Below are 57321 nucleotides of genomic sequence, written 5' to 3'. Positions count from 1 at the left end.
TGATGTTGGCATGCTGTACTGTAAATAGCTACATATACAGTAGACATTAAACTAGATCACTCTGTAATTTGAAGCTATGAGTGAAGAAAAGTGTTTATAAGTAACTTGCAGATTTTTAAATAACAGAAATCTATTACCTTTTACTACACAGGTATACTGACATATGCATTTATCCTTCACATAGGAATTACAAAATTTCCCCAAAACAGTGGCTTTCTGAAACCAGCCGGTACCAATTTAAGAAATTCTTGCAAAATAATCAAAATAATTTCAATCATTGTCTTGAAAATTATCATAACAAGAATGGCCACATGAACTTAGGAGCCCATTTCATAACAGATATTGGTACTGCCTTTCATACTGCCTGCATCTTAGAGCTCATTCATACTCGAATGATGACAGTTGTAGCTCTTGAAGTAAAAGCACTGAAGAAATCTAGATTTCTAAAATAATCTCCAGGGTAGGCTGCTTCTTGTTCTAAAATACATAACATGCTACAATCCACAACTGAACTTTAAATAATAGAATCCTAGAATAGTTAGGATTGGAAAGGACCTCAAGATCATCTAGTTCCAACCTCCCTGCCATGGGCAGGGACACCTCACACTAAACCATATCAACCAAGACTTCAGCCAACCTGGTCTTGAACACTGCCAGGGATGGAGCATTCACCACCTCCCTGGGCAACCCATTCCAGTATCTCACCACCCTCACAGTAAAGAATTTCTTCTTTATATCCAATCTAAACCTCTGCTGTTTAAGTTTCAACCCATTACCCCTTGTCCTATCACTGCAGTCCCTAATAAAGACTCCCTCTCCAGCATCCCTGTAGGCCCCCTTCAGATACTGGAAGGTTGCTCTGAGGTCTCCATGCAACCTTCTCTTCTCCAGCCTGAACAGCCCCAACTTTCTCAGCCTGTCTTCATATGGGAGGTGCTCCAGTCCCTTGATCATCCTCGTGGCCCTCCTCTGGACTTGTTCTAACAGTACCATGTCCTTTCTATGTTGAGGGCACCAGAACTGCACACAGTACTCCAAGGGAGGTCACACAAGAGCAGAGTAGAAGGGCAGGATCACCTCCTTCGACCTGCTGGTCACACTCCTCTTGATGCAGCCCAGGATACGGTTGGCTTTCTGGGCTGCGAGTGCACACTGCTGGCTCATGTTCATTTTCTCATTGACTAACACCCCCAAGTCCTTCTCCGCAGGACTACCATGAATTTCCTTTTTGCCCAACCTGTAGCTGTGCCTGGGATTGCTTGCACCCAGGTGTAGGATCTTGCACTTGGCATGGTTAAACTTCATGAGGTTGGCACCAGCCCACCTCACAGGTATGTCAAGGTCCCTCTGGATGGCATTCCTTCCCTCCAGCGTATCAACAGAACCACACAGCTTGGTGTCATCGGCAAACTTGCTGAGGGCACTCTCAATTCCATTGTCCATGTCAGCAACAAAGATATTAAACAAGACCGGTCCCAACACCGATCCCTGAGGGACACCACTCATTACTGATCTCCAGCCGGACATTGAACCATTGACCACAACTCTTTGAGTGTGACCATCCAGCCAGTTCTTTATCCACCGAGTGGTCCACCTATCAAATTGATGACACTCCAATTTAGAGACAAGGATGTCACGTGGGACAGTGTCAAACGCTTTGCGCAAGTCAAGGTAGATGACGTCAACTGCTCCACCCCTGTCCATCACTTTTGTAGCCCCATCATAGAAGGCCACCAAATTGGTCAGGCAGGATTTTCCCTAGTAAAGCCATGCTGGCTGTCACCAAGCACTTTGTTGTTTTTCATGTGCCCTAGCATGCCTTCCAAGAGAATCTGCTCCCAGATTTTGCCAGGCAGAGAGGTGAGACTGACTGGTCTGTAATTGCCTGGGTCATCCATTTTCCCCTTCTTGAAAATGGGGGTTATATTTCCCTTTTTCCAGTCATCAGGAACTTCACCTGACTGCCATGTTTTTTCAAATATGATGGCCAGTGGCTTTGCAACTTCATTCACCAGCTCCTTCAGGACCCGCGGATGGATTTCATCAGGTCCCATGGACTTGTGTACATTCAGGTTCTTAAGATGCTCTCAAACCAGATCCTCTTGTACAGTGGGCCCAAGGTCTAGGTTTTCACAGTCCCTGCATCCGCCTTCCCAGACTTGGGTGGTGCAGTCAGAGCCTTTGCCAGTGAAGACTGAGGCAAAGAAGCCATTCAGAACCTCAGCCTTCTCCAAGTCCTGTGTAGCCAGTTCTCCCGAAAGTTTCTGGAGGGGGCCTACATTTTCCTTAGTCTGTTAAATAAGACATGGAATTGCAAGAATTAGCAATCCAAAACTCTCTATATTAAAAAAAAACCCAGCCAAACAACAAAAAACCAATAAACCCATATTATTTAATGATACAAGTTAAATAATATAAAACTTCCACCTATTCTTACTCTTTATGTATACTTATTTTTTTTAACATACCTTTTTCTTTCTGTTAAGCATACATCTACATTGTCACATAAATACTAACAATATATATACATTTAATGTGAATTAGAGTATAGAGATTCCTTATCCAGAATTCCCTGTACTTTTACATCAGGACACAAAATAAGAAAGCTAAAGCCATAGGACTGATCTACTTACCTCTATGAGAGAATCAGGAAAATAAAAAAATAATAAAAAGGAAAAATATCAGTATCAATACACTAGGAGTCTCAGCCACTTTCCCCCCAAAATGAGAAATACTTGACATCAACAAAGACACAGTAAAGATGAATAGAGGTAAATAATCTTAACACAAGTACTACTTCCATTGTAAAAGCCCCTAAACATTCTACAGTGTGTATTGAGGCCTAAGCCTTCTTTTCAGAAAAGAGAGGAACAAGAATATGACAAAACTATTACAGGATTTCAGAGACAGAGTTACTTCTGCAGCCTTACAGTAGGTTTGTGAGAGTGCTGAAAGAGATAATATGTGGGATATTCTGCTTTGGAATGTTAGAGACAGTAAATGTGTATTTGGAGTCCGTCTGTTGATAGGCAGAATGGAAAAAGGTATTGTGTAGCAACAGCTCTTAATTAGTTTCTGCCAGACCTATCAAATGGCTTTTCTACACATACAGCAGTATTTAGCAGTTTTGACTGATCCAGCCTTTGGAAGGCAATGTAGTGCTGAGGGACAGAGGACAGAAAGGGGACAAGATAACGAGTAGAGCATGTCCTTGGACTCTCTATGCTCCTATTGCCCAGTCCTCCATGTCCATCTACCTCGTTTTCTCACCCCTTGTTGTCAGAAGTAGTCTAAGGTAAAAAAAAAAAACAACACAAAAACACAAACCCACCCTTGCTGATTACCAGCATGAGAGATCTTCACTAAGCTACTTGAAAAAGAGAATGCATGAGGGGAATGATTTATTGCCATGCCTGAGCCTGTGCTGTCTAGGCAGACTGCTATTACAAATGTGAAACTGTTCTTCCCTGTTTTTTCTTCCTTCTGTTAGGCAATTTTCTGCTTGGCTTATTCCACACATGAATGCTATTCCACAAACTCCTGCCTTGGCATTCTATATCAATTGCAAAAGCAACTCTTACGCTTATTTCCCCATGCTGCTGTTTTTCAGATAACATGGCTTACAGACAGATGGAAATGTAGGAAGACATACTAACCACAAATTACTCCAGTCAGACCATGTTGGCTGGTCATCTCCATACATCTTTGCATGGTCAGCTAATGCTCTGAAAGCTTCCAGAATTCCTTTTGCTTTCAGTCGTAACTGGAGGTGACTAACACATGTTAAAGCGATTTTCAGTGCTGTCAGTATAGTGGCACCTGTGTGGATAGCATGCCAATACAAAATGGTATTACCTTAGCCTGTATTAGTACTTCACTGACCACTAATACACTATAAGGGGATTGTTAGCACAGTTGAGACAGGACTCTGAAGCTGTGATTAGACAACAGGACATTTATTAAGTCATTAATGGACTAGTGTACAATGCAGGTTACAAATATTCGTTACAGTAAGTAGTTAAAAAAAATAAATCGGCCACTGCACACAGACATATCCTTGAAAATTACTTTTCCAACACCCTGGCATGAAAGCTACATTTTGCAACAAGATATTCATATAGATATAAAAAGTCATTAAACTGCATCCAGCTGAAGGTTTTGGCAAGAAAATCCCTTTCAGAAACAAAGCCTAATTATTTGCTCCCATAATGCTGATTTTTTTATAAGTGTCTATACTTGCCTTATTACCAGTTTCCTTTTGTCTTTTATTACCAGGCTAGCATTTGAAGATACCTACATATTTACCTCCTCATTTTTAAGATAACCATTTAATAACACAGACACACCCCAGGCAGTTAAAAACTAAGAAGATGGCTAATTTGTCTGAAATGCTCATCTTACAGCTTAGAAACATCATAAAATGACATGCGCAAAAAATATTTTCTGTGCATGTAACACTGAGTATATCAAATAAATGCAAATTAATGACATTAAAATATCAGATTGAGTCACTTCTTCCTCATTAATTTTATGAGGTTTATCAGTTACAGTGGCTGAATATGACAGATGTAATCTACATGTCATATGACAATTTAGCTGAACGAACATACATGATATTTTTTTTTTTCTGGAAACGCTTTTCAGAAAACTGCTACAGATTTGAGGTTCAAGCTGGAGTCAGAGGGCATTGCATCTTCTTAGAATCTGTGAAAATCAAGTCCCAGACAGTGCCAAGACAGGCAGGTGCCACTAATTGGCTCTAATAGCCCTGACCAACAGTCCCCTGGGATTGGCTCAACTTCATCACAAGGCCCCAGGAGCTCTATTTAAACTGAGGTCTGGACAGCTACTCATACCTGAAGTGTGCTGTCTCAGTTTTGTGGATGGACCTTGCTATATCTTTGTTTCTAGTCCTACCTCTGGCATCATTTCCTATCTGGGCTCACTGTCTGGACCTTGCACCTGATTCAATCCCCTGGCCTTCTGTCAGCTGCTGACAGCCCCTGTGTTGGAGGACTCCAGATCCCTTGTGTGTTGAAGTGCAGCAGGACTGCCTTCTGCTCAGGGAGGGTACTGTTGCCTGTATTGTGGGCATGCTCAGCACCTGGCTTGTCCCAGCATATTGAGCTGCTGTTATTGCTTGGTGACACTATGTGAAATGGAGCCACAGTAACACAAAGTGGGAGTTTTCAGTCATCTGTCAGAGTAAGCTGCCTTGTGAAAAGGCAAAGAAGAATACCAAGAAAAAACAGGAGAACAAAGAGCATGCAAAACCTTGCTTCAAGCAAACCTGAAATTCATGTGTGCCAGAAACCGTTATTAGCTGTAACAAAACCCACACCAACTTGATACAGGAGACATAATAAAACAGTATTTTGCTTTACAATCACACTAGCTTGAGTGTAGGTAGAATATATTTGAGGAATTAGTCTCTCATACCACAAAATTACTGTGGTTTTAGGATTCAGAAGAAAAGGCCCAAACATGTGCAGAGAAATACCAGTACCTGTAACTGTCAAGCATCTGAAATAATTTTCTCCCTCATCCATTCTAATTTTGGTTTTACGCATTCAAGAGATGTTTCCCTCTTTATTTCCATAAAACAGAAAAGTAGCACGTAAGGAGAAAACTAAGAAAATGAGCAAAAAGTTTTGCTACTGACTTTAAATCAGTACTTTAGCATAGCCCAATTATACCAGATGACAAAGTATTTCTGAAAACGGTGTTCCATATAGAAGACAGGATTTTTTAAAACATAGGGAAAGATTCTGAAATGGGAGTACAAGTGAAGGGAAGAACTGCTAGCAAGAAGAGGCTGCAGTTGATGAACTGTTGTATCAGCCAACACTGATAATAATATCTTCAGAGTCATCAGGTAAAATTTCTAATGTGATCAAAGTACAAAGTAAGGAAAGCACAAGTAAGGGACAGATGTTCTCTGGCATACTGTTTCTGTAATGGAAACGTGAAAGCTCAGAAAACAGAGGCAAGTTGAAAACTATCTTAGGCATGCCTGAAGGCACAGAAGGAAAACACCCTGTTCTAATCCTTTGAAGGATGATTCCAACAGCCCTTTCACCTAGAAATTCAACAGGATAATAAAAAGACTAAACACTTCCAACTGGTAGCTATTCAAAACACACTTTTAAAAAATTATTTTTAAATTAGCTTTTTCTGCCCTAGCACATACCCAAACAGAATTGAAATGTCTAGCTCAGAGATGACAACTTAGAACCAGTTTGTTGTATTTACTCATTGTTGCAGTTTTCCTCGAGCTATCCACATTGTTCTGGCACAGGCCAGCACGCCAGAAAACTTCCCTGGTGATCATTGGAAGACTTTCTGCTATACTCCTATGTTACAGTATTCCAAGCCAAGATAAGATTACATAGAAGTAATTTTTATTATTTGACATGTCTTAAAAATTAATGAGGATATTACGGTCTGCATTAGTAGTCTAGAACAACAATTATAAGAATAACAAAAAATCATGGTATGCACTGCCCATATGTTTAGTTACTTTCAAATCACCCTTAAGTCTAGTAAAACTGTGGTCATTAGAATACCTATTTAAAGGATGTGAAAATCATGGCACTTCATACTAAGAAGTCCACTTTTTCTCCATTCAGTTTTCTGAAAAGCATGTTTTCTCCATACTTTGAAGACCTATGTCTTTCTTGCAGTGCACCAGAATATCCTTTCTACAGGATTTATATTCAGATTCAAATCTCCACCTGACTCTTATTTAAGAGGTATTTTTGACCTTTCTCTCCAAATAATTAACTGCCCTCAAGAGTCAAATAAGTGTCCCTTTGACTAGTCAGTCATTCATTTCCTGTACTTGATTAGCAAGGCAGGAGCTGTGAAAGTAGCAAAATCAAGAACATGGGCTTGAACCTACCCGAGTAAAATGTGAAACTAATTAGCCAGGTTCAGATAATATATATATACATACATATAGCTCTACAGTGTGTTATCCAGATATTAAAAGGCATAATGTCTCAAAATGATAACTTCAAAATTACATGTTTTTTGCACAACAGAATTTCAGCAATTTGTGTATATTTTCTTGTTACATTGAGATGTTACAGGAAAATATTTTAGTTTTAGCTAATCATGCTTTCTAAGGAGATTCTTTTTCTTCCATGTGAGTCCCACCAGAAGAAAATTAAACTTCTGTCGTGGTTTAAATCAAGCCCACACACAGCTCGTTCATTCACACCCCCCTTCGTTCCCCCAACTCCCGGAGAGTTAGGAAGGAGAATCCAAAGAATGTAGCCCCCACGGACTGAGATAAGAACGGTTTAATAGCTAAGGCACAACACAAATCAGTACTGCCATTACTACTACAAATAATGATGATACAGCCAATAACAAGTGAAGAGAATACAACACCTCACCAGCTACCGACCCATAACTCACCCCACCCTGCCCGACTGAGCACTGACCGATACCTCCTCCATCCCCGCAGAGCTCCAGCCCTTCCCGGTCTCTCCCGGTTACATCCTGCGTATGATGTGTTATGGTATGGAATACCTCTTTGGCTAGCCTGGTTCAGGTGTCCTGTCTCTCCTTCCTCCCTGCCTCCCTCCTTCCCTGGCAGAGCATGAGCTCAGAAAAGGCCTTGGACAAACCAAACATTTGAGCAGTAACTCAAAACATACTTGCTATCAGCAACCGTTCCCAGCCCAAAAGTCAAAACACAGCACTGCACTATCTACCAAGAAGGAGAAAAATGACTGCTACTGCTCAAACCAGGACAACTTCTTTATATTTCATTATTGGGTCATACCATATACTGAGGCATCAAAATGTTTTCTGTTGAAGAGAAATTGAGCAGAATAATTACAGTATACTAAATAATTTAGGGCTCAGTGATTTGTCTGTGGTATGAGGTTATGAGTTCTGTTATGTAAGGGGTAAAATAGATTCCAGCTTATGACATGTAAAAGGAAGCTGATTAACAGTTACATTTATTCCTATACTATTTACTTAACATAAATGTCACTACATTTAAAATATAGGAGTTTTTAGAGGTTTTTTAGAGTTAATATTTGGAATGGCCTTAATTAAGTTTCCTTCACAGAATGAATTTACCACTTGCAAGTGTGTCCTATGTTAATAATTTTAATCTCATAATAACATACACTTTTCCCAGACAGCTATTGCTTTATTCAATGCACATGGTAGCTCATGTTTACTTAAAACTTAAGTAGTTTGTGTTACACTCATTGACCCATGCATGCAGAAAATTTATCTTTGCTGCTGATATTAATTAGTTAACATGAATTTGACTCAGAAAAATTCATCAAATGTGTCTGATAAGTTTTAAGGGTTCAATTTTTCAGCATCCCACTTAGCATAGCATATAAAGCATGGCTCCCCATGACTTAATCTATAGTTGTTTGTTTAATAACCTAATCAAGAGTCTAAGAGCGTCTTAAAGTCAAAGGTTAGGCATATAGCTTGGCTAAATCACTCAATTTGGGGAGAGCATAAGGAATTAATCTAGCATCACGCAGGAATTGTGGCACAGGCAGTGATCAAATCCAGCTCCAGTATTGCTTCACCTGCATGCTGTGACTTTTTCATTGTCTAATGTAATTTCCTGCCTCAGCTCACCCATTATTATACAAATGAGAGAATTACTGAAAAGCAACTTACAGAAATACAGAAATTTCCTTCCTCCCTAGGGGAGGATGACAAGACGCAAATTAATCTTAACCTTACAAAGAAACTTAGATAATGAGTTCAGAGGATTGATATAATTTCTGTGCACAGTTTAGAGAAAGAGGGACAATTCAGACATCACAAAACCACAATTTTTCTTTAATGTATCAGAGTTATTACATTAGGATCTTGCCCATCATTTCTGTTCTTTAGGATTAGCAGCACTGGTAAGATCTAAAGCAGCACTGGTAAACATCTAAATTCTTCCTTCACTGGTATCATGACTAATGTCTTTGATGTGCCAGTCACTAGACATGTTAGTAAATGCAATCTCCTGCTCACTTGCTTGTCTGATTTTCAACTCACAGCACAGTATATTTAAAATACATCTCTCTCATTCACAGGTTATTCTGTATTTAGATTCCTTTGGTGCTCTATCAATTACCTACTACCTACAGCTTTTTCTTTCACTCTCATCAGTATACACAGAGCTTCACATAGATCTAACTCTTGGAGTACTTCTGTAGTAATTTCTTGCCACATCTGCACTACATGGCAAAACGCTTCCCCTTTAGCTTTCTTTCTCCCTTCCTCAAACTAATCATTGTAAACCAGAGTATCTCTAAACCTCCCTCTATCTTCTTCTTTCAAATCAACATGTAAGGATAGCTCACAGACTTTCTCTTTATTTATTATGCACATTTACATAGCATTTAACAATGCTAAACTCTGGTCAACCAAGTAACGGTATGGTTGGTTTTTTATGTTAGCTCAAGAACAGGCTACAGTAGCATTTAATTTAGTTATTGTTTATTAAGAAACAACCAAATGGCCAAATAAAACAAACAAAAACCAACAAAAAACCAACCAAACAAAAAAAAAGCCACAAAAAAGAACAAAAAAAGAAGGCACAAAAAAAGAACAACAACAACAACAAAAAAAGAACACCACAAGACATTGGCCCAAGCTTTCACCTAAGGAAAGCCAGATAAAATTCTAACTCCTCACAAAACATGTTTCTGATTAAGGGAGTGGAACATCTCCCTTATGAGGAGAAGCTAAGGGAGCTGGGTCTCTTTAGCTTGGAGAAAAGGAGACTGAGGGGTGACGTCATCAGTGTTTACAAATATGTAAAGGGTGGATGTCAGGATGATGGAGCTAGGCTTTTTTCAGTGATATCCAGTGACAGGACAAGGGGCAATGGGTGTAAACTGGAGCATAGGACATTCCATGTGAACATCAGGAAGAACTTCTTTACTGTGAGAGTGACAGAGCACTGGAACAGGTTGCCCAGGGGGGTTGTGGAGTGTCCTACGTTGGAGATATTCAAGGACCACCTGGACAAGTTCCTGTGTGATGTACTCTAGGTTACCCTGCTCTTGCAGGGGGGTTGGACTAGATGATCTTTCCAGGTCCCTTTCAACCCTTGTGATTCTGTGATTCTGTGAAAGAAGTGACGCTCAGCAGTTGCAAAACTGCAAAACTAAATAATTCTGTCTTCCGTTAATGTCCATCTGTATAGGATAGATGGTAAATACCTCCACTATACCTTACAAGTAAGGAACTGTCTTTTGTAGGTGTACATGTATATGGAATACAACACATAATACCTCCACTACACCTTGCAAGTAAGTAACACTACTGCATCAATAAAAAAACTATCAGCCCACTGCCACTATTGCCTTTAAAGAATCATGAAATCTATTTGTAATCTAGTTTTACACTATTTAGTTTGAATTTGTTTCCAGTATATGTCCAGACAGCATTCATATAGCAAAGCAGTGTCTGTATATTCTTAATCTAATCAGGCCTCAGTCTTAGTGGTAAACCAGGAAATAACACTAGTACTAGAGACAGCTGAGAACAGAACTCAGCATTTCAAGCATTTGTTCTCTATTCCCTTGGGGCAAAGTCAAATGTGTTAGTCTAGATTTAAAAATTTATGCTAAAAGTTAGTCAAAACAAGAGAGTTTTGAGCTAAAACCGACTGTTCTGCAGTTGGAGCTGACAAAGACCACTCACAATTTAACACAATTTGACTATGCAACGACCTAAAGAAAAGATGTCCAGTAGTAAGGAGCATTCTTAGTTTTGAAAAGCAGTTTAAGAAGCTGTTGCCTGCCATTTCTCAACATGTTTGTTGCTGTCTCACCCACATTTCTCCCTGATCCTCTCATTCAATTCTCGGTGCTTAATGGGACCACAGGAAAGACAGTTCATATGATTTCCAGGATTTTAAGGAGCTAAGATTTTTTTTTTTTCAAATGACATAAAGTAATGAGCATAAAGCTGAGTTTTGGCTTGAATCAAATGGCCAGAATTAAAATTCCATCATTTCTTGTGTCCATCAGTTTCCAGAGCAGAAAAAAACAGAATAAACTGAGCTTTTCCTGTGAAGATTACTGGGGAACTGGTAAACAATGTACTTCAAAAGCTCCTTTCTCTCAGCGATAAAGTACTGTTTCGCCAACTGCATGACATGAAATGTATGCCAAAATGCATGAGAAAACAAGGATCTGTTGTTTCAGTTCTGCAGTAACTTTTTCAAACATTAAGCAAGGCAGTGTGCACTTTGATTTAGAGTTATTTACAAGTTGAGTTTGTAGAGCAGAAATCTGTATCACATTTACAGGGGAATGTCTTGTAATAACACAATAATTTGAGGAATCTATTTGCAGCATTTGAATTAAATCACTTGAGTTCTTTATTAGTTCCATGTTTTTCTATCACCTATTGGGTAACAAGAGAGCACTGGCATATGTGATATTCTGGAACATTGTTGTTATCCTCCACAGGTGAGAGGGCAGGTTTGTCCCTTTATGAGTCATTTGTGCTGTGGTTTAATCAGAGTGTGGGCCTCCTGGGCTTGCCAGAAACAATGCATTTGTTATTCTGATTGCCTGGAAACTGTTCTTCATTATCTGTACAGATCATCCTTTCAGCTCTTTTGCAGCTGTTGCTTCCTCACCCATGAACATTTTCACTGACACTTCAATGACACCAATTTTCTTGCTTCTGTGATAAAGCTTCTAAAAGATGCTAAAGAGATCCTTATACATAAAGAGAACGACTTGGGCAGAAGTAGGGAAGAAGCCAGTGACTGAGTACCACACAGCCACTAACTTGCTCACACACTGACTCCACCCCCACAAAGTGGAATGGGGAGAATCAGGAAATAGAAAGTAAAACCCATGGGATGAGGTAAGAACAATTTAATAATAGGGTACAGTATTATACTACTAAAAATGAAAAGGGAAATAACAAAGAGATATAAAACCAAAAGGAAAAAAAACCTCAACAACAATCAAAACCCCCAACCAAACAACAGTGATGCACAATACAATTGCTCATCACCCACTGACCCAGCACTTTGCCTGGTTGAACCTCATCCCACTGGCCACAGCCCAGTGATCCAGCATGTGCAGATCCTTCTGCAGAGCCTTCCTACCCTCCAGCAGATCATCCTAATGTCATCCACAAATTTACCACACTTGATCCCCTCATCCAGATCATCAGTGAAGATAATAAACAACACTGGCCCTAACATTGAGCCCTGACTAGTGACCAGTCGCCAACTGGATATGATACCATTTACCACTATTCTTTGGGCTTTGCCATCCAGCCAGTTTCCAACCCAGTAAAAAATACACCTGTCCACACCATGAGAATCCAATTTATCCAGCAATAGAGTAAAGGAGGATTCTGGAAAGACCCTAGTGATGAGTTGCTGTTACTATTCAGGCTTTACTACTCTGTTCAGGGCTTCTACTAATACTTGTGCTAGTCAGCTTCAAAAGAAGGTTAGCATACCCCTTCAGATATGGGATTCCCTCCAAGATATTCATAAAGTTTAATGAGAGTCTGTAAGAAGTATCCTCTGGTATATAAATTTCTGTTTTGTCCAGAGGTGACATCCCTTGCTGACTCCAAAGTGCACAAATAACAGAGCAAACTGGCTTAGCGCCTAAAGACCACCAAGGCCAAAGTGTCAGCTTTCAGATCTCACAATTAAGACATGTCATGGTCTACGTAACTCCAGACTCAGCTGAACTAAAACAGATAAGCCCTATGTTACACACTGAGCCACCGGAGTATTCTGCACATCAGCAGGTCACCAAGAGCAACAGCAGTGGATGCCGAGCCACCAGCATGTTGAAGTGCTTGGGGTACAGATCGCTGCAGCATCGGGATCAGTACCATGCCCAGGTGTGACTGCTCCAAGGCATACTTCCCTTAGGACACAGGTGATATTTGCATGCTGTACTAACCCTCAGCCTTGGTCCAGCCCCATTTCCAGGGGGACAGAGCAGCTCCCTAAGGTAGTTGCTAGACCCGGGGTAGTTGCAGTGCTGTTCTCCTCAGTCTTAAGCTACTCCGGAGGCCCGGGTGGGGTGTGAGCACGGGCAGCGGGCTACCTGGGCCGCTATGGTGACAGCGCCTGGACACCGAGCCTCAGGGACCAGCGGTGGTAACTGACTTCTCATTACGGTGGGGGGTCCATCGCTGTGCCACCGCCTTACCGAACCTTCCCGGCTCCCGGCGGTGGAGTGAGGTGAGAGAGCACACCCCTTCTCACACAACCGGCTCAGGGAACAGCCGCCGCGCCCGCAGCAGCCCAGTGGGGCCCGTGCGGCGGGAGCCTCGCCTCGCCTCGCCTCACTGGTTCGCCCTCCCTCGCCGCTCCCGCTGGGGCCTGTCGCATGCAAGTGCCCAGCCCACCGCAGCGGGGGTAGGCTGAGCCCGGCGGGCGGCTCCGGCAGGCGGGGCGGTAGCTGTGGCTCCCCAGCTCCCCTGCAGCTGCCTGGCGGGGAGCTGCTGCGGGCTTCTGCGGGCGGTATCGCACTGCCCTACAGGAGGAGAGGGTAGGAGAAGCCCCAGCCTTTGCCGGCTTTCTCTGCAGACTCGGCACTCTGCCTGTCCGCTTCCCGCGTCCCGGCTCGTGTGTCAAGCCGCCTGGCTGTAGGGAAATGAGTGGCTGGGACGACCTTTATCCGCTCCTAGTGCTGCCCTCCTGGGTACCGGGCGCTGCCGCCGGAATTGTCTCCATGTACCTCATCCAGAGGGTCATCTTTCCCTACTTCTGGGCAGACCTGAGGTACCTGCTGAAAGTACTGATATATGGGCTGAGAGTGGAGAGGTACCGGCTGCAAGGGAGGATTTTCACCATCCTGGACAAGTTTGTGAAGCTGGCTGAGAAGCAACCTCATAAGCCGTTTCTCATCTATGAAGGGAAAGTGCACACCTACCAGGACGTAGACAGGAAAAGTAACAGGGTAGCACAGGTGTTCCTACACCATGGGGCTCTGAAGAAGGGCGACACAGTGGCCTTGCTGATGGCCAACGAGCCAGACTTCATCCATGTGTGGTTTGGACTGTCCAAGCTGGGCTGCGTGGTGGCTTTTCTCAACTTCAATGTCCGATCCAGATCTCTTCTGCACTGTGTCAGTAGCTGCGAGCCCAAGATACTTGTCGTGGGAGCAGGTACAGTATATACCTACTCTGTGCATCCAGAGTTTAATGTCACATATCCCCTGTGACTGTCTCTCCAGCTTTATTGAAAACCTGCTTTTAAGATTTTCACAGAATGGAAGAAACCTAGGGCTAGAAGGAGCTTCATGAGGTCATAAATTGTAAGCCTGTAAGGCAGAATCAAGTATACCCATGCTTTTGGGGATATGGGTTTAACCTTTACTTTAAAATGATTGTTGCAAGAAAGTTTGCAACAGCTCAGTACAGCCTGTTCCGAGTAGTTAATTGCTTCAGTAGTTCCCTCATGCACCTCAGAAAAGATTAAAATGATCTATTAATTTCCCATTTCTTTTTAAAACATCAGTTTTAATCTTAAGCCATAAGTTTTGTTCTCCTGTACTACCTCCCTCCTTTCTAGTGATCAAAACCACTCTGCAAAATCGAAGGTCTTAAGCTTAGACTGTACGATCTCTGCTGCACAACTATTCACAGTCGTCTAGGAACTAAAATTGAGGGGTTATTTTTACAGGTGTAGCACATAGGGAATTGGTTTGTAGTAACCAACTTACTCTTGTTGTTGTAGAAGAAATTGAATAGGAAGTAATAGTGTTACATAAGTTTCCAAAGAGTACTACATTTTTATTGAGTTCTTCAGAAGAATTTAAGATCTTATGTAGGCATACTGTGCATTTTGTATGCAAAGTAGGCTTCAATTGTGTATAAATTGAATGCATAAAATGAAGGCAGATCCAAAATCTAAACTTGCCTTAGCATTTATGCTGAAGTGCAAGTGAACCTGCAATGCTAAAAGAGCACAGAGAACTTTGACATTCAGTGTGAGGACAGTATTTCAGGATATTAAATAGTAATGTGGTTTTACCTCTCTAAAATTATTATTTTGAGTCTAACCTGCCTTACTGTTTCACAAATTCTTGCTTTATTCCTATTATACAGGTTGTAGGGTTTTACATCCATGACACCTAAATGGTGGATTTACTCCTATTTGTTCTCTGCTGCTGCAAATTTGAGCTTTCAAAAATATACTTCAGATTTTTCCCCTTGCATGTTTTGTAATTATGAATTTTGCCATTCAGATTCTATATGGTACACTGGGTTAAGAATGCTTGGTAATTGAACCAAGAGAATGAACAAAAGCCAACTTAAATATAATCCCAAAACACATGTCAACAGTGCATCTGAACCAACAATTCTTAATTTTGCTTTCTTACTTGATAAAAAAACACTCTAATTTAACACGGTGTCATGAATATGTGCTTTTGCATGTATACGTTGAGGAATGGAATTAATATTCAGGGAATTCTTGTCTGTGATGAGGGAGAACTTTGGATCAAAACTTTTACCTAAGAGTATCTTTATTAAAATTAGAGGTTAACCAATTAATGAAACAAACATTAGTGAAGCGGGAATGGGATGTGTTTCTTCAGTCTTCACTGTTACCACCAGCTAACAAGAGTGATCGTGTTAATTAGCTTACTCTATGAGTCTGCTTCTGCTCACAAAAGAATAGCTATGTGCAGACAGGTGATACCAAAGGTATATCAATTAATTAGTCTCTGAGCCAGGCATTTGTATGTTGGTCTTCTTAAGTTATTCATATGTTTCAGTTTCTGCATTACATTTGTCAGTCCCTTGAACCTGTGAGGCTCTGCAGTATTCTTTTTTGGGACTTAGAGGCTCTTTTTTATCTCTGTCTGTGAAACACGGTGAAGTTCTGCTAGGTCCTTGATTATTGGCCATGTCTTATGGAAAAGAAGCCTCTCTTCAGGAATCCAGGTTTTGCAACTGAAGGTTCATATACCATTTGGTGACTGTGAGGACTAACTCATACCACTCTAGAAACAAAAACATGTTATGCATAATTATTATACATGGTAATTTCTCCTTTATGTTTGTAAAAATTGCAGGGCACTATTTAACACTGAGGTTACACAGCTAGATAATTCTCAGAGGTCTGTAAACATCCTTTTATCAAGTGTTAGTGTGTGTTTCAAGGAATTATCCTTACCAGTAAGAATGACTCAAACTTAGCTGTGTGTTTTGCTTTTGTGGCACAGTTTTCCACAGGATTGTGCATAGCTTGAACAGAGTAGATTTTTTTTTTGCAAAATATTTACACTAAAACCAATCAACCTGTGGTCCATTATCTGTCGTTGTCATAGTCAGGTATCATGTTTGGCAGCTAAGATTGGGTTTTTAATCAGAGATTAGTATGTAATGGCATTATTTCTGGATAATGGAAATTCTAGTTTTAAAAATATGTATATTTTTGACCCTCCACAAACAAACATATTCTTGACTTAGCAATTCTGTTTCTTTAACAGTTACAAAACAATCTTTTCAGTATTTTGGATGACCGTTGAACTTGTTCATATACTGCAGCACAGCAGAAATAATCCACTTAACACTTTGCTCATTGACTGTTTGTGCTCAAGACCAAATTTGCTCTTGAAATTCTTGTCTGTAATGGCACATTAAATCAGGAACCTGTATTCAAATCCACTTAATATTAAGGTTTGTTTTGTGCCAAAGGGAACCTTGCACCTTCTGCTGATATCAGATCAGCAGAATATTTGTTCCCACAGATAACTGTTTATTATTAATCTTCCCTGCTCAGAACGGTGGTGCAGCCTTTCTCTGCATGAGATGAATGCATCTTGATACATGTCATTTTTCCAAATGCTTTTGTTTTTTACAAACATGATACCTCTATCCAAATGGGCTCAGTACTATTTGTGGTTGCATTTTCTTCCACGCCTTGTTCCGTGTTTCATGCTGCATCTTGCAAGATGACTTTAATTTGTGGAATTTGTACTCTCTAGTTTTCTTTTGTGCTGCATATTTTTCGGAGGTTGTGGTTTGGTGGCCTGGTCCAATTAGTATCATCTTGTCTTTCCTTCAGCACTCTCAGTCAGACTTTTCTTCAGACTTCTTACAATTTCCTGATATTTTAATTGCTTCTTCTAACTTTAGATGGGAATCTTCCAGTAGTAATTAAATTTTGGAGGTTTGGTTTTGACTTACATATTCTACAAACTTTCTGCAATTGAATGTTTTGTTTTTAAGCCAAAGATATGCTATAAAAATATTAACATTTCTCCTTCTTATTTGCTACTTATATGAAATGTCTTATCTCTAAAAGGCTGATTTTCTTCTATGATAGCAGCAAAATAGTTTAACAAAATCTAGTAACTTGTTTTTTTAATTTCTCATTCAAGAGCAGGTTGTAAGGCAAATACAGATTCTCTGATTTACAGATATTTAGAGTTTGTGTTCCTTTCCAGTATTTCCACTAGCCTTTGTGCCAGAGAGAGCTTTTACTTTAGCTACTTTCATTTGCCTACTGTGTTCCCAGAGCAGTTACCTCTTGTTTTAATTTGTTACGTAACATTCTCGCACTTCTATTCCCAGAAATACTGTCTACCACCACTCCCATTCTGGGGAATGTTGAAAGAGATTCAAAAATTGGAGTTTAAAACTGCATTTTAATAAAACAACCATTAACTAACATGTAAGTAAAGTAGGAACTTGGAGAAAAAAATGCAGCTGTATGCCCATCTATCAGGACCACACAGCAATCTGACCTGTTTAAAAGGTAATCCTTAGCTACATATGTTACGAGATTATGACACCCTTACTTGTTAAAAAAATGCTGGTTAAACAGCAGAATAAGATACTGCTTAAAATAAAGGCACTTCTAAGGTGATGTGTCCTTTCTAGGGAATATTTATATTCACTGGAGTCTTGCTTGACCAAGGGATTACATTTTGTCTTTTGGACAGTAGCTGTGTAACAGCAATACTACTAAACAACACTTAAAATTCAGTGACCCACCAGAAGGTACAAATGGAATTTGCCAGTGCATTTATAGTGTTGCTGCTTGGTAGAGTTCAGGTTTTAGTAGGACACCTTTGATTGCCATCATGACTTTTGATGTGAGGATATAACTGTGAAATGACTGTATTATTTGACTGCATGGGATTGATTTACTGAAGTCTTGATAGCAAAGGCTGTTTGGGGAGTGTACATGCTGCATGGACATGTGTGGGCAGTCTGCTCTACGTGGGCCAGCTTGAGCAGAGGTGTTGGACCAGGATGACCTCCAGAGATGCCTTCCAAACACAGCTGTTCTGTGATTCTGAAATCCTATACAGAGCTGCATCTGCCAGCTGTGCAAGTATAGCATTTTCCTGGACAGGATTCTTTATTCTTGATGTACCAGCAGTGCTTTCTGCTACTTCTGAATGCGTTCTGAATTTCTTTCCATCTAAGCTCAGAATTAGGGTCTATAACTGTCAGGAGTAAAGTTCAGACAGAAGACACCTATATCCTGGAGAGAGTGAGCATTCTTTTTTGGTATGTGTGAATTAAGGTCATATGGTACTACATACAAGTAACAGCATTATGTCTTAGTAACTGAGAGAAAAAAATAATTAATTTTGCCAAAACTATCTTTTGTTAACTATTTGGAATAAAAAAACTATTTAGACTGAAACATTTAGGACAAAGAAACCATAGAAGACCTACAGAAGACCCTCTTACGTGCTGTTAGTCACCGTGTCTTTTAGATAACTTGCTTCTCCTGTCTCTGAGATGGCCTTTAAATGGAAAACAGTGCTAACCATGATTCCCAAGCTGGTTTCTGTTTTACTACCTTTACTGCCTTCACTGACATTTCAAAATACAAACACTGATCCTGGGCCAAAACAGCCTTTTAATTTCTGTTATTATTACTTAGTGAAAATAACTGCTCAGTGTAAGGAGTCACTTGGGGCATCAAATACAAATAACAATTATTTTCTGAGGCTGATGTAGGGAAGAGTTTGGACTTGCCATGGCTTACTGAGTGTATCAACCAGGGTACACATCAAAGCTATGTAAAAAAAAAATTGTACCTTTTTCTTCCAAGAAACTTTCTGTTCAGTACAACTTGATCTCATAATCTGATGTATTCCTTTCATCATTGTAGCACTGTGTCCTTGCCAACAGGCTGCATTGTTTCTTTGCTGAAAAATAACATAAAAACCCTTTTGTGCAACTTGAAGCCTAGAACAGCAGTTAAAATGAAAACATATTTTCCTTGCTTTCTTAAAAGATGTGAGTTACATATCCCTGTAACCAGTTTAATGGAAGTTACACAAACTTTTTGTTGAACAATGAATTCTTTAAAAGCAACAGTGGAAAAAAAGCCAAAAAAAAAAAAAAAGGTGGAGGAACATATTTATCATGACCAATGACAGGGGTTTTTGGTTTGGGCTTTTTTTTTTTCCAGTAGAAGGTAAATAGCAAATGGTGAATATTCATATAAAAACTATCGATGGATGCATGCAGATGCACACAGAACGGCTGACTACATTGCCAAACTTTATTAGAGCAGTCATTTCTTCCAAAACAAATAAAGGCCTGAATATACATTCAGACTGTAAAAAGTAAACAAACACTTTAGAGAAACCATAAGATTAAATAGTTAAATTGCTTTACTATAGTTGCTTTCCTGTACGATAAAGTACACATACCAGGTACCTCTAGACGTAATCAAACTTTAGCTCCTCCAACAGGGCTGTTCTTTCCTGACACATGGACAAGATAATATGTAAAGACTAATAAGCCCTAAACAACATCTGGCACAGAAGTTCTTTGTTCATGGGACAAAACATTAGTTGGCTAGTAACAGAATTATTCTCTGGAAATATGTTAGTACAACTGAAAGTTACCTTTAAAGACCCCATGCTCCTTGTGTTCCAGAAGTAATTTTCAGCTTCTGGCACTTTAAATACAGCTGTTTTAAATGACCTTTTCTTATTCAGGAAATCACTTCATATTTCTGCTGTTCTCTGCTATCTAACTAGAAATTTCTTTCAAGATAACATATAATTACAAACTGTTTACATATTATTCCAAGTAGTAGATTCCTGAGCACAGAAGAAAAACTTTTTTAGAATTAATTCATAGTTCAATTGTAGTGGAAAAATCAAGCCAGCCTCTGTGCAGCAGCAAAAAACAAAGATTTTATGAGTGAATACTTACAGAAATAATAAACAACATGTATGTTTTATTTGAAGCTAGCTCTTAATTATTTAGAGTAGATATGTTTCGTTCTACTGGAAGGGAGCTATGCCCTCCTGTCATTCTTGAATCTTAAATTATTTTGTCTATAGAGTTGAAATCAATGGTTGCTATCTTTCTTCCTTTGAAGGAAGGAAAGAAAAGGGGTGTGCGGAGAAAAAGTCTGTTCTTTTTGACAGTCTTGCACTTTGTGTTACTCAGATACACAGAGACCTTGGTGTACATGTCACCTAGAACTTCTGAATGCCTTTTAGGATTTAAGAATATTTGTGAGTTTCTTCAGGTCATCAGTCCTAAAAAAAAAAGTCTTCTGTATACATGTTGAGAATTGGTAAATAATACACTTTCATTGCTTAAAATGTAAAAAGCAAAACAATTTAAGGAAATCCAAGAAGGAATTAATTTATCTATGTAAAACAAGGAAATGCTGCAACGGTCACAGCTACAGCCACTTCTAACATGTGTGTTTCTTTTGCTAGGTTCTCAGACTGAGTTGCACCTACAAAAATTATCATTTGTATATTTAGGAGATATATGTCTATACATGTGGATAACAGGAAGACAAAAATGAAGAAAGAAATAAGTATATCGTTACTCTGTCACATTTGATTGATTAACAGCTGTTTTTCACTAGAAATAATACTGTTGTATTTTCATATTCATTACTTAAAATACCCTAGTTTTATAATATGACAGCAAAACAGAACTATTATGCCAATGAACCTTGACTTTCAATGCATCAGGTTTCCTGCGGTTAACATTATTGTCCTGAACATTATTTTATCTTCACATTTTTCCATTTTATTGCTATATTTAATGGAAGGGGTTGATACTCCAGTGATTTAAATGGGAGGATATCTGTCTTTTAGCTTTTCATAATTATTTGGGTAATTCCTTCCTGAAATCACTCCACAATACAAGGAATTTAGAACACAAAAAATTTTATGTCATACTTCATCAGATCTATTTTCTAAGCATCCATACAGTAAAAAAGACTTGTACTCTGTAGGGTTTAGGTTTGTAAGACATACGTTTAGCTGTCGGCAGTAGGCTGAACTCTGTTACAGTAACAGAGATTAGTATGTCATTCATTAAAATACATAAAGCAGTCTGTCATTAGGAAAGTAGTTTTCTGAAAGATTAAATATCTTCAGGTATTTTAATGTGAAATTTATGCAAGAGGTTTCTACTGGTGGTATCCATATTCGGACTTGATGAGGATTTGAAATACTGGCTCTGGCAATGCCTCATTATAAGGTTCTGTGTGAGTCATGTCAACTTTGTTTATTCACCTCTGAAACCTGAGATAGTAACATAAATTTATACCTGCAGGGGTATTTGTAACATTAATTACATAGGCTGTGATCTAGCAAAGCACTTAAGTGTAAATGAGTCCTTAAGTGTATGAATAGTTCTATTGAAAACAGTATTCCTGTTCTTGAGACTGTTCCTGGATTAGTACTTCAGTGCCAATGCAATGTTCTGAGAAAGTGATAGCTTGTAAAAATGCTTAGAAACATAAATATAAAAGTATTACTTAAGGATTGGCCTCTGTATATATTTTTCCTTTTTGTTTAATCTGGGGCTCTGTAATGATTTTCTTCCTGAGAAGCCAACAACATAGACATTAGTTATGCTGCTGTTTTTATTTTATAAAAGTGAGTTTTTATATATCTTCTGGTAAAACCCAATAGAAAAAATGTCTTTTAGTGAAAGAAGAGCTTTCAGTGAATGAATGTGTGATAAAAAAATAAACATGAAATAAAATAAAACTGCCTGATACACCTAAAATCAAATGCATTAAGGTATCTAAAACACTCAAAGCACTACAAAAATAGCCACATGGTTCTTCAGCAGTGTCTGAATAAGCCACAGGCCTGTATCATATTTCTATTCTGTGAAATTCAGGTTCCTACATATAGGATAGTTTATGTGTTATTTGTTAAAAAATACCACTCAATGAGAGATTGTTGTTGAGGGCATTCATGGAAAGCTATACTCCAGTTACCAGTTATGTATGTATTTGCCTTGCATCTCCAACAGATTCCTTCATTTTATTTGACGTTGAAACTTAACTACACTTCATTCTGGTTTTAGCAATGACCAAGGATTATCCAAAATGAGGTGGGATGCAGCAGCAAGGAATAAAGGTTCACCATGTTGGCTTGAGGGCTAGTTGACAATTAGACCTTGTGGAGTCAGCAGTATTTTTACCACATCATATCATGTTTTCAATGACTTTTTGTTCTAGTTCCTCATTATTTTATTTAATTTATTTATGTCTATGGAGGTGACCTTCATTCCTCTTTCTAATATAAAGAATAAAACTAGTAAAACATTTTTGGGAAGAATATTTTATTTGATAGTTTTCTGAAGAGATGATGTAACTTTATATTATGTTAATTTTTAAGATTTGCTCGGGACACTGGAAGAAATTCTTCCTGACCTCCAAAAAGATATTAGTGTTTGGATAATGACGAAAGACTCCACTTTTTCAACTGTGCATACCCTTTTAGACAAAATAGAGGCTGCATCTGATGACCCTGTTCCAGTTAATCGACGCTCTGCCAACAACCTCAAGTCATCTGTTTTGTACATATTCACTTCAGGAACAACAGGTACAAGAGTCTATATTTTTCTTCAGCTTTCATCTAGAAACTTGAATTTTCCAAAACTCTGATCTTTTGGTTCATCTTTTCATAAGAGAATATCATGTTTCTTGTTTAGAAACATTATAAGCATGTTTCTTGTGACTGTTTATATACAGTGATGGACTTTTTTTTTTCCTGCTACGTTGTGCAAATACTACCAGAAGCTTTACCTCTTGCTAGTTCACAGCTAAGGTGTATATAAAACGTTTTGCATTTTTGGTGGGTTTGCAATTATAGTAAATACTATTTTCTGATCACATATCACTGCCTAACTAATATAGCTGACATCATAACTAGAGCTTTAAAAAACAATCTTCAAACAATCAAATTGACATTTGGTTTTTCTTCATTAAGTCAGATTCTATGCAGGTCACTTTAGAGGCAGAAGATAAGATTATTTAATTTATTTGCTTCAGGTTCTGGGGAAAAACAGGAAATAAAAATCAGTCTGTAACAAAAAAAAATTAGGGAGTTACAAATATTGTCAAGAAGTCAGGTATGCTTGTAATACTACTAATATAAACATGGATGATCTTCTGGTTTAAAGTAAGGAGTTCTAGCTAAAAAATATGATAGAATTCTCCAGGTAGGATGATTTTGCTCTTATAAGTGCATTCAGAACATCTGTGTAAAGTCTGAAATTTTAGTTATGTAGAAGTTAAATTACTTTTAAATGCTTATATGTATTACATTAATTTACAGTAACCTATATAACTAAAAGAATAAGGTTTGTTTATGCTGAAGAATGTGGAATAACTAATTCTAATCTACAGTAACTAAGCATTTTCACACTTCCAAATAAAGCAAGTGCATAGTGTTGCTCCTACAATCAATGACCAGTAAACTTAGTTAAAAGAAGTAAGTATCTTGCAAAGTCTGTAGTTAGCTGCCTGCAAAGGCAGAATTTAAAAAGTCAAGAATCTGTAGAGCACTTCTTACTATAAGTGGTTCACAGGCAACATGGGTTTATTGCCTTTTCTCTTTAGTATGATGGGTTTTGAAATACCTTTAAAGTGTAGCTAGAATCTCCACAGATTACACTTCCAGTTAGCAGCTCCAGGTAAGTCTTCAGATGAATGGTGGCTGCATTATTGTAGGTAAGAAAACTTTCTGACCCGTAATTTTTTAAAATTTTTAATGTTTTAAACAGCGAGAATATAAGCATTTTGAGTTCTCACTGTTCATCAGAACTCAGCCTAAAATTTGTGTCTGTATGTGAGAATATATATGAAGCAAGAGCACAATACCTACTCAAAATAATGGGTACCAGAGTAATGGCCCAAGAAGCCCTTGGGTGAGTCTGTGCTTTGCTGAACAGAAATTCTGTGCTGAACCTGAAGAAACTCACTAAGAAGAACCTAACTGGAGTGGACTCTTCGCTGGATTTTTTGTTTTTTGTTTTTTTTTTTTTTTTAATTTTATGTGATTTTCAGAGTTCTAGAACAAATAGGTAGACATAGGTATACGCATCTTAGATAAGCACCCACTATGTGATCTACTTTGTCTAGATCCCATACTTTTCTTAATTACATTACAATCAGTGACTCTTAATTACATTACAAACAAGGACTCTTGCCTAGAAGAGATCTAGTGTAATGCCTCTTTATGTTAAAGGAAGTCTGTATGTACAGTAAATGCTTTTGGCCCTTATTTGGCTCTATATAGTTTGATAACATGCTAACCATAGCATTTCTTCATGTTTCCACCTATTTGAATTGATTTGACATTAGATTAACTAAACAACATATGAGGTTACAAACTGGTTTATATATCTTTATGTGTACAGACCATGCATGCAATACTGTATTAAACAGACAGTTTTCTATTAGCAGCCTTCTAAAGAGATGGCTGAAAATTTGGTCAGGAAGAAACAAAATTGACTCTTTTATGATTTTAGATATCTTCCACAGGAAAAAAAAAAAAGTGTTAGGCATGGATTTATGTTTTCATTACAGGTCTTCCAAAGGCTGCAGTCATCAGTCAGATGCAGGTTCTTAAAGGAGCTGCTGGACTGTGGGCTTTTGGTGCTACTGCAGATGACATCATTTATATTACTCTGCCTCTTTACCACAGCGCAGCATCTCTTCTTGGCATCGGTGGATGCATTGAGTTGGGTAGGGCTTGTTTCACTTAACTGTATTCATACAGAATATGAATATTAAAAATATGACTAAAATTTATAAAACATACGTAAGTTTGCTGCCATTTTGGAAACTTATGCTTTGCTAAAACCAAATGAGTAATCTTTTCAGAATAGCTTTATATTTCCTTATTTAGGGGGAAGATGGTGTTGTAACAGTGAAGGATCTCTTATAAGTGAACGTTGTGGTACTGGAGAAGAATTAGTTACAGTCATTTGCATCACAGATGTTTTTACTCTCTTTTATATTTAGGTAAAAAAGAACTTAAGGACTTATGTAATACTTTGGCAGTGTGTATCATGCATTAGTATGTGTACAGACTAAGCACTGGGTAGTGGAATAGAACAAAAATGTATTTTGATGAAAAAAAACCTTACAAATGAATGTATAGTAAATATTTAGCTTTGTCATATATCATTAGATGCTAGATAACTTTTTCCAGTAAATTTGCATGATGTTTTGGCACAGACAGCAAAATACGTATTTACTGAGGGACCATAAGTGTCCTCAATGCCTTTTTTCTTAAAGATTTATTTGGAATTTGATGGCAAGTATTTCCTGTTTCCTAAAGCAGCATCAACAAGTCAGAGCATGGGAAAGATCATTTGGTTATGTATCAATTCGCCTGAATCTGCATTGATGAATAGTCTGTTGAAAACTTAGTTTCTGTGATACCCAAATGATTTTCAGATTCAGATTGAGTTTTCTGGATATTTTCAGTTAAATTCTTTTGAATAATGTAACAACACCAACAAAGATAATCTGTATTCTTGCTTTTAACCTTTTATCTATAGGTTTACTGTCTCACCAAGTAGGAGACTTGGTTCAGTCCCCTTCTTTGCCTACCAGATTTGAACACAAGTTTTCTAATAAATAGACCTTTAATATCAAATAGTTCTCTGAACAAGCCTCTTTGTTCCTCTTATGTTCTATTTTCTAGAAATAGTGGACATAGCTAGCTAAAGTGGCATATAGAGAAAAATGCTTTATTTCCTTTTCTACTGTTTCCATAAAGGTGCAACCTGTGTGTTAAAAAAGAAGTTTTCAGCTAGTCAGTTTTGGAGTGACTGCAAAAAGTACAATGTGACTGTTATCCAGTATATTGGAGAACTGTGCCGTTACCTTTGCAGCCAGCCAGTGGTAAGTGGAACCAAAGTGACAGTGATTTGTGTGTGAGAAATATGTACATTTATTGTTCTTAATGTGGTTATGTTAAACGGGAAATAAAACTATACTGAGCCTGTCCTTCTGCTCTTGTTTTTTTTTTTATGTGAGGTTCTTCAAATATTTGGTGATCTGTAGACTGTAAAAAAAAAAAGGCTTTAATCAGGAAGATGTTAAAGTGTTAAAAGTATTCAAGACTAAAACCAGATGCAGTATCATTTGGTGAAAAAATATTATTTCACAGAGTATCACAATTTAAGTTCAGAAAACCAGGATTGCTGTTACATTTCTTTTCAGAGTTTTCAAGGCTTTGTTTCTTGGCACATATGCGAGGTCTCAAGTTTTGTCATGTTTTTGCAGAAGCACAAGAAATAATCTGCAAGCTGTGTTTGCAATCTGAGTGATTAATTGTTCCCCTCTTCTGTCCTTTAACTCTACAGTTAGAAGATGGCATTTTGTTTTACCCATTTTATCCTGTTCAGCATCTTAAAGCAAGAATGATAAATTATTGTATTTATTGCTTTTTGTGACTTTTAATGTGGTGATTTATTGACTTATTGCTTTATTTTTATAGGAGCTGGCATGTTTAGATTCTTTGCTTTGTGAGGCTCTGTAGTTTTTTTGGTTTTGTAGGGTTTTTGCTAGCTGGCTAAAGAGAAGCATAATGTTCCTTAACAGGAAAAATTAAATTATAAAATGAAACAGTTTGGTGGCTAGGTACTTGAAGAAAAATAGTAAATATTTGTCATATTAAATCTGTAAGAGAAGAAACATGTTCACAGAAATAAGTGGAAGGATTCAAGTATGTCAAATAATCCACTGTTATTTTTCAAGTAGGAGAAATAATTTGCCAAGTTGTTATCTCTAAGTTTCATTAACATAGAAGTACTATGTATACTTGCAGTATGAGAAAAATAGGGCAAATACAAGTTTATAAGCTCTGTGAAGATATGTGGATGGTATTCTCAAGGTTAGAGTACTGTAAAGGCCTTCTGTAACTATAGTTATAAAAAACTATGAAACTATAGCAATTAAGTGCTTCATTTGTTTCTTTAGCACTAAACTTGAAATGAATAGTGTATTTCTAATGGAGGTCACAGTGTGGCTTCATATGTCATACTTTTTGAACAAAACTTTTGGCAATATCTGTGGTAGCATATAGTTCTTCACTTAACTGTCTGATTAGCTTTGCCTTTTTTGATCTTTTGCCTGCTCCCTCACATCTGCAGCAGCTCTTGTGTCTTCAAAATATCTTCAAAAGTAAAGACATGTTTACAGTAGAATATATCTGAAACCTCTTCTGCATCCAGCTTTGCTTAGTTATCTATTGTCTGGAAAGAACATTTCTTAGTAAATGAAGTTTTTTTTTCCTCATGTATGAGCACAAAGAATTAGTATTATATGATGTTCATAAATTTTTGCTAGGCTCCTAAGTAAGTGAGCAGTTCTCATGCCTTTTAAACTATTTTTTTGCAATATTTTGATCATATAAGTCTTTTGAAAATACAAGAACCAGCATTGAATAGCTACCAGCCATCACTAGCTACCAAATGGATTATGCTCTGAGAATATAACTAGTCTAGTGAAAGAGAATATTCAGCAAATTAATACCCTGATCTTGATGGCTGACATTGTTCGAAGTCTCTTAACAGTGATCTGTGAAATTTCAAAGTACAGCATAGCAGAGCTCCCTAAATGCTGTCTAAAGAAAGGTTTTGGAAAAAATTCTCTACTAATCTGTGGGTATACTTTCCATAGAGGGTTGCAACACATTTAAAATTTTAACTTTGAAGTGTATAAAAAATCTCTCTAATGCACTTGCAGATTTATTTCAAATTTGAAGCAAAAAAAGTATTTAAATAGTGCATTGCATCCTGGAGCATTTAGAAATATATGAATGGTAATGCAGCGTCTTTTTCCCTTTTTTCTGTAAAGGACAACTGAATCCTGAAGTGATTTACAAAGGCTAGAAATCTGTTTTCTTAATCATTATGTCCTATCTTCTTCTCTCATAAGCTGTCATATGTCATGACATTAATTGTATATCTTCCATGAACTTGGTAAGTGCTCTATAAAACCAGAGATTATTTCTACTTGCATTCAAAATCCATTTCATGATTAATTATGTCATTGCTTAGAAATTTTCTTCCAATATCTGTCCTGTTCTATGCCCACTTGCTGTAGAGCCAATGTTATCCTTTAGTGTCAGTATGTCCTTTGGGTTACTCCAAGTGTGTAAGACCATGGATATCAGCCTTCAAGCTTTATTTTGTTAAGGTGAAGCAAACTAATCTCTCCACTAGGAGGTCCAGTTTGGCCATGGGATTAAGCTCTCTGAAGTGACTTTAGAAAAGATGCTTAGGGATTTATTGTATTAAAACTCATTTTATTAGAACAATAATAATTTAGAGGGAGAAAACAAGGAATTCAGTACTGCTGGGATAAGCAAACAGAATGAACATTTATTTCCCTGCTGTTGACTCAAATATTGTGGTAAGGGGTCTAAGAATGGGATTTTCAAATGTAGGATAGCACTGTCTTGCATCCAGAAACAGGTTGGTTCAAAGGGAGGGAATTTGAAAGTCAGGTAAGGAAGGAAAAATTGATCAGCAGGCACTTTCCTACAATGCAGGTTTTACTTCACATTACATTTTATTCCCCATTAAATTTAGCTCAGTTTAAGTTCAGGACTGGAAATAGGTCTTTCTCTTATCATTAAAATGTGGAGCAGAAATTTTTCGAGTGCCTTGCAGGTTTTCAGCATAAACATTTTATTAAACACCCCTAAAACAGTTATGTGTCACGGTTACAGACAACCACACCTGTATCTTTCATTTGAAGCCTCTGAAAAATCGCTGTATGTCACTACAATTTTATTTACTAAGGGTATCAGGAGGAAATAAAACCTATATATCCAATAAACTTTGTGCTTTGAAATTCCATGGCTACAACAATAGTATTATTTATAAAAAGTGGTTGTAAAACCAGATTATAATCCCATCCATTTTGACTACTGCCTTCTGATACTTTAATGTATTGGCATACCTCTCTTAGACTCCATCCACATGATGATTCTGTGTCTGCTTTTTCATTCTTCTCACTAATAATGGTTTTTTAGCTTTTCTTCCTGGAAAAGTTTACTGCAATGTTTGTAGATTCCCTTAGGCCTTAGTAAGCATCGGTTTTCCATACCCAAAACAGCACTGAAGGCTAATTGCCATGTCATCGCTAGCATGGTGGCTCAAGACTTTTCCTAATCTTTAAGAGGTCACATAACTTGAACAATTTCCTTCCAGCTTCTTTTCCTACATATTCATCTTTTGGGTTAAGGCAGTGCAGTCATGCAGAAAATGTCTGAGAGTGGAACCTTGAAATCACAGTCATACTTCCACAAAGGGAAGCTTCCTATTGCTCATAGAATACTGTGTGCAATGCAGAGCACAAGAAATAAGCTGTGCATGCTTTAATTTTATTAACTGGTCTTTGGAAAGTTTTTATTTTGGCTTGTGGACTTCTAGGACAACCACCAAAATTACTGGGTAGAATATAGACAAAAGTGACTTTTTTTGTTGGCAGATACTTTCCCAGGAAATAGAAGTTCAGCTAAAGAAAACATTTAAAGAAAACATTTCCTATTAGAGGAGCTAAAGGAAGAAAACCCCTGTTAGGATCTAATCTTATTAGTTTATCAGGAGATTGATTAATGAAAGAGTAGTGAGATATACTAAACAGCAAACAACCTGTTCCTGAACTGGAAGGTTATGTACTCTTCCTAGAATTCCTGTTCCTTTCTTACAGTACATCTCTTCAGCACCCCACCTGTTTTCTTTTACTTGTATTTTTAAATTTGGGTATGTATTTTGCTCAAAAAATCTAGTTGTAATTTGTAGTTAAACATTACTGGAAAGTCCTTGTAAACATGCAACTTGAGGAATTTATTACACGTGTCATTGTAATTGCAGTAGGGTATCTCTCTTCTTATAGTCTCTCTACTAACTAACCAATGACCCTTTATTCAGGGCTAATGTGATAGATAGTCATAAATCCTGTGTACTGTTCATCATATTTTATATTTATCAGGTTTTTGCATTTCTTAGGCCCTGAAATTAATTATAGTTTCATTAAGGCTACATCACAGGAAACATTTCATGCCACCTTTGCTTGAAGTTGCATTTGCTTCTCTCTATCTGGCTTTTCCTGCTGCAGAAATGGTAACAGTAGGACAATGAACCTGTTTTCTTGTGTTCTGTTGAACCAACTCAAATATAAAGCAATCTAAAAATGAAGCAATTTAAAATTGAAACAATTTAAAAAAGAAGTTCATTTTTAACTAGCTTCAGTCATGAATCCTTCGTTCACCACTTAATATACTGTTGATGGCACTTTGAAAGGCATGTCTTTTGTCAACAACTTAATCATGTAGGTAGCCCGCATAGTTTACAAAGAACACTTAAGGAGAAAAGTCTGGCATATGGAAAAATCCAGGTCTGTGGTATTTGGTGTAATAAGGCAGATCCTGACTTGTCAGTTAATTACTATACAAATGAAACAAGCATTCAAAATGGAGAAGTAGTCTGTCAGAACTGATTTATGATTTATGCAGATATTTGGTACAGGGTTCAAAGATCTAAGCAGAATAAACTGAAGACCAAGTGTAAGGGAATAACAGTTCTTACTTAGCAATACTTCAGAAAAGCACTGAAAAAAAATTTCAACTATATTGTTATAAACAGATAACTGAATTCCCATTTTATTTCAGAATCAGCTGTAAGAGAAGAAAATCATGTGGGAAAATAAATAGTCATTTTTAAAAAACCTTGGAAACATATTCTAATGTTTTGTTATTCTAAAATCTGTTTCCCTAATTATCTGTAGAGAACTATCAATCACATTCAGAAACACAAAGCATGAACAACTTCTCAGAGGACAGGCATTGTTTGAACTTATTTGTGATAGTTGATCAGGGCAGGGCACTGAGTCCTTCATAAGTGAGATATTGTGAGGAAATACAGCTTTTAGTGAAGAAAGTGAGGTACTATGCTGTTACAGCAAGCTAGAATGTGCTTGCAGCCAATCACTGCGTACCAGCTGTTGCAGGGATAGCTTGCTGACATGACACAGCTTGTTCAGGAGTTGAGAATGGCACAGGGAGAGCAGAGCTTATGACGAGAGATACGTACAACGCGATTTCTTGGAATTCCTCCTGCTCCTGTAATTCTGTCTGCTATACCACAGAGAAGCTATTTGATGAGGCATCTGAATATGGCAGAAATTCAAATTATAACTATTTAGTGCCATAGCTTGTTTAAAGCATATGTTCCTGCATATTTCATTTCTTTTTCATCTCATGCATTAGGGCACTCTAAGTATGCATCACTCAACCAGGTGTCTAGAATTTGTTGAAATTATCATCCGTTTTCTTTCCCTTCTCTTATTTATTGCATTCTATTTATTGCATACGTTTTCAGCCACATTGGCCATGGATACTAACAGGTCTAGAACTGGCAGTGATCTGGACAATAATACGTATGATGAACATATAGACCTATTAATGAAAAATATATTAAAATGGCCTAATTTTATTTACTGTGATTCACTTTCCATTGAAAGTTAGTTGCATGAAAAGCTAATAGGAATTCATGTCATGTATTAGTTATACAGAATACGTAAAAATATGTAAAACATAGCTGTATAAATTTACTCACATGTGAAACTAATGTGACATCACTGTTTAAAGTTTCCAGTATTATAATCATTCTCTTCATACCTATTAAACCTGCTAGGAAATTAAATTACATGTACTTTCCATTCTTACAGTAGAAAGACTGCTAAATGCATGACAGTTTTAATGCCTTTTCCTCAGAGAGCCCTGCAGTATTCTACAGGGTGTCTTAGATCGACAGATGAGTACAACTGTGATAGAGCTGACCAAATCACAAATACAGAAGTTGAAGTAATGCAGTGTAACAGAAATTTTGCTTTCTTTGTGAAGAAGTGAAATACTGACCTTTTTCTTAAGAAATTTGCTCTATCTAATTAGTTCTTGATCATATCATATACCTTTTTTGTATTTCTGCAAAAGGGCTGGTTGTATTAAGAGAAGTATTCTCTTAATATGTCAGATAGTCATATACTGTATTGTGGATAGGTGTTAACATTGCAAGCATAATAGAATGCTAACCGGGCAAGTTTATTCTGTGTATTTTCCACTACAGAAACAACTTGGTGCTGTAGTAATGTAAAACAGCCAAAATAACATGAAGAATTGAAGGTATAAATGAGGATGTAATTGTTCTTTTGGAAATATAATTTAAAATCCATTTAGGCCACTTCTTCCTAGTCCATCCTAGTCTGTGGCTTTGCAACAAGCAGCTATCAATGTTTTTATTTTTCTTAAAGTATAAATAATTGAAGCAAACTTACCTGCTTATTAAATTGGTCTCTAGAGATTTTGAATGTACCTAGCCTAATGAATGGCCCACTTAATTAGTATGTGTGTACATATATGCATGTGTTTGTCTATTCTGTTCAATGTGGAACAAAGGATTTCTGTGAAAAAATCTCTTGTGCTATTTTTCCTCTCTTAGAAGAGGCAGTACATTTAAATAATTCAGTGGCATCAGCAAGGGGTAACTGCAGTTTAGTTACTGACAAGTTAATTTCAGTTTAGTAAAGAAACTGTAAGGAAATTAACCATCTTTGGAAAGTTATTAAGTTGAGCTGACTGGAATATTCTAAAGATGGTGAACAATTTTTTGTGTGGAAGAATGAAAAAAAAAAGGTTTCCTAATAAAGTTCAAAGTAGCACTCTTACAAAAAAGACATACCTTTTGATTATTGAAAGTACAGTATTTTTGAATGTGACCTTATTATTTCAGATATATGCAAATCTACACTGTTGCATTGTGGTATCACATCTGAAGTTGAAAGCTGAAAAATCAAGCTGCTCCAAAAATAACATCTATGGGCAATTTTCAGACACTTTTTTCAAGGCTATGTCCCTGGTCAATTTCATTGTACACTGTAATGAAGCACTTCTTAATAATGATTTAACATAATATCAGTGAAGTGTGTGTTTATGTGGTTAGAAATTACTTTTGCATCTGAACTAAGGTAGGAGAGGAAAAGGGATAAAAGAAGAATTGGGTTGTAGAAACAGAATGGTTAGTGATGAAGGAAGGCCTGTGAGGTAGTTATGAGGTAAAATAGGATAATGCCTCAGATTGTATCTGCCAAGACCTGTGTGCATCTAGCAAAGTAGGTGAGTTCCTTGCTCAGGCATTCCAGAAGGAAGACTTAATTTCCGAAAGGAAGACTCTGAAGTTCAGTAGAGGACTTTTTTATCCTTCTATGAGTTAGTGGTTTCAAAGTGGTCCGTCTATGTGATTTAGAGAAGGAACTTAAAATTTCACAATGTTTGCAGGTTTTATTACAGGAGTGAAAATTCATTGTCCTCATGAAACTGAATTTGGCTAAGATGTAGGCCTCTGGGGAACACTCTAGTTTATGTAATCAGTAGAAACTTCACTGGTTTTAATATCCCAAATATTTAAAGATTCCTGTTTCAGGCAGCTGATCAGACTTCTTCACAGAACTAGTTTGCTGTGCTTTTATATGACATTACAGCTGCTAAAATGGATTTTCACTACAGAGACATACCTAACTCATACTGGTCTAGAGTTGGAAAGGGAAACAGGAACTAAACTAGAAGAACAGAAAATAGGGACTATTCGCTTTCTGTATTAGATATATGAGGACTTATATACACACACATATAAAGATATAAAGAGTGTGAATATGTGCATATATGTGCACCTGTATATAGACAGGTATTTGCATACATATGTGTAAGTGTACATAATAGAAGTATAGAACTGCATAGCACTCTGGTACCACAACACTGTCAGTATAAAAGTATGTAGTAACATACCTTTATTTATTTTGCACTGTCTCGCTTCTAAGGCATTCTGTATTGCCACTTACAGTGATTAAAAAGGAAGCCTAATTTTAAAACGGGTGAAATTAAAATCAAACCAAAACAACAATTTAGATTTTTTGCCTTCTGGTCCTTCAGCTGAAATCTGATTATATTTTAAAGGTGCTCCATGCAATCTCAAGGTTTGGGAATGAGTTCATAAAATTAGAGAGTCTCACTGAACTGGATGAACATGTACAATTGTGTTTCTTGTAATAAAACATGGGGGTTGACAACAGTAACTCAAGACACCAAGAAATAACATATTCCAAGTTACATTGAACAAAGCCTTGCAAGTCTTAATATTGAAAGAAATACAGAAGATGACTTATATACAGTGTGTGGGAAGGAGCAGTTATTACAAGTGTGCAAAATCTGAACACACAAGAAAGTAACCATAAATCTCTGCTGACTTTAATCCTTTGACAGAAATAATGTCTCTGTTCTTCCCAGATTTCTAATTCCTCTGAGTGGAAACAAACTGAGATGATGCAACTTTAAAAACATGGAAGCATTTATATAAATTAATGTAGCCATTATTCAAGAAATTATTTGCTTGGTCAACAAGATAATAGGGGTTTTATTACAGTTTGCTACATTGTAGCTGCGGGTGAGCTATGGCAGCTTTCTTTAATTTCTTGATTGGTTTTTGTTGCTGTTCATACTTGTATTTAAAGAAGGTACATGCAACAATCAAAAGAAGTTACCAGTATATTGCATTTTTAATTATGTTTTCTTTTTTTTTTTTTAACAGAAGGAAGGAGAAAAAAATCACAAAGTTCGCTTAGCAGTTGGAAATGGAGTAAGAAATGACGTATGGAGGGATTTTTTAAACAGGTTTGGTTCTGTTAAGATCTGTGAGTTTTATGGTGCTACTGAAGGAAACATTTGTTTCATGAATCACACAGGAAAAATTGGATCTGTTGGACGCACCAATTTCTTTTATAAGGTGACTATTGGTTTACATCTTACTTTGATAAAGGTAAAATATTTCTCAGTTTGACCACAGGACTTGCTCTGTGCAACCAAATGGAGTTGCAGTAATAAGTCCAAAGTAAATTTTCTGACTTAATTACCCTCTGTAAAATCTTGGCTGCCAAAGTACTGCAGATAGTATTTAGCACTCAATCCAGTTACACTTTCAGCAGTAACACTTAGTTTTTTCTTAAGGTTCAAGAGGCAAAAAAGCCTTGCCCTTCTGACTATCCTTAGTAGGTTCCAAGTGTCATTTCAAATCTCTGTGTTAAAGGATAAAAGAGGAAGTTGGATTTGTTTTAATATATAAGAAATCATTAGCTGTGAAATAAACATGTAAGTATCCCTCCTGAGTTAGTGTCCTACAGATAATCTTTAGAGTAGTTTTCAAAAGTGTATTTATTGTGAATATTACTACGTAAGTATGTGGCATGGGAATTAATAGCAATTAACATACAGACACAACGAGATATTTTATATGCAAGTGCAATTAAACATATGCAACTCAAACAACATCTAGTCTATATCATTATTCAGAAATTTCAATGGTAACATAATACAATCATTGCTGAGTAATTGTGACAGACAATACTTGCCAAGGATATTAATTTAAAAATCTAACCTTATTTATCTACTAAATCTGTTATATTTATTTGGTTTGTTCTAGGTTATTAAAACTAGAAAAAGCATGAATTTCTTTCACTATTTATTCAATAGCCTCTGATACATTTTTCATCAGCTTTGACAATGGGAGTCACATGTCTTGGGGAAAAGGAATACATAGTCTTTATGTCACATGCAGTGGCTTTTCCTTCATCCTTCTGAGGAAATGAAGAACTTTTTTCAGCTTGAAACTCATAGATAGATTTTTCCCTTTGGGAGCTGTTAATACCATCTCTTAAATGGTTTAAGAATTCAGCAAGGAACATGTAACCCAAGCCTTAGCTAATAATATGCAAGATTTAGAAAGGTTTTCTAGCAAGGAGACTCAATATTCAACATTATGTTGTTATTTACACCAATTTTTACTTGTGTTGAAATAAATAGGACTAAGTGCATTGCCTAGAATTTGCAAATTAAATGAGATATATATACCTATTTATACTGAGATATCTGTCTACATATACAAATACAGCTGGCTTAAGGACCTGTGCTCCTGAGAACTAATAGTAAAACGTCCTGACAAAACTTTTTATCAGAGGATGGTGTAAAAACACTCAGAGGTATCTTCTTATGACATGCAAATAGTTTTCTAGGTAGCATATGTTCCAGGGTCCACAACTTCAATTAAGCATTGTCACACTATGATGACTGCAGACTACTTTGCAACTCAGGGCCAGAGGAATTCTTCATTACTGTGATAGGAAGCTAGATTGGAGGGAGGAACTTGGAAACACTCAGGAAAACACCAAAAAAACTCAGAAACTGTTGAGAGCTCAGGAATTTAGACAAACTGACTCTGCTTATTCTCTGGTCTACATGACTCTGTAGTATGCATAGTGGACATCAAGTGCTGATGTCTAGAAGGGTTGAGATCCACTACAGAAAATAAGAAATCTGGAATTTACATAGTATTAGGTGGATCAGGAACCTTAGAACTGATGTTGATTTTTGTTTCAGACTTTTATAAACCACATGCTTTAATTATTTTAAAGCTTCTTTCTTTTTTAATTAAATGTCATCAAATGTTAGCTTTGTTCCAAACCTGAGTAAAATTGTTTTCAATATTTCAGAACTTTTGATTGAGATATGACATAATTCACTAACCTTTTGGAAATATCATGTAAAGGTTACAGCAGATAAAGTGTTAGACTTCAAATTAGCTATTTATTGATTTAAGTATCTCTATTTTAAATCAAGTAGTGTTGGGGTTTTGCATGTATTAATAGGAGCACTTCATATGTCAATAGCACATGCTGTTTGTGTTTCCAAATGGAAGAGTGTCTTCTTGCACATGAAACATGTTACTTTTTCCTCTTTAATGGTGGGGCTTATGATTTCAGTCAGTCACTGCAGATTAGGAGTAAAAATAGTTCATGCAAACTGCAGTTAAAAAATAAATGTAGTTATAACTGAATACTTGATCTCACTAGACATCTTTTCTGTATTTTCTATACTATACCAAGTTGGAAGTCTTATAATCTATGGAAACATCAGTATAGTCTGCTAAGATAATTATGGGTCACCCGCTTGATTACTCAGTGTGAATATGGAAAAGCCATAAATGGAAAGAAATAGAAAAAGCTATTCATTGCATTTGGTTTCACTTGAAATCAGTTTTATTATACCTTTTCTACACTCTTCCCTAGAGATAAATCCACAGGAAGACTTTGGTTATTTCTATAGTTTCTCTTACAAGGAGAGTGCCCAAAGCAAGTTATTTGCGAGCAGGTTCAGTATTTAGCTATTGCTATTCTCCACGGGACCTGAGTTGTGTTGGATCCTAACTTTTCCCCCAGTGTATATACATTTGGCATAGTATGATTGTAGAGTTTGAGAAAAGAATGAAGGTTGTCACAGAAAACCAGATTCAATGCAGAGACAAACTACTTTGCCTTTATTACATGAACATAGTATGTTTAGCCAGGTCAGCGGGTGAATTATATGTCCCATTTTATGTGGAAATACAACTGCCCCGAATCTCTTCTAAATCAAAGAAGTTTCAGAGACTACTCAAAAGCTCCTTATTACTTTTATGTAAGTAATATGTTTCGATCCACATCAGTCATACTTGTGTGACATACATGGCATCTCTCTCTGAAAGAATTTGTTTCAGTGGAAGGACATGGCATATTAATAGTACTACAATAGTTACATGTCTCAACAGTTCTGCAATTTGTTAATTACTTGGGCTTTGCTCTGTCACCGGTGCAGTGCCTCTGTATGGCAGTTCCTTCAGTCTGCTTTGTGATATACTTAAGTTTGGGGACCTTTTAGATGTGTTTTTGATTACTCCACAATCTGCAAGTACTGTGACAAAAACTGTATTTCAATGACATAGGTAAGTTTGGTTTTGCTTATTACAGGTATTTGATGTGGGTTATTTAAAATACATTTTAAAGGTTGTCAAGTGTAGTTACTGTATTTGTTTTACTTCAATCTGAATGACATCTGTTGGACTTCTAGCAATATATAAAGGAGAGCAGCTTTATTTCTAATTTGCTAAATCATATATGATCTGAAATTGGAAAGCGAGACTGTCTCCTATTGGAAAGCAGAGAATGGCAGAGACAATGCCCAGCTATCCAAATCCTGCATGGTTTTTGTTTGTGGGGGGGTTTTTGATTTTTTTTTTTTTGTTTGCTGTTGTTGCTTCCTCAAATAAAGCTGCAACAACATCTGAAACATTATTCTCTTAACACATGGGATAATATGAGGATACCCTGAGAAGTATTCTTTATGTTAGAAAGACATATTCTCTATGTCAGGGATTTACTTAATTCCTATTTCTTGAACAGGGAATAGAGAGAGAATTGAGAAAGAAGAGGCTTCTGTGTTCATATATGTGATACAGTGAAGGAGAAGGAAGTAACTTACTCTCTTTCTGTTGGCATAATTGCACAGTTGAAGTGAAGTAAATGCAGTATAAAAACCCATATATAAATTTACCAAGAGTATAATGGGAATAATAGTAGGTAGGTTTAAAGTACAGTATTTTTAGCAGGGTAAAAAGAAAAGACATAGGAAGGCATTTCTGCTCTATGTGATGCCAATGGCAGTTTCTAAAGGTGAAATGCAGCCAAAAGTTACAGCTTTAAATGACAAATTAAGTGCTTAGAATGAGCAAAGTAACTTTTCTATCAGTAATTACCAAGGATTGGGGACAAATACTTGTGATAAGTATTAAGGCTCTACAGAACACATTTACTTTCATAAATTGGAAGACACAACGTAGTAGGAAGAAACAGATGAATGTTATAACAGTGCCAGACATCCAAGAATCCACTGTGTGTGAGATATTTACTCAAAGGAATGCTTTTCTTTGCACTTGTCTATTCTTACACTATACTCTTCGTGTAAGAGGCATTGGTTCATGTGCTTGAAAGCATCACTGTAGTATATGAATAAATCCTTCAATAAGGATGCTCCTACAGAGTCATTGAATGGAAAAGCCTCTGAATAGCTTTTTAGCTGGCTTGACAAATAAAATAGTGCATAGATTAATGTAGTAATATATTATTATATTTACATCTGGTATACATATGTCTATAGTTAATGATTAATTTTATTAAAATTTTATTATGTAAGACATACATTATGTGTATTTATAAAAATGTGATATGGGAAAAAAATCTGTAGGACTCTCAGTCATGTCTATCAAATATATATATAAATCTCTTTCTTACCCTGAAATAAATTCTGAGTGATGGCAGAGAACATGCAATGGGAGAATGGGACTAGTACAATACACTGAAGCTTGTAAGAAGGGATAAATTAAAGCATGGCAAGTACACCTGAAAAAGCAGCATGTAAAAAAATATTCCAATCTTTATTTATAAATGTATTTTTTCATTATTTTAAGTATTCCAACTATTACAAGATTCTAAATCTCTTTTACCCATAACTGTATGGATCAAAACCAGCTCTAAGATGAGAAATGTTTAAAACTTATAACAGATCATAAATTATTTCAACATATATAATATTTTCTCTTTTACACAGCAATGCAGAATTAGTGTTACACACTTTTTTATGTAGTCATAGAATTTAAGTGGCATAAAAGATACTTTCTAGTTTAAAAGTAAACTAAGTTAGGTTTAAGACCCTGGAAAACTGGATTCACAGGAAAAAACATTGGAATGTCTTAAGTCAAGCAATGGAAACTCTTAAGTTCATTGGCCAAGGAAAATGATTGTTGTTCCTGCTCTTTTCACTGGTTTTGAACTAAAATTTGAACTAAAATAATACTTAAACAGTATTCCAGAGTATTTTATTATAGTATGTGATGATTCAGTTAGTATGAAGCATGACTTTTTAAAGTATTTTTCTTGGTTTTGTTTACTTTGGCAAACAAAACAACTGTAGAGAGGACCTATACATCTATTCTTTAAAGGATAAGAATGCATTACAAGCATATTTTAAAAGCTTTTGCAAGATATTATGAAACTATGCTTCAGAATTATTTTTTCCTTGCATTTCACATTTTTTAAGATGCTTAGAATTCTAACATGTAGCAGTTTATTTTGGAAACAGATGTTCTCCTACAGAATTCAACAATATTTGTCTCTAAAATGATTAAATGCAAAGTAATAGCTTGTGATCTTTGTCCTCTGATGAAGGGTCTGTAAGCATTCACTGTTCAGTGAAAATATCAGGAATTTCAGAGTTATTTTCAAAACAATATTTAACCTCAAATATTTCCAGTCAATCAAAAAAAAAAGGGAAAAAAGAAAAAGGCATGTATGGGTGGGATGCTGTTGCTAGATAACATCCAGGTAGCATAGTAATAGACAATAATGTCACAGGTTAGTTCATTTTAAGTTTCAGCTACATAAATGACACATTTTGTTTGATACATTTGCACGGTGCTTAGGGAGTAAAATTTAGATTAAAATGATGAATTATGAGTGAAATACTCTCTGAAACGTTTCAACAGCTCAGACCCTCTTTTTCAAAAATTTTAAATAATGAGGTAGCCAAATGTAGGCCTGTACCCAGACTAAAGGCTTTTCTCTGAAGATTTCATTTTCTAGTATTTAATATGAAAAGAAAGCTGTTTCCACAGATACAGCTGTTTGCACATTGTATATTGGATAGTTTCATTATGCATGTCTAATGCAATATGTGGGGTTTTCTCCTTTTAATTATGTATTTGCATGAGTATTATTTTTAAAAGCTGGAAGAGGCATAGTTAATACACTAAAGTTGCAGGTGCTAAATGACATCTGCAGCAACATAAATAAGAAAAGGCTCAGCAATTCAATTTTTAGATGATTTCAGATACAAAATTTAAGTTTATGAGTATTTATAACAGCATACTGCATCATACAGTCTGATATGTTGACAACATACACCTATTGAGATCTGAACGAATGATCAGATAAAAATGGAACTGAACAGGGCACACTGCTGTTCTAATCAAACAAAAATATCAGAATAATATACTATTTCTCTCTAATTACTTATATTATTCATTGCATTTGGTTTGTCATATGAAACCTATTACAGTAGTAAATACCGATGTAAAAAAAAAAGTTAAAAAAGACAGCAAGTAAATGTAGGCAGCCAAAAAAAAAAAACTCTGAAGAAAAAATTACTTGTGTTTATCACAGATATCTCCCATTTTGTTCATCAAGAATAGTACTATTATTTTCTAATTATGGTGAGCATTTCAGCTCTCAAATTCTTGACTTTGGTAAATGCTATATTATTAGGCGAAAAAACACACAAAAATTTACTTTGTTCAAGAAGTGTCAAATTCTTGGATCATTAATTGATTTTGCATGCTATGACCATGTTCTTTTGGTCAAATATTAAGAATATCTTTTTGTTTCAGACTTAGTGTAGAAGGAAGACACATTGAAAAGACTTGGTCAAATAAGTTTGTCCATATGAAGCTGATATTGTGTGCTTGATGTTTGATATTTAGACTTCCTTGAAAACAAAATTATGTGATATAGCTTCAGCAACATTTCAAATTAAGATAAAATAATTAGGCAACTCTTCATCCAAGTTAGCTGCAGAAAAACAAAGAGGTTTATGTTTCAGCATCCTACCTTTCATTCACGCTCGTATCACCATCCATAAATTATAACACATTTCTTTATTGTGAGGAGTGCAGGTGCATAATTATGTTTTTTAAATTGTTTTCTCTGCCAGGATTTCTCCAGGGGAAGATAATTGTATACACTTGGTTTGACTTGTCGTTAAATAGGTTGCTGATACACTTCTTTTGAAAAGGGAAATCAAAATCCCAAACTGGGCAAATTGAAACCTTTGGATGGTAACTGCAGACACAGTGGTCCATGTAAAATCGGGCATATGATATGTGTCAGTGTCTTTCAAAGGTCTTATTTAGATTTATATAACAGTAGAAAAATGAAGTTAAATAAGATTGAGATCGTCTGTGTTGGAGAAAAACAGCATAGTGATTTCTAGTGTTGATAAGAGTATCCTTCCCTCTCCTTCATCTTACTTAGAGCCACATTCTTGCTGATCCATACACAAGAGGAAGGTTACTTGTAAAACATGACCAGGGAGTCAGTTAGATTAGCAGTATTAGAACTCAAGTGTTCACAATATTTCAGAAAAATGCAGAACTGGCCGTGATGTAACTATGGAACATGGTACATGATCATGTCAAATAGCATGGGAATATTTAACCTTCTATTGATGCTTGTGATAAGACTTTCCACCATACACCAGCCTGAGAAAGCTTGAGGGAAGAACTGAGGCTAGGTAAGCAAGAGTAAAGCCCAGCAGTAAGCATATTTCCCTTTGTAAGGAGATTTAGGTCTCTACTTTGCCAGTTGTTTTATGTGCCAGAAGAACCCAAGAATACTTTTCATATCAGGTTTCACCATTAAATTTCAGTTAAATTCTAGGTATGCCTCTATTATCCTGATTCATATACGCTTTTCTACTGATAGGTTGATCCCATAAATTACTCTTAAAAAAATAACAAAATTACAGTTCTATGTCTTCATCAACTATTTTTGAAAGTTACAACATTATAAAATTCTTTGATGTTGCTTTCCTCCAGGAAATGGTGCAAGTTTACATACAGAGTGTCTTCAGTTTTAAATGAAACTATATTCTGTGTTTAGATGAGCAAGACTGGGGTAAAAGTTTCCTTGCTTACACATACTGCCACCAGATGTCACTGTGTAGATGAATAACTGATGACCCTCTTTTCCCCTTTTTTAGCTCTTTTTCCCATTTGATTTGATCAAGTATGATTTCCAAAAAGGTGAACCAATCAGAAATAAGCATGGTTGGTGTGAAAAAGTTAAGAAAGGTAAGTATGTATTTTAATACAATATAATGGCCTTTGATTGAACTACAAGTATGTCAAGATAATTTTTTTGTTTTAGGGAACACCATTATTGTGTCTCTGCCACATGTCCTCTGCCAACATCAACTATTACTCTTTGCTCTGACAAAAGCAATGTGATTATGATCTAAGATAGAACACTATTAAACATTCTAGTGCTGACACCAGAAGAATTTAGGAGATATTAATATATTAACAGAAGAGCAATGTTCAAAAGTGATGATGTGGTATTATTTCTGAATATGTAGATAATGACATCTCTCATTTTTAAAGGAAGTTAGCATAGTAAGATGTTTGCTTCAGAGTTCTGTGAGAAAGGCTGGTCAATTAAATCAATGCTTTTTGGTGAGAAATTAAGTGTTCCTAACTAAACAAGTTGATCAAGCTTATATTTGGGGTTTTTTTAAGAGGTTTTTTTTTTTCTTGATTATAGCCTGCTCTCAAAATATCTATCAAACATCTGGTATCTCTTGATTATACTGATTTTCAAAGCGTTTATCAGATACTGAAGCATCTCTGTTGTACTGTGGGAAAGTAGCTGTAATTAAGGCCTGGAAGCTGAAGCAAGAAAATCTCATACTAAAGGTCAGGCAGACAACTTTAACAGGGAGATGAAGAATATTTTTCAAAAGAGTTAAGAGATTCACTAATAGGTCTTAATCAAAGCTTGACATTTTCAGGAAAATATTTTCCCCAAAACATGAATTTTTATAGGAAATTATCTGTAGGGATGGCAGACTAGCCTGTGGGGGGGAACACATTCTCTAATTAGACAGGTGGTCTAATTTTCCAATTATACCAATCAGCACCAATGCCCTTTATCTTCAGAGCATCATGGCTGCAGTGACACTACCAGTGAATTAAATGCCTTCATCTTAAACACTACCCATTTATGGGAAAAAGGCACATATTCTTCTATGAGGAGGCAGTCTTAAAGTAAAAAATCTGCATGCTTTTAGATGCTTTTTTATTTTTATATGTTTTCATATTTACAATTCTTGTTTCTGATACAAAATTACATAAGTCTTGAACTTCATTGTTCAGAATGTGCTTCCAGAAAGGTATGAAGTTCATACTATTCAACTTCCAGCAAACTAATACCCAGATACTCTACATGCATGACAGGATAATCCTAGCCCCATCTTTCCCTATTTTTGAGGAAAAAAAAAATTAAGACTATTATATTTTACTCTAAGAAGAAAGCAATGAGGCTGTATTACACCAGTGTAAGGTCTTAAGGCTTGTTCTCAGAACTTCAAAAAGGAGACTACACAGGGATTTAATGCCTGAGTTGAACACCTGGTTTTTATTAACACTGTTTTTTCAGTAGGATGAAGTGCAGACTCAGCACTCTAAATTCAGTAAGGTGTGGGGAGTGGGACATAATATTAATACAAGGGGTGCACTTTGAGAGGTTAGTAAACCTACTAGTGAACTTATAATTGATAGACGGCTTTTCTGGGAGAACAATGATGAGTCATCAAGAAGAAATATAAAAGACTAGGAATTTGAGTAGACACTATGGTACTGTGTCTGTATGGTCACTTTGCATGTAGAGGTGACCACAGGAACTGTAAAGCAGTAGAAACAGTTGTTATTTTTGGGTCTTATCTACAGAACCCTACTGTACTTGGTTCTTGGTCTTGCAAAATCATGAGTACCAAATTAATATTAATGTAAAGTACAGGAAATGTGCAATGATATCCCAGGTTTACATTCTTTCAACTTCTCTGTATAGGTGAGGCTGGTCTTCTCATTTCGAAAGTCAATGCGAAGAACCCCTTCTTTGGTTATGCTGGCAATAAGAGATACACAGAAAAAAAATTACTCTGTGAGGTATTTAAGAAGGGAGATCTTTATTTTAATACTGGAGATTTAATGGTACAAGATCATGAGAATTTTCTTTATTTTTGGGACAGAATTGGAGATACCTTCAGGTATAATCATTGTTTCTTTTCACATTTCTTTACCAAAAAAAAAAAAAAAAGAACATGCAGAATATAATAATACTGTTCTATTTGTTTTCAGCCTGAAGTGTTCAGTTTATTACTATTGTGATGTAGTTTGTAATGATCTTATAGTGGATATTAGGGGCTTAAATTTTAAAAAAGAGTTTCCATAGAGCTGGATATCTCATTTCCAGAATATTTTGTAGGAATTAACTCTTTGAACAGTCTTTCCAATTAGCATAGTAACAAGTGATGGTTTTGCTGTGAGAAAGGAAGTTGGATACTGAAGTGGAAAAAAATTATCAAATACTGAAGAGTGGTCACATTTTACATATTTAGATACACATAAAATTTTTGAAAACCATTGTATCAGATTATGATCAGCTTTCATTGTGCTTTATAGTCATAGCTAATATTCAGTACCGTTTGAATTGCAAGTCTTTTGGTGGTCAGATCAACATGCCAGTGTGATAAGTGGGAACAAATACGAGGTGTTGTTAGTCTGAAAAGAATGGAATTCCTACTAAAGGTAATGTTTTTTTCAAGAGGAGGTGTCCATATGTTTTCATGGGACTAAATTATTTTCTAATGTGTTTTAGATGGAAAGGGGAGAATGTTGCAACTACAGAAGTTTCTGATATCATTGTAATGTTGGACTTCATACAAGAAGCAAACGTGTATGGTGTATCTGTGCCAGGTAAAAGCTTTAGCTGTATGTTGTAATTCCCCTGCTTTACCTGTTAACCCTCATAACTCTTTTATTTCATGTTTTAAAACTAACAAAAATGTACATACAGATACTGAAAACACCACCAGATTGTGAATGAGCCAATGAATCATGCATTTTTATGTGCATGCAGTAATGTGCATTTTTTAAAAGTAACCTTACATGAATATGAGAAGATGTGGAGATGTGGTGCCTGGGAACATGGTTTAGTGGTGGACATGCCAGTGATTGGGTTAATTGGTTGGACTCCATGATCTTAAAGGTCTTTCCAGCCAAAAGAATTCTGTGGTTACATAATGTAAATTGAAGTTTAAAGATTTATTAAATTCACAACCAGGGAAAGTCCACGCATCCATGTGTCAAAATAAAATGTCAACAAGGTAAGAGTTGTAGGCAAAGTAACTCTAAGGGCAAGTGTATGGTGACATTCTTCTGCATTATTTTACCTTCCATATATCCTCATAAAACATCTGTAAACAGATATAGTACAAAACCAAGGACAAGGTCAAAAAGAAAATGAAGAAAACAAGGTTAATTTTCATGAGAGCATCTGAGCTTGATTCCCATTCATGCTAAATCTTTTATTAAAATGCATATTGTATCTGCCTAGATTAAAGACAAGTTTCTTTACACGAGTCTGTATAGTGCTGTACTTTACATGAGTAGCTAAACCAGTGCTGATAACTTACCAATGCTTGGCTATCACAAAAAAAAACTTGCACAGTATCAAGGCTTTCTCCCTGCAGAGAGTATGCTGGGGTGGGCAAGAAATCAGGAGCAGATGTAGATAGGACTTTGGGCCCAAAATAACCAAGGGGATATTTCATATCAGATGATGCTATGCTCAGTTGTAAAAGCCCGGGGAAAGGAAGAAGATAAGGTGTTTGTGTCTGCCTGACAATGCAAAATAACTAAGGAAGTCCTGCTTTTGCTTTGCTTCTGTATGTAACTTTTGCTTTACCTATTAACCTGCCACTATTTTGATGCATGAATCTTATTTTCCTTCTATTCTCTTGCCATTCCATGAGAGAAGGGAGTGAGTGAGAAGCTGGCTGGATGCAGGCTGAATCCACCACAAACTTACAAGAATTTAAAATGTGAAAAAGGTGCCACCTCTAATTTAAAGCCACACAATAAGAAAGACCATAATAAAGAAGATTGATTGAAAATGAGATACAAAAATATGAGAGTTTCTCATTTCCTATACAAGTCTTACCTCCAGATTCCTACCCAGTTAATGTAACTGTCTTGATATGCAGTTAAACATACACAAATCAAGTTCCTTACAGACTTCGTAGCATTAGCAAAAAAAAACAACCCCAAAACAAAACAAAAACCCCAAAACCTATATATGTAGAAAGGAGACAAAAGATAACATTGGCAGAATGTCTTTGTCATTATTAGTAGCTGATGGTTAAAGTGTGCAGTTTGATTGCTGAAGTTCATTGCTTCTATGTCTTTCTGATTTTGATCTTTCCCATAGATCCACAGTGCTCTCTCTTTCCACATAAACCAGTAAGAACTTGTAATCACTCTCTGTATTAAGGACATTCAGACCCACAGTTTTGAGAAAAGATAATGGCAAGAGAAAAAGGCTAAAACTGAAGAGAAGACATAATTGTCTGATCCAGTGTTGTGATTTAAGCCCAGCCAGTAACTCAGAGCCACGCAGCCACTTGGTCACTCCTCCCGCCCTTTCTTCCTCCTCCTGCTCTCAGAGGGATGGGGGGCAGAATCAAAAGAATGTAACTCCCATAGGTTGAGATAAGAACAGTCCAACAGTCCAGTAACTAAGGTATAACACAAACCACTACTGCTACCATCAATAATAATAATGGTAAAGGAAATAACAAGGGAAGAGTATACAACCACTCACCACCCACCAACTGATACCCAGCCCCACCTGAGCAGTGATCCAGCCCTTCTGGGTAACTGCCTCCAGTTTATATACTGAGCATGACATGGTGTGGTATGGAATACCTCTTTGGTTTGGGTCAGGTGTCCTGTCTCTGCTTCCTCCCAGCTTCCCCTCCTCCCTGGGAGAGCATGAGACCCAGAAAGCCCTTGGTCAGAGTAAACACTACTGAGCATCAACTAAAAACATCAGTGTTATCAGCTCTGTTACCAGGCTGAAAGTCAAAAACACATCACTGCACCAGCTACTAAGAAGGAGAAAAATTACTGCTACTGCTGCACCCAGAACATCCAGGAAAGAGGCTCAGCCCTCTTATTTCTGAGAGAAGAATGATGTTGATGTTTTTCACCTTTATTAATATTGAGCATGGGACTCCTAACTCATTTACAGCATTATTACTTACTCGGTCACTTGAGTGATCTCCAAATACATGTAATATCTTATAATATATTAATATAATCTTCTAGCTTTACTAAAACACAGAAGATGATATATGACTCTCATTTTATTGATGCATTACAGTTCTTTTTTGTAAGATTCATTGCCAAAATGTCAATTTCATCCACGCTTTAAAATTCTTATCTCACTTTTTCCTCCCAGATCATGAAGGAAAAGCAGGAATGGCCTCTCTTATTCTAAAGCAGAATACATTGTTGGATTTGGAGCAAATATATAAGCAAGTAGTGACCTACCTACCAAGTTATGCTTGTCCTCTTTTTTTGAGAGTTCAGGTAAGCTGCATGATTGCACAGAACACATGAATGTCTACGTCATCTGAACACAGAGATGTCGAAGGCAACAACTGAAAGTGCTCGTTCATATATCACTCGATTAGTTTTAGATCTGATCCTATTTGCTGTCTTCCTTAATGCAGTCCTGGGAAAGGAATTACACAAAAATCAATAAAATTTGCAGATTATATTAAAATGGGAGGAATTGAGTACAAATGAGTAAAGACAGAGATCGTAGAAAAGGATTTAGGGTGATTACAAGCATGACCATGGGAAAACAAAAAGATACAGATTAGTAAACTGTGGACAATTGCATCTGAAAAAAAAGCAAAATCCATTTTATTAACTGGAAATGAGAGAAGAGAGATGTAGAGGTAAAGCAGGAGATACTGATTGTGCACAATAAAATGATATTTCATTAACATTAGTGACACTAATGACAAAATCTAAAGCATTTGAAAAGGTAGTCGATAAATTGAAAAGATGAACTAAAAATGTACTTTTTTTATTGTCACCACTATAATCATCAGTCTTCATTTCTGGTGTTCTAAAAGCACAATGACAAAGGCAAAAAGAAAAATGGTTTTGAAGGTGCTTGTGAAGGGAGTCTCCCAAGTCTGAAGATGAAAAAAATAATCACTATTTAAAAGGAGAAATGATGGAAGTTGGATCAATGGGCCAATCAGAGGTTGACTAAAATGATGATAACTTAGTCCAGACTTATTGATATACAGATGTACAAAAAAGTCTTTATGCTGGGCAAAAGGAATCTGACTCTTGGATGTAGACTGGATATGTATGTATGTATAACTTCTATTAGATTAGATATGTATGTATATATATGTATATATATTAGATATGCATGTATGTAGAACTTCTATTAGATTTAAATGCCTACATTACAGACAAATTGCTGTTGGTACTGCTGTCGTTAACTGAGAAATAAGGCAATGGTGGAGGCTCAAGGGAAAAAGATAAAAACTTGTTGTTCTTTCTGACATTTAATCATACTTTAGAAGTTGTCAGATCTTAGATGAGCTAAAGTAGGTAGATGCAATTGCTCTCAATTTCTAGTTTTCAGAGACTGCACATATATTTAAATATGTAAAAACAGAATAAAAGACAATGGAGAGAGGTCAGAAAGTGTGGCTGAGAAGCGGTAGTGAAGATAAAAGTGTCTCCCTAGAGATGGCCTCCCACTACTTTTTCCAAGGGACAAAGGGACACTGAAAAGAAGCTTGAAACATTACAAGTTGTATGGTAAAGATCTACCTCTGTTGGGACCTGGCTGAGTATGAGTACGGTTGATTACCTATGTGATTTTTTAAACCCTTTATTTAAGGTGACAATAAGTAGAATTTCCTGAGTTCCATCAGGCAGTTCTTAATAATGACAGTTTTTACTCTCAGATTCTTTACAATGTATAGTTTTATAAGCACACACAAATGAGGAAGCTAGATTGTCCTGAGCAAGCTGCAGCTATACCAGATGAAACACTGTGATGAGATGCTGCACAGCAATGCAGAAAGCAAAGGGTTGTAGCTTTCTTCCACCACATCTTCAGGTTGGTCTGTAGCAGCACAGAAGTTCTAGTTTTCCAGGATAGTGGAAAAGTAATAACAGTATTAACCTTACATCAAGAAAGGTTTTCAAAAACAAATGTGAATGTGAGAAAAAAAAAAAAAGTTCTACTGAATAATAAATCTTTCTCTCTTCCACAGGATAAAATGGAAATGACTGGAACATTCAAACAACAAAAATTTCGACTGGTGGATGAAGGTTTTAATCCATCTACAATTACTGATCCTCTTTACTTTTTAGATAATTCTAAAAAAGCGTATGTCTTGTTAACCAAAGAAGTACATGAAATGATCTTATCTGGGAAAATTAAACTTTAACCTAATAATAGGTTATTGAGGTACAGTCTACATGTGTGAGAAAACAGTAACATTAATTACCAATATTTATACATAGTTATCCAGAATATTTTATGTACTTGATACTTACATTCAGATATGTTTTGTATCTGTTCTCTCTTCATCATTATTGATTATTAGTCATTTTTTTACCTATTGAGACCAATTTCTAATTACATGATCTGTAGAACATGACTGAAATCTGTTTTGTCTCAATCTTGGAATATAAATGCTGAGTCTGATGTTTTTTCTAAGTACGAAATTAACATGAATGATATGTGGAATGAAACACAGTAAAAGATAAAAAAGATTCAACATAAAGGTATTGTGACACAAGTTGTTTTGAGAGAGAAAATTTGCCACTGTTTTAATGTAGTTTAGATTTATATTTACTTCTGAATACATATTTTAAGAAACAAAGACTTGGCAGTGGTTGGATGAAAACACAACTTTTCCATAGCTTCTTCTGATAGAACATAAGATTAAAGACAGTCACACAGAATAAAGCCCTCAACCCCAAAACTAAGCGTTTTGTACTAACATCACTGCTGAGTTTTTTGTCATAATCCATGCTCTTTCATTTGTTAAACTGGCTAACAGTTTGGAGTGTCAAATTCTGAAGACAGTGCAAACTTTAGTTAAATGTTTAGTGGAGGATCAACAATAGCCAGAGAAAATGTGCACACTTAATGGGGAAAATCACTTATATAACATAAAAATAATTATTACAGCACTTTATGTATATCATGCATACTGACTAATAGCTTCCTCACTCTTATTAATGACTGCCAGATATTACTATCTTATGAGTATAAAATATAGCAGAAATTTTTAAATTCTAAATCGTTTGTTCTAATACATTGCTTTTTTAAAGTTTTAAAGTATAAGATTATTTAAACCAAATTCTTTGTCGTCTCAGTGATTTAGGTCTGATTGAGTAAAGTCTATTAAATCTATTTTGTAGCCTGTTCTGATATACTGCTTGCACAGTGTCCTCCTCTAATGGATTGTCATACCAGCATTGACCATCCAGAAGCGGTATCATGGAAAGGGTTACTTCAATAAGTCTCACTTCTGTTACAACTGTGGTGAGAAACCAGGCTCACATAAAAAGTTGGATGTACCATACTTGAAAAATTTACTATCTTTTCTTGTTTCTTTCTACTTTATTCATCTAACAAGACATTAGAACTTCTGTTAACTTTTGATTCTCTGATCATCTCTTTCATTGATTTTCCTTAAAAGGTCAAGTCAAGGATTCGGTAAAAAACACACAAAGATTCATAGCTTGTTTGCATTTCTGAATACCATATTCATTATGGAACTTCCAGCACAAATAAGCAAGTTTGCAGTTTTGCAATTTACAAAGAAGCAAGACCAAGCTGTGCTTACACCAACATCATACTTGGTGGTAGGTATTACTCTAATTGTTAGGTAGATGATGGGGAAAGTAGAGGACTGCTGGATATGAATGGAAGGGTTCACTATGGTCTAACACTTCCTGAACTGTCCCACTTTTTCTGTTTCTTTATGTAGTTCCCAAAATGGCTGTATATGACAGAAAGATAGGTGGAGGGTGCTGGTTGTTATTACTTATTCAGGCAGATGGAAGTACCACTGCTCTGTCTGCAAATAGTTGCACGTTCCTGTTCAAGAGCTACAGATATAACAATCAAGTATTTACCATAAAATTAATCACAACTTTGCAAATTATGTTACAATTTTGAGGAAAGGATTGGTTGTTGAAATCAAAACCTTATTAATTATTAAATAATAAATATTAAATTATGCCCATCTTACAATAAGCTTTTGCTGAATATACCTCAGGATCCCCCTTCTTTCATTAGAACATCAAAAATTATGCTGTTTCAATGCCAAATAATACATTAAAAATTTTTAAAAGCGTACTCTGATATTTACAAACATGTTTAATATTATAACAGTTTATTTTGCTTTAGAACATTTGATACTATTTATGACTAGCGAAAACATTCTACCTCTTACATGCAACAGAAAGAGGGCGGGGGGGGGAAGAACCTACGAAAAACAAGATGAGGAAACAAGTAAATACCTTTCCATGAAGCAGATTGGTTTTGTGTACAGTGGTTATGGTGGAGAGAGCATTAGAGGTATAAAACTGCATGTGTGCTAACTTCCATGCTCTGTGCATTACCAGGGCAGCCAGTTGATGGTTTTGAACTCTGTGGTGTATTTCAGCAGCAGCAGGACTCAGTTCTAACTTGATTCTCTTGAGCAGCCACAGGTGTTGGTTTCCCAACTATGACCACTAAAAGTACAGCATTCCATCTACTCCCCTATATTTCTCAGTGTAACCAGGACAGCATGGGGGATCTGCCTGTTTTGAAAGGCTGGTCAGAGTCCTGACCCATATACTATCCCAAGAGACAGGATGTTTATGACCTCAAGAAAATAATAAAATCTACAGAACCATAGGCTCCATATTTCCTAAGGGGAAAACTGTATTATTTTCAATCCAATAGTTTTCTTTCTTTTAGCCAGTAGATTAGGTGCCAGCATGTTGCAGCAAAACATCACATTTCCCATGGATATGTAAATCATTGAACTGGCACGGAAGTTACCCCAGTATATGCCTGGGAAGATGAATTTCACATAGTAGGGGTAAAGAAGCAGCTGAGGATGGACAGAGGGTGAATGGACAGCTCCACTGATAACCTTATAGTAAAAAAAGGAGATATTAAAATCAATAAAGTTAATTATGTTTTTGATTTAGTGTCTGTGTCATGAAGTTTTCCTCTGCAACTGAGGATTGTCAACAATGAAATAAAAGTTTAGTTTTAGGAAATTAGATTGGAATTATCATTTAAGGAAGGTAAATTCCTGCAAGTGTAAATACATATCCACTCTCTTGTCCTGGTGGTACAGTTAATACAGTTAGTCTGGATTAGCTTTCATAAATCTTCCTCAGAATCAGGAAACGGTAAAAAAACTACAAGGTTCTTAAGCAGATCATGTCCTGAATTGTGTCCTACTCACCCAAGTCAGGTAGGTAAAGATTTTCAAGAGATGAATCAGCATCCAAAATGTACCTCACACTCCCACAGCATTCCCATACCTGCACATGACACAGAAAATACAGTCTAATTTTTGTCTTATTTGCATTTTTTAAATTCAAAAATACTGGATGGCTATGGGAGAAAAGACAAATAAAGACACTCCACTTAAAAAAAAAAGAAAATCGGTTCTTTTTCAGTGGCCTGTCCTCCGCTCACAATGCAATCACCAATCTGATCTGCTTTCTCACAAATGGTAGTAATTATAAGACACATACCAGTATTTATGAAACTCATTCATTAAGTCAAAACTAATCCCAAGGAGAGAATGTCCTTCTGTTCAGAATTTGCTATCTCAAAAAATGCTATTTGCAATAAAATTACACGCAAAGACTTGTCAGAAAGCCAAAGAAAGTTACACATGGAACCATAGAATCATAGAATAGTTAGGGTTGGAAAGGACCTTAAGATCATCTAGTTCCAACCCCCCTGCCATGGGCGGGGACACCTCACAGTAAACCATATCACCCAAGGCTTCAGCCAACCTGGTCTTGAACACTGCCAGGGATGGAGCATTCACTACCTCCCTGGGCAATCCTTTCCAGTACCTTACCACCCTCACAGTAAAGAACTTCTTCCCTATATCCAATCTAAACTTCCCCCATCTAAGTTTGAACTCATTACCCCTTGTCCTGTCACTACAGTCCTTAATGAAGAGTCCCTCCCCAGCATCCTTGTAGGCCCCCTTCAGATACTGGAAGGCTGCTACGAGGTCTCCACGCAGCCTTCTCTTCTTCAGGCTGAGGAGCCCCAACTTTCTCAGCCTGTCTTCATACGGGAGGTGCTCCAGTCCCCTGATCATCCTTGTGACCCTCCTCTGGACTTGTTCCAACAGCTCCATGTCCTTTTTAGGTTGAGGACACGAGAACTGCACACAATACTCCAAGTGAGGTCTCACGAGAGCAGAGTAGAGGGGCAGGATCACCTCCTTTAACCTGCTGGTCACACTTCTTTTGATGCAGCCCAGGATACGGTTGGCTTTCTGGGCTGCGAGTGCACACTGAAGCCGGCTCATGTTCAGTTTCTCATCAAGCAACACCCCCAAGTCCTTCTCCACAGGGCTGCTCTGAATCTCTTCTCTGCTCAACCAGTAGCTGTGCCTGGGATTGCTCCCACCCAGGTGTAGGACCTCATCCTTGTTATGGTTAAACTTCATGAGGTTGGCATCAGCCCACCTCACAAGCGTGTCAAGGTCCCTCTGGATGGCATTCCTTCCCTCCAGCGTACCAGTCAAACCACACACCTTGGTGTCATCTGCAAACTTGCTGAGGGCGCACTCAATACCATTGTCCATGTCACCAACAAAGACGTTGAACAAGATTGATCCCAATACTGATCCATGAGGGACACCACTCATTATTTGTTTCCAGCTGGACACTGAGCCATTGGCCACAACTTTTTGTGTGCAGCCATCCAGCCAGCTCTTTATTCATGAAGTGGTCCACCTATCAAATCGATGTCTCTCCAATTTAGAGACAAGGATGTCACATGGGACAGTGTCAAACGCTTTGAGCAAGTACAGGTAGATGACATCAGCTGCTCCACCCCTGTCCATCAGTTCTGTAGCCCTGTCATAGAAGGCCACCAAATTGGTCAGGCAGGATTTCCGCTTAGTGAAGCCATGCTGGCTGTCACCAAGAACCTTGTTGTTTTTCATGTACTCTAGCATGCCTTCCAAGAGAACCTGCTCCAAGATTTTGCCAGGCACAGAGATGAGACTGACTGGTCTGTAATTCCCTGGGTCATCCCTTTTCTCCTTCTTGAAAATGGGGGTTATATTTCCCAGGGAAATTCACCTGACTGCCATGATTTTTCAAATGTGATGGACAGTTGTGGTGCATCAAAGACAGGCTCTAGTCCTGGTGAAATCTGAAGACCTTTATTTTGCATCTCACATCCCTTTTGTAGTCTACTAAGTGCTAAGCAGTAACTTCCCAGTATCTTACTTCCTTATCAACCCAATTCAGCAAAACTACTAAGAGTTACAAATATTTACATTATTTGGTCTGTCTTTGAGCTGCACATCCTGTTTTATCTTGCAATCTGTTTGCTTTGTTTTGCTAACTGATCTTTACCCTTCATTGGGCTCATTAGGGTTCCCAAGGCTTAAGCCAGACCAGGGTGATAACACCTGGATCCACTTATTTAACTATTTCTATCCTGTCACCCATAGACAGTGGCTTAGCAACTTCATTTGCCAGCTCCTTCAGGACTCACGGATAGATTTCATCTGTCGCATGGACTTGTGTACGTTCAGGTTCTTAAGATGGTCTCGAACCAAATCCTCTCCTACGGTGGGCCTGTCGTGGTTTAAGCTCAGCTGCCATACAGCCTACTCGCCCACTCCCCCTCTTCCTGCCCCCCCTGATCCCAGAAGGATGGGGAGGAGAATCGAAAGAATGTAACTCCCACAGGCTGAGAGAAGAACAATCCAGTAACTAAGGTATAACACAAAACACTACTGCTACCACCAATAATAATAATGATAAGGGAAATAACAAGGGAAGAGAATACAACAGCTCACCACCCACCGACCAATACCCAGACTGACCCGAGCAGTGATCTAGGCCATTCAGATAACTGCCCCCAGTTCTACATCCTTGGCATGACATGCTGTGGTATGGAATACCTCTGGCTGGTTTGGGTCAGGTGTCCTATATCTGCTTCCTCCCAGCTTCCCCTCCTCCGTGGCAGAACATGAGATTCAGAAAGCCCTTGGTTGCAGTAAACATTACTGAGCAGTAACTAAAAACATAGGCGTTATGAGTGCTGTTCCCAGGCTGAAAGTCAAAACCACAGCACTGCACCAGCTACTGAGAAGGAGAAAAATGATTGCTACTACTGAAACCAGGACAGGGCCCAAGGTCTCTATTTTCGCAGTCCCTGTGTCTGCCTTCCAAGACTTCAGCAGTGTGGTCAGAGCATTTCCCAGTGAAGACTGAGGCAGAGAAGTCATTAAGAACCTCAGCCTTCTCTAAATCCAGGGTAGCCAGTTCTCCCAATAGCTTCTGGAGAGGGTCCACGTTGTCCCTAGTCTGTCTTTTACTTGCAATGTACCTAAAGAATCCCTTACTGTTATCTTTAACATCCCTAGACAAGTTTAATTCTAAATGACCCTTAGCTTTCCTAAACCGGTCCCTAGCTTCACGGACAACATCCCTGTGTTCTTTCCAGGCTGCCTGTCCTTGCTTCCACCTTTTGTAAGCCTCTTAAATAGTACATAAATAGTAGTAGTTTTAGGAATCCATTTAGCATAAAGCATATTATTAACAGTACTGTCAATAACTCACACCATAGTCTAATAATTCGTTTTTCCATAAAGGTAAACAGAGGATCATTAGGTCCTCTGTGTCCTGGTATTCAGGATATAATACCTTTACACATTATACCATTAATTATACAAAGAGATTACATGATGATTTGCTGAGGGGAGTAGCTTGAGAGAGGACACCTGTAACACCGGAGTGGAGTCGGGGGAGATCAGCGTCCAGAAGCCTCACCACAGAGCAACAAGAGCCACTGAGGAGAGAGCCTCAAGTCCTCAACAGGACTTGCAAAGAGCTGAGCTACTGAGAGGAGGTGACTCATGGGGGCGGAGACAGGAGGAGTAGCACCAACTGTGAGTGCTTAAAAATCTACTCAGGGAGCGTGGTGACCAGGAGCGGGGCGAACAGAGCAGGTGAACAGAGCAGCCAAACCGAGCGGGTCGAGGCAGTTTGCGCGGCAGCTCGCGTGGGCAGGCGAGCGGGATGGTGAGCACTCGCCGTATGACCAGGGTCCGGTCTGGGAGCTCTGCCCCGGCTGCCCCAGTGGTGGCCAGCGTAGGCACCCAGACAGAGCCGGTAAGTGGGGAGGTTGCGGTGCAGAAC

General features: G+C 37.1%; 1 protein-coding gene across 1 annotated transcript; it reads left to right on the top strand.

Annotated features, from left to right (window-relative positions):
• Positions 1 to 13533: 13533 nt before the first annotated feature.
• LOC101881547 (long-chain fatty acid transport protein 6) lies at positions 13534 to 51114 on the top strand. Its single transcript, XM_005154900.2, has 10 exons — positions 13534 to 14151; positions 22635 to 22841; positions 24830 to 24988; positions 26031 to 26155; positions 34909 to 35103; positions 42996 to 43086; positions 44861 to 45059; positions 45671 to 45768; positions 48314 to 48444; positions 50166 to 51114. Exons 1-10 carry the CDS (start codon positions 13638 to 13640, stop codon positions 50340 to 50342), a joined length of 1896 nt encoding a protein of 631 aa, XP_005154957.1. The 5' UTR covers positions 13534 to 13637; the 3' UTR covers positions 50343 to 51114.
• The last annotated feature ends 6207 nt before the right edge of the window (positions 51115 to 57321 follow it).

This window comes from Melopsittacus undulatus, chromosome Z, assembly GCF_012275295.1.
Source record: "Melopsittacus undulatus isolate bMelUnd1 chromosome Z, bMelUnd1.mat.Z, whole genome shotgun sequence".
In the NCBI taxonomy this organism is placed as follows: domain Eukaryota; kingdom Metazoa; phylum Chordata; class Aves; order Psittaciformes; family Psittaculidae; genus Melopsittacus; species Melopsittacus undulatus.
The sequence above is the reverse complement of the archived record's forward strand: the minus strand, read 5'-3'. Positions and strand labels throughout refer to the sequence as shown.

Bases quoted from the DNA above. Each gene is read 5' to 3' on its own strand.
- LOC101881547 (XM_005154900.2), top strand. From the start codon at position 13,638: ATGAGTGGCTGGGACGACCTTTATCCGCTCCTAGTGCTGCCCTCCTGG. The intron at 14,152-22,634 runs GTACAGTATATA...TTAATTTTTAAG, and splicing joins GATACTTGTCGTGGGAGCAG to ATTTGCTCGGGACACTGGAA. The intron at 35,104-42,995 runs GTGACTATTGGT...CCCCTTTTTTAG, and splicing joins GCACCAATTTCTTTTATAAG to CTCTTTTTCCCATTTGATTT.